Source organism: Rattus norvegicus, chromosome 1 (genome assembly GCF_021556685.1).
Source record: "Rattus norvegicus strain SHRSP/BbbUtx chromosome 1, alternate assembly SHRSP_T2T, whole genome shotgun sequence".
NCBI classification, from domain to species: Eukaryota; Metazoa; Chordata; class Mammalia; order Rodentia; family Muridae; genus Rattus; species Rattus norvegicus.
In genome coordinates this window covers 145,212,399-145,283,837 of record NC_141534.1, presented here as the reverse complement: position 1 = coordinate 145,283,837, position 71,439 = coordinate 145,212,399, and the positions used below count along the sequence as shown (strand labels likewise).

General features: G+C 46.4%; 1 protein-coding gene and 1 long non-coding RNA gene across 4 annotated transcripts; one reads left to right on the top strand and one right to left on the bottom strand.

The window, feature by feature from the left end:
* The first annotated feature begins 23,934 nt into the window (after positions 1–23,934).
* Det1 (DET1 partner of COP1 E3 ubiquitin ligase) lies at positions 23,935–40,314 on the top strand. Of its 3 annotated transcripts, NM_001399383.1 has the most exon segments (5): positions 23,951–24,076; positions 26,898–27,990; positions 31,049–31,236; positions 36,679–36,870; positions 39,676–40,314. In NM_001399383.1, coding segments are annotated over 4 exon segments (1,653 nt in total). In that variant the 5' UTR covers positions 23,951–24,076; positions 26,898–26,907; the 3' UTR covers positions 39,866–40,314.
* Positions 40,315–65,422: 25,108 nt separating this feature from the next.
* On the bottom strand, positions 65,423–69,503 carry LOC148007733 (uncharacterized). The gene is made up of 3 exons (XR_015647178.1): positions 69,449–69,503; positions 68,901–69,101; positions 65,423–65,815 (listed from the first exon to the last, which is right to left on the bottom strand). It is a non-coding gene; the product is annotated as an uncharacterized LOC148007733 (long non-coding RNA).
* Positions 69,504–71,439: the final 1,936 nt, after the last annotated feature.

The following is a 71,439-nucleotide window of genomic DNA, read 5'->3' as shown; positions in this document are numbered from 1 at the left end:
TAGGCATCTTTTATAATATTGTTGTCCTTTTGGGCATCCTCTGCTATGGATTGAATGCCTGTAACCTTTACTGCGTTTTCAATACTCTTGGAGCTGGAGAGATGGATTAGCAGTTAAGAGAGGCTATCACTCTGATAAAAGACTTGAATTTGTTCCCAGAATCCATGTTCGGCAGCTTTTAGCTCCAGCTCCAGAGGATGGAACAGTCTCCTCCGAATCCCATGGGCGCTGGCACTCAAGCGCACACACCCCGCCCTCCCAATATACATAATTAACAATAGTAAGACTTAAAACAATCAATACTTTCTCTTTCTTATCAATTTTACTAGTGTTTTGGGTATTGTAACTATTAACTTCTTGTTGAAGATAAGCTTTGCAAGTTTTTTTCCCCAGTGTGTTGACTTGAGTTTTACCTTAGTTTATGCATTTTCTTAGGTTTTTATGTTATTGACTTTATCTTTTTTTATTTGTGTCTTATTTAAATTTAAAACCCATTCTCTGTTAGTGAGGCATGGTAGTACACACTGTAATCTCAGTACTCGGGAAGCTGGGGGAGGGGATGGAAAACACAGGGACAGTGGGACAGCCTGGGCTATGCCATGAGATTTTTTTTTTTTTTAAAGACAGGAGGAGAGAAAAGGCAAGGAATATAGAAAGCAAAAGAGGAGGAAAGAGAGAGGAAGAGCTAGCAAGGAGGGAGCTCTGCTATTCTGGAGATGTGGTCTGACCATCCTGTTACACTGCCCTTACACTACTTAGCTAAAGCAGTTCTCTGGCCTTAGCTTCCCAAGCATCTGTTACCCACACACCCAGGAGCAGTGGGGTTTTTATTTTTTTAAGATTTAGTTTATTTATAAGAGTACATTGTAGCTGTTTTCAGACACATCAGAAGAGACCATCGGATCCCATTACAGATAATTATGAACCACCATGTGGTTGCTGGGAATTGAACTCAGGACCTCTGGAAGAACATTTTAACTGTTGAGCCATCTCTCCAGCCCTGGATTTCTATCTTTTAAATCACCTTACATGTCAAAAACTTAACCTAAGACTTAGCAAAGAGGTTGTAGGGACGGCTCAGCAGTTAAGAGCATGTACTGTTCTTCTATAGGACCCAGGTTTGAGTCCCAGCACCGATGTTGGGTGGGTCACACCTGTCTATAACCCCAGCTTTAAGGTGTCTAACTCTAAGGTATCACACACACTTATTTAAAAAAAATCAAACTAGAACAAAGACTTGAACAGACACCTCACCAGAGCAGCGATCCCTGTTATCAGTTGACTTTAGACCTTATGTCTGAGAAACATCAATTAAAACAGCAGTATCCTCAGACTTACTGGCCAGCCACTCTAGCAATTGACCAGCTTTAACTTCAATGAGAAACCCTGTCTCAAAAAGTCAAATCCTGAACAGAGATCATGGAAGACACTGTACATAAACCTCTGGCCTCCATACAAACATATACATGTGTAGCAGTATGTACACATAAACACACACACACACACACACACACACACACACACACACACACACTCAAACATGGAGAGAGAGGGAAAAGCAAAGCTTGTGGTAAGGTTGTCACCTGTGTGTGTGGTCATGGATTTCCCCCAAATGGATCATGTGGTGTTTAACTTCTAGTTCATTGCCTGTGTCCCCCCAGCCTGTCTGTCTGCTTTGTTCAGTGCATTACCAGCCCACAGCCATACCAGGCATACACTCCTGTTGACAGACATTTGTTATCAAATGGATGAACAGGGCAAGAATTCTGTAAGGTCCATCTCAGAAGCACAGGCACGGTCTTAGTGATGGTGGATTCAGAACTGCGCAGATCTCAGATTGGTCCACATGATGACTGAACTAGATGCTGTGCTAAATGTGTTTTCGAGCCCGGCATGGTGCTGAACCCTGTAAACCCAGCACTCAGGGGAGGGACAGAGGCAGGAGGAGCAGGAATTCAAGGTCAATCCTCAAATGTAGCAAATATGTAGCAAGTCTGAGGCCAGCCTGGGCTACATGACCCTCTGACAAAAAAAAAAAAATCCAGAAAACATAGGAAAGAAAGAAAACTCAGTTCTATGAATGAGAGCTCTGGAGAAGAGATAGGGCGTGGAGATCGAGTTAGTGTCCTTTCTTCTCATGGACATGAGGTTGCATAGCAAGTTTTGAGAGAAACCCATAGTTTTTCTTAAAGAGACAACAGCAGGTAGCCTGGACATCTATCTCTCCTCAACAGAATAAAATCCTTAAGTGGCTGAGTCATTTCCCAGAGTGAGGATATTGCTCAGGAAACAAAGGTTACCTAAGGCACTATTAAATTTGGATTTTCTGACTCTTCTTGCTATAATCTTTTTTCTTCTGACTACTTGGTCCAATTTCTCTTTCTCTTTCCTTTTAAAATCTCTTCACATTTAAATAATAATTGCAAGAACAGTAGAAAGAATCAATGTCTATTTCTCTTCCGATGTGTCAATGGTGTGATGTTCTTCTATTGACATAGCTGATGGCAAATATTATCAGGAGGAGATGGTGGGTCTTACAGAAGACATCTGGGTCTTACACAGGAGAAGAGGCGTTGTATTTTTTTCAGTCCACCAGTTCTGGGTGTCCATAAGTTTGCTGTCTTACTGCTCTGGCTGTTGTTTGCCTTGAACACTTGGTTAGAGTGGTCCTGACGTGTTTCTCTACTAGAAAACCACCACTGACACCTTTGTGATCGATACCAGATGCTTTTAAAAATTACATTTTGTCTGTCTGTTTGTTTGTGTGCGGGTGTGTGGACCCATGCTTTGGTGCATTTGCGGGGCTTGATTCTCTCCTTCTATTATGTGCATCTTCTGGTATGGGATGGGGAGATGGAAGGAAGGGAGAGATCAAACTAGAATCTTCAGATTTATTGGCAAGCGTCTTCTATCTGCTGAGCCAGGCCCTTGGAGAGATGATCCCAGGTATACTATCCAGCATCCTTATCAACTTTTGTCCCCTGATTTTAGCTACAGGAGACATTCGATTTCCTAAGGCAATATTTTACTTATAGGTTCCATATAAAATATAGTCTCAGGCTCAGTTTGCCGAGGACAACTGTGAAATCGTTTTTACTTTTAGCATGCAGGGTCCCTTCCGACCCAGAGATAGAATCTGCTCAACGGTGTCTTTCTCCTATGATTTTTATGTACATCAGGTAAAGTTCATCTGGTTCCTGTTCCTCAGAGGTGCCTTGCTCTCTCGGTAGACAACATATGTCCTTAGCTTCTTCACTACCTTTCTCAAATATTTATTGTATCTATAACTACTGTTGATGTTTTTCTTCCCTATGTCAATGGTAGTATGACTTAAATACAGTCCTATGCCTTGTTTATGCTTTTGTATAACATATACCTTGGAGATCATTCCGTGTTAGTATATAGGATTAATTGGGCCTAATGGCAGCAGAGCCTCTTTTTTAGGAAGGATTCCCCTGGAAGTTACCAGTTTCCCCTGTTCAGTTAGTGTTCCATTAGCTTTCAGTCTTTTGGGGTCAATGGTGTGGCAATGCACTAGGCAGATGCCCTGGGCTGCGACAGATCACCTTCTGATAAAACCACCTTAAAGTTGAAAAACGTTATAGATGGAAAAGGCACCTAACGAACCTGATCTACTGACACTTTCGTTCAGCAGAGCGGCTTGCTCTGTTTCCCCGCGACTACAGACTGCATGCAGTTAACTAGCAGACGAAGCTTGCTACAGCTTCTCAGCATCACGAGATTCCATGTCCATATTTCCTGCCTAGGAGAAAAACCAAAATTCAGAGTATGGTGTCTTTAGGGGCAGGGGTGGGGTAGGCAGAGTTTTACAAAGCTCAGACTGGCTCCACCCTCACTGTGTAGCTGAGGATGACTTTGAACTTGTGAGCCTCCTCTTGCCTCCACCGAATCTGGGAGCATGCATGAGCACCTGCACACATACCCATGCACACAGAGACACACACAGAAACACACAGACAGACACACACACACACACACACACAGACAAAACACATGAAGGAACAATTAATATAAAAAGATAGGGGAACTTCTGTGTGTGTATCACACACTTATAATCCCACATGTGTACTTCAAGTCCAACTAGACCTACATGAGAATCTATCTAAAAACAAAAAAACAAAAGACAGTGGTTCAGGGGAGCCAACACCGTCCAGAACTTTCTCAAACCTCTTAGCGGCATAGAGACTTATATTCAATAGCTACTAACTAGGCTCACTGGCCCTGGCACACTCACTCAAGGGTTCGTCTTTACTGTAGGATCATCCAGGTTGCCTAGCAACCAGCAGCAGGTCGAACTCTCACATGGTCTCCTTAAAGAACATGGCAAAGCTCTCCTTCCTGTTACAGTCCAAGAAGGACCTAATTAGTGTGAACCAGAATCAATGCTGGGAGAAGGAGGGACACAGGACGGTTGCAAAGTGTGAAGAGCACAGCCTGTCCTGCAAGGCGCACTTAGGGGCTGGCATGACAACAGCCATGACTTCTTAAAGGTCTGTGTATGAAAATCACCCACAGATAAATTCTCTTCATACTGCCTCTATGACAGAACATGGTACAGGGCCCAGCGGGGGGGGGGGGGCTTTTGAGGCTCATGGCTGACCTACTGTGAAAATAATATAGGGTCTATAACCTGGACAAGGCTCCTGGGAGGTTGGGAGTCATGATGGATTTAAATTACTTAGCGCCTAAAAGGGTAACATGGCGATTTTGGAAATGCAGATTCAGAAGCAAGGAACATGTTCTTGTTTTTATGTAAGGTTTCTTAGAGACCAGCCTGGCCTTGAGCTCCATATGCAACTGAGAACGACCTTGATCTGAGCCTCCAGCCTCCTGAGCTGGATTACGGTCATGGTCATGACACTAGGTTATGTGGTGCTGAGGATTGAACCTAGGGCCCTCATGCATATTAGGCAAATGCTTAACCAAGTGAGCAGCATTCCCAGCCTAGGGGATGTTTGGAAATGAGGGGGCTTCACATGAAGTGTCTGTCTTGGGGAGTCATGGAGTACATGTAGCACAGACCTATGAGCCTGGGAAGAATGGGCACCGATGGGCCCGGTGCTTTTGATTCATTCATTAAGTGTGAGCAGGCTCTGAAATACCTCACTTCAGACGGCCTCATTCCCGAATGGGCCTAACTATTCAATGTGAGAGCAAAAGATCTGCCCTTGATCTCTTAGTGTGTTGGGCAGCTATAATAAAATACCCCCAAACTAGGTAGTGGATCAGCAATAGAAATGTTTCCCATAGTTCTCCAGGCAGAGAAATCATGATCAAAGTGCTGGCTGCTCTGACGTCTGGTGAGAGCCTCGTCCTGGTTCTTAGGTGTCTTCCTCTTCACAGCATCCTTATATAGCAGGGGGCCAGGTGGACTCTCACTGGTCTGGGACTGGGGATGTAACTCAAGTGACAGGATGCTTGTCTTGCGTGTTGGAAGCCTTGGATTTTGTCTGCCACACCACATAAAACTGGCCTTGGTGGCACATACTCTTAGTTCCGGCACTGGGCTACCCACAATCCCAGCAGTGGGCTATCTAGCAAGTCGGAGGCCAGCCTGGGCCACATATGACTCTATCTCAAAATGGGGAGAGGGTTCTTAAGCATATAGTTTAAATGACTGAGGATGTAGAACAGATGTAGTGTTGGCCTAGCATGTCTGAGGCCTTTAGGTTCAATCCCCAGGACTGAAAAAATAAAACAAAACAAAACATTACATACAAGCATAAGGTGTAATTTGTAATTTATAATGTTATCAGCCATGCACTGGTGACTTGGGCTCCTCCCTAAGCTCTCACAGATCTGAAGAACCATTGTCTGGGCTGGATACAACACACACACAGCAGACCCCCTTTTTTTCTGTATCATATCAGATCTTTATTGAAAGGGTTAAATGTATACATTAATGGCTTATGTGCAGCTGGACAGGACCTAATATGATTTGCTAACATAGGTACCAAGCTCTCTTCCTAAATACTATGGTTTCCAGAGAGCAGAAGAGGAGGGGATGTGGAGATTGTACCACAGATAAGCTTCAGAAGCCCAGCTTTTGAGATGATTAATGGTGCCCGGGCTGCTGCTCTGATTCAGTCTGATAGAAGAGAGGGGAGTCTTGTTTAAACTATCCCTGTTCCCGACCCACACTCTGTTATCTCAGCAAGGTCAGAATCAATCCACGCTTAAACTATTAAGGGGGGTGGGGGGGAGGGTGGCTCGCACAGGTCCCGCCCCACCACTTCACAGCTAGGGACACACATCTGACAAAGCCAAGAAGCAATTCCAAAGTGTTACCTGGGGACCTAGAAGGCTGCCTTACAACATTGGGGTTTAGGAAAAAACCCCTCTTTCTCCAGCAGGTGTTTTGGGACCCCTCCAGCCCTGACCTTTGAAGAGGTGGGCAAAGGAGGCCCAGGGTGGCTTGTCTGCAGAACAGAAGTGCCAGATGGCCAGGCAGGTGTGCCTGCTAACATAACAGCCTTATCAGATGCATGCAGGGCCCAGCCCCCACACAATCCTGATTATTGAAGGGGAAGGTGTCCCCTCTCCTCCCCCCTCCCCTCCTCCCAGGCTGAGCAGAGGACCATCCAGGTGGCTCTCAATTGTTTACTATTACTTTTTTTCCATCCACCTCTTGGTCCTTAGAACTTTGGCTGTCTCCTAAGCTCCGCACTCACAAACTGACTGGAAAAATGGGGCTACGGGAAAACCCCTTCCTGGCTGACCCAGAAAAACCAACAAGAGTCCTGTTAGGGTCCCTGGAGTGCCTGATCTCACTGAGGTCACACTGCATGGCTTTGGCATCCAACTTCTCTGTTCTCCTGGGCTAGACCTGGCCTCTGCCTTCTCGTCGATCACTTGAAAATGTTGTGTGGGTGCCAAGGGAAGCAATTGTAGATGGCCTTGCTTTTAGGAGGGGGACCAAAGTTCATGTCCAGTTGCTATAGTTATTAGATATCTATCACAAATATCAACGTGCTGTGGTTCAGGCCTACCCAACAATGTTGGGACAGCCCAGCTTTTCAGTGGATGTACCAAAGATGCTTGGGTTTTGTTTGTTTGTTTGGTTTGTTTTGGTTTTTTTTTTTTTTTTTTTTTTTTTTTTTTTGCTGTTTGTTTTTGTTTTTGTGTTTTCATGTGTAGGCATTCACCTGGATCCCGCAGTCACAACCCCTCCCAGTATTCTAGCTCCCACCAGCTTCTGAACTGCTGAAGGGGAATACAAAGTTAGCTAGGCGGCACTGTGAACGCACACACTTTCCCCTTTCTCCCTTCTGGTTCTATTAAAGGGAGCGGCATATAGAAGGAAGTGGATAAGCTAGGAGCAGGGCCTCGGGGTGGGAGTGGGGTGTGCACTGAGGGCAGAAAGTTCTGGGCAATAGCGGGCAGAGGTTTGCTGAACGCTACGAATGCCGCAGTGGACCTTGTCACTTCCCCTAAAAGGTTCCAACTTTAGGCTGGTATAAAGAGCAACCCTCTGCCTCGTGTCTACTCCTGGAGAAGGTGCAAGAGCGAATTTGAGACAAAGCCATGAGCTCTAGGTGTGTCTGATACTGTGCTAAGGCTGTGGCTCAAAGCTGCACAGGAGGAGCTGTGGAAGTTCTCCAGTGAGCCCTGGGCCGGGGCTGGAACTCATGTCGCCTACCTTCTCTCCGCTTTTTTCTTTTTGAGCTGGTGTCACATGTATGCCATGCTGCCCTTGAATTTACCGTGCAGCTGAGCATGATCCTCTGGCCTCTACCTCCTGAGCGCTGGAACTGCAGGCATCTGCCGCCACAACTCAGTTTTATTCAGTGCTAAGGAGGCCCCTTACCACTGTGCTGTAGTCCCAGTTAGGACTCGGTATTTTAAAAATACTTCCGTTGAGTCCTTTTGGTCAGCCAAGATTGGGCACCACCCCCCTGACCCCTCCCACCCCCACCCCCGCACCCCTCACCTCCACCCCCGCACCATCCCCTACCCCCCACCCCCACGCACACCTTCTTTCTAGCACCAGGAAGTAGATGAATCAGCCAGCCCCCTGCCTGCTGCCCTAAGGGAAGCCTGCTAGGCAATCACAAAGGTTGCTAGGAGACCTCCCTCCAGAAGCCCTCTGCCTCTAGCGTACCAGGATCACCTAGGATGCAGAACACCTTGAGCATTTGCTTCTCTGAATGGTGCTGTACTGAGGGAGAAGAGGATGTATCCGTACCGGGTATTGCAGTGTTTCTCCAGGGACCCTGCCTGCTCTTCCTGAGGACTAGCTCACAACTGTCACTCACAACCCTAAACTTCTGCAGTCTTCGGAGTCCTAGCAAGGACAACGCGCCGGTTCTCACACTTTTCTTCATAAGCAAATTCCCTCCACTATCCTGTATGTCAGGTCAACTGGATGTGGGGCCCTCTTGGTCTTCCTGTATCCTGTCCTCATCCCCACCTCTATAATCATATCTGGTCAGATAGATGGCTCAGTGCTTAGCATAACACGGGGTGCCTGGATTTCAGAATGGAAGAAAAGATCTGTCCTTGCTGAGACACTGTGTTCATGAATAGCTTGTTCTAAAGGAGAAGAGGAAATATATATTAATTATTATATATGTATATATGTGTATATACACACACATGTATATATATACACATACATTTTTCTCCAAATCTTCATCCTTTTACTGTTTAAAAATATCCCAAGCATATCTTAATCATTTTATTGATTATTGAAATAGAATAGGCAGTGAGGAAGATCCCAAGGGCTCTCTGGCTACCAAGCCTAGCCTAATCAGATCACTTCAGACCTGTGTGAGACTCTGCCTCAAAAAACCATGGTGGCAGCTCCTAAGGAATGACACTTGATGCTGTCCACCACGTACACATGTGTACATACATTGCTGGACTCCAAAAATCCAAAGCAACTGAAGCAGGCACAAGAGTCCAGCAAAGCAAGAATTTGATTTGAATTAGGGAGCGAAAGCTGACCAGCCAGGGACAAGAGCAGCAGAGACTTGGGAGCTGGCTGAGTCTTTGAACTTGTTCTCAGCGAGTATTTAAGCAGATGACAAAATTTTATTGTACTCGGGGCTGGTACTGATTGATCAGGGCCAAAGATCGGACTGGGAGCTGAACTGCCATCCGGAGCCAGAATGCTAGAGTTTTTAAGCCTGAAATCCACAAACATTTGTGTCAAGTTATCCCACCAATCCAGATTTAGAGGTAGATGACTTCCTTAGGAACATGTTTTTGTGGTACACTTTTATCCTGTCCCCATTGGTTGGGTTATTCAATGGTGGCAGGGTGACTTGCCAACCAGGATGTCAGTTACCCACTTGTCTCTTTCTGCCAAGCAGGATATCAGCTACCCAGAGAGGTCTTGGAAACTTAAATTTTATTTGACCCCATTTTTGTTCAAAATGGCTTCACTTTGGTTTCCTTCTTATAACGTGTACCCTTCTACAAACATCCACGCACATGGGCGCACACAAGCATGGAGATGTCTATCAAGTGAAAATAACTCTCACTCTTTTGCTCACTAGTTATAATCAGTCAACAGACCCCGCTCTAAATGTGCTGACATTTTATGACCCATGTGCTGTGTAACAATATTTGTATGACCTCCCAAATCTATTTGCTTAGGTCTTAATGTCCAATACACTGGTGGTTGAAGGTAATTAGGCCATGAAGGCAGCACCTGTGACCTTAGATGAAGATACAAGAGAACTTGATCCATTTACTCTCTGCCCTAGTGATGTTAGGTCATAACTGATAATTTCTAACTGAGGTCTATGCTTCCCCGCTTCCCTTTTCAGACTATGAGAGTCACTTCTGCCCCTGAAAGGAGCCACCTGCCCTCTTCCTTGGCTCTTTGCTATAAATGAATATGGTTTCCCTAAGGTCAGACCAAGCCTTTTTCTTTCTGTCTTTCTACAGCTGCTGTTAATCCTGAGATTCACTGGAAAAACCCAGTTCTACCATTTCGGGCTAAATTTAAAGCAAGCTTTTTAAAATATTAAGTACTGACCAAGAGATGGTCTTTGATCAGGACCACTCTCTGGAATTTTCCCAGTTGAGTTGCCCTGAGACATTTGTTGCAGGGGTTTATGAAGACAAACGTATAGGTCACCATATTTCCCCATGAAACTTTGTTACTTTCCAAGAACTACAGCTCCTAGCATTCCAGGAAGTTACCTGGTCCTTGGGCATGTAGGGCTCAAGGGTTAACTTTGGGCATTCCACTGCCTTTTTAAAAAATTAATAATAACCAGGAAGAGGATCCAACCACAAATGAGATCTTGGCTTTGATTTTGATCTCAGGCTTTCCAGCCTCCAAAACTATAAGAAATAAATTTCTGGTGTTTAAGCTACCTTGCCTATGATACCTTGTTGTAGAGAGTCGAACTTAGACCATTGATGACTCTACCCTCACTTTTTCCTCTTGTCATGTTGTGATGTTTTACTCTCCTTGTCAACTTGACAAGATTTAGAAACACATAGGAGACCAGTTGACTCCTAAGAACTGACAACATTCCAGAAGGAGGTATTCTCCAACCCTGCCTTCAGTGATGAAGTTCCATCATTGCTAAAGGCTAATACGACATGCTTTCTCCGTATTTTCCCCTATGCGCATGCTCCATACCCAGTATGAAGTCCACATCCATGACCTGGTCCTCTGCTATTTCCATCCCATCTTAAAGGCAGCCATTCTGCATTCCCCTTCCCCCAATAAATCTCTTGCATGAGGTCTGTTGCATGGTGTGATTTTTGTGGCACTCCTTGGCCCGATGGTCAAGACACTCTTTCACAGCAAAACCCTTTCACTAGTGAGGCATGAGTCTGGCTGTGTCTGCTCTGTGCTTTCAGAGTTGGCAGACCCACCCCGAATGTGGCAACGCTATTCTGTATGATAGAGGCCTTGGCAGCATGAAAAGGGGAAAGAAAGATTTCAGAGCATCAACGTTCCCTGTTCTCTGCTTCCTACCACATTCAGTTACATTTTAAAATTGATTCGTTGTCTTCCTATGCAGCTTTGTTATTATTTTTATAGAGAGGGTCTCACGTAGCCCTGACTGGCCTCCAACTTGCTATATAGTCAAGGATGAACATGAGCTCTTGCTCTTCCTGCTTCTATATTCCAAGTGCTTGGATTACAGGCATGTGTCACCATGTTACATTTTTGTTAAAGCATTTGTTCCACTTTGTCACTTAGCTCGCCATAAACTCATAAAATAGAACCCATATTGTTGGCTTTGCTGGGTCTTTAATACGCCTTTTCCTGCTGTGGGATGTTTGGTTAGTCTGCACATTTGGTGCCCACAGTTCCACCTCCTTTGACTCGAGCCTGTGATTCCCAGATGGTTGGTGTTACCTTCCCTCAAGCTGTTTTGAGGTCACTTCAGCAATGTCTTTCAAAAATCTGTCTCTCAGAGTCTGCTACAATACCGAGAAGGTGTCTCAGATCTTGTGCCTTTTCACCTAAGGTCCCCCTCGTTAACCCCACATAGGTGCACCTCAGGCCTGATTAGAGGCCTCTCTTCTTGAACATTTGCTGTAACTGAGGACCATGTGGATGGCTCATCCCTGCTACATGTCCACAAGGCCCTGTGCTTTGTAATTAACACTTCCATGTATCTCCATCTCTTCTATGTTGTAAGTTGCTCACAGCTATATCCTCAGAAAATGAAAAATAAGATAAGAGGGGACAGAACAGGAGAAAATGTCCTGTGCCACCAAGTCCACAGTGCCTCTGGTGTCCTGCAGCCTATAGAGGGGAAAGTATATTAGTTCTAGCCTAGCCACTCCTGTTTGCTTCCCACCCCAAGAGCAGGTTCATACTCTGGGGGGCTCATAGGTGAGACATGGGGTAGTGTTTGGGGGAAGGTATAAACCTTTTTTGAGTGCCCAGATCAGTCCGCTGCCTCTGGTTCTCGGAGTTGCTCCCATTATAGGCAGCATTGATGCTGGTCTAGAGAGGACTATTTGTTCAGTCCTCATAAGAGAGGTGATTGCCAGTGCAGGAGAGGAAGAACTGCTGCCCACCATCCAGCCAGCTTGGCTGCCCTTTCCTGATAGCCTCTCTAGGTCTTATCAAATTTCAGTGTCTTCCAATTGCCTCTAATGTCATTGCATAGAAGAGAGCTTTTCCCTGCAGCAAGGGCTATTTTATGTTCCCTGCTCTTTGCCTCTTCAGCCCCAGCCTCTTCCTTTCCCTCCTTAAGCAGCAAGAGCCATCCTTACCCTGGAGTTCCTCTGGCTCCCCATCCCTGGCTGCTGTTGCTGCTGCTGCTGCTGCTGCTCCTCCTCCTCCTCCTCCTCCTCCTCCTCCTCCTCCTCCTCCCCCTCCCCCTCCTCCTCTTCTTCCTCTTCTTCTTTTTTTTTAAACAGAAGTTTTACAATCTATAATTTCTCTAAAGGTTTCTTCTGAAGCCAAACCCCCACCTGTGACATTTTATTTTAATATTAAATGTCGTATTCTGATTTTTCTTTCTTTTTACTGGATTTTTTAATTTACATTTCAAATGTTATCCCCTTTCTGGTTTCCCGACTATAACCCCCTATCCCCTCCCCCCTCCCCTTCCTCTATGAGGGTGTTCCTCCACCCAACCACCCACTCCTTCCAGCTTCCCTGTCTAACATTCCCCTACATTGGGAGGTCCAATCTTGGCAGACCAAGTGCTTCTCATTATTTCTCATCCTGTCCCTGAGATGGAGGGTCGGGGGAAGTCGCCAAAGTGCCCTGGGACCCAGGTTTAAGTAAAACTCTTCGCAGGATTCTCTAGAGACCTTGTTTCTACACTGCATCCTAGGTGGATCTAGAAATAGGATGAGCGCCAGGCTTCAAACTGGCTTCATTGGTCTGTCTTTCTGTCTAACAGGTGCCTGCTAAGCTGTTTATTATGACTTTTTGAGACAGGAAGTAAGCCAGATTGGCTTCCAACTTGTAGCATCCCTCTTGCCTCTGCCTCCCAGATGCCAAGATTACAAGTGTGACCCGCCATGCTGGTGTCCTAGTTAGCACTGTCAACTTGACCCTCCCTGGAGTCACCTGAAAAGGAAATTTCAGTGCACAGATCAGATTGGCCTGTGGGCATGTCTGTGGGGGATTGTCTTGATGATGAGTCCATCTAGGAGGACCCAGTCCATGGTAGGTGGTACCTTTCTTTGGGCAGGCCGTCCTAAGCTGTAAGTGGGAGACAGCTGAGTGTGAGCCCAAGTTAGCCAGCAAGAAGCATTTATCCATAGGTCTCACTTCAAATTCCTGTTGATTTTCTGTCTTGACTTTTCTCAATGATAAAATACAGCCCACAAGCAGAAATCAACCTTGCCCCTAGATTTGCTTTTGGTCATGGGGTTTATCACAGCAACTGAATGAAGGAAGCTAGAAGGCCTGCCACACCCCCTAATACACCTTAGAGGCACCAACCAATCAAAAGCCACTTAACACAGGTCATGGGTGAAACAAAGTCACACCCTTAATTTTAAGACTTGTTCTCCACTTTGGAGAAGTTTCAAATCTATCAGGGCGTGTAACTCTTTTTTTTTTTTTTTTTTTTTTTTTTGGTTCTTTTTTTCGGAGCTGGGGACCGAACCCAGGGCCTTGCGCTTCCTAGGTAAAGGGCGTGTAACTCTTAAGAGTTCGGCCCAGCACTGTCAAAGGCAATGGTGCTTGCTACCTGCTTGAGATGAGGAAGGTGAGCCTTAGAGCGCTAGACCTCTCTCGTACCTCTGTCCAGCTCACTTCAGGAATACCAATCTGTGCTTCCTTCTCCAATGCTCTCTGCTTTGCATTTCAACGTCTTCTTTTCCACACCCCCTGTTAAGATAGAGCTCCTAGGCTGCCCTCAAATTGGAAACGCAGAAGAAAACCTTAAACGTTGGATTCTGTTTCCATCCTGTTGGGCGTGGGTACTGTGTACCACCACACTCAGTTTTACTAATGTGAAGGGTAGACTCAAAGTTTTGTGAATACTAGGCAAGCATTCTACAAATGGAGCCACCCCTCAGCCCCCTTCGTGTCTGTTTTGGAGCATTAGATTAAACAGTCATCTACCCACCTGCTTTGCTATATGCACCTCTGGTCTGTGCTTTCCACCTACTGGAGGAGGGCAGCTATCTGATGTTAGGTCCGAATCCCGGGGCAAATGGCTGAGGTGCTATTTAATGTATCAAAGTGGACCTAGCTGCCAGGTTCTCCCAGCATCCCTCAGTCCCTACCTGTTACGCTGATTACAACTGTTCCAGAGTCCTGCTGGTAAGCATATCCTACATCACCCTTCACCCCAACCCCTGTGAACTTTTCCAGCCCAGGATCTGAGCTGCCCTTTTCTATATAGTCCAGCCATTTTAGTTACCTGTCCCCTTTGTCTACTCTTTCCTCTCTTGGCTAATCTCTTGGTGGGCAGTTCCTCTCCTCTCCCCCATCTCATCACATGGCCAGGCTCATGTTCACTCTGGATTTTCCCAGAGTTCCCTGACTCTGACAATGCTCTTCCTTTGATCTATAATAAACCTCCTTCACCATACTTGGGGACAGCCACATCCTTCCTTCCTTTTTTATTTCTTTGTTTTTATTCATCTGCAAGTGTCCTTCCAAGCAGTCCTAAGGTAGGAATTATGACCTTCTCTCTCTTTTCTGCCTCCTCAGCCTAGCACAAAGCCTAGCTTCCAAAATTATGGACTGAGACGCCAAGAGGTGAAGTCACTGGCTGTTTGGAACCATGGTTGTGCGGCATGTTGGGGATAAGGAAAGGCTGCCTTCCAAGTAGATGGACTGCAAAGCAGGTTTTCTTGGGGACCAGTGGGTAAGGTACACCTTTACCAGCTCACGCATCCCTGGTCAGCCCCCAGGCTTGACTGAACCAGCATGGACTTAATTTCATTCCTAATGTTGTTAGGCTAAAGTTCCCATGTAAGGGATGGCAAGAGGGCAGCCTGTTCACATGCAGCTCAGCTTGGTACTAAAGTCCACGCTTCTCTTCTCTGACATGAGAGCAGAGACAATGGAACAACATGAACTGGGTCTCTCAGGCTGTCCAAATACCCAGAAATGAGCTCAAGCTGGACTATAGGATTTCCGGTGGATCCGGCATTTTTCAGGAAGCTGTGAAGCGGGTTCTCAGTTGCTACAAGGAGTCATTTCCCTTACCTCTGGCAGAAGGGACATATGGCTCCATTGACATATACTGGGGGCTGCATATCGAAACCCCTGCCAGCTTCCATGCTCCCCCAGGCCCTATTCACAGGTACCTATTATATATTTCAAAGCCTACACTGCTGTCCTGGTCCTTCTTATCCTCTCCTTATCCCCTCCCAGCTCCCTCCCAGATGCTCATTCTTGCTCCCACTTATTCTCTTAGTGTCTCCTGCCGTTCTAATCTCCATCTCTCACTAACTCACTATCACCCCTGTTCTCTCCAGTTCCCTCTCTTCTCCAGCCTTGGCTATGTCCAGTCTGCTGGCCGTGTGCAGTCTTCTCTCTCTCTCTCTCTCTCTCTCTCTCTCTCTCTCTCTCTCTCTCTCTCTCTCTCATTTTCAATAAAAAACTAAACCAAATCATGAAGCAGGTATATTGACAGTTTCTTTACTGTGATCCCTCCCTCAAATACAGCATTTTCCAGAGAAGTGTGTGTGTGTGTGTGTGAGAGAGAGAGAGAGAGACAGACAGACAGACAGACAGACAGAGAAAGACAGAGAGACAGAGAGACAGAGATAGAGAAATAGTATCTAGGGAAAGCAACTAATAAAATAATGAATGTCCTAAACCACTATTACCAGGGTCTCTTGTCCCTCATACCAGATATTATTCTCTGCACAGAACAAACAGAACAGAACTCATCTGCTTTTTCTAAGCATCAGTAAATAGAAGACATGGGATGAGGGTATCTGACAAAGGCCAAAGTCTCAGGGTCACTAAAGATAAGGCAAAGCAAATCAAGGGCAATGAGCACTGAGCAGAGAGGATGTGGGGAAGGAGTCTTCATACAGCTGACAACAATTTGTTTTGAAATCTGAAGGTGGTGCAACGGCAAGCAGAAGCCTGACATTTTCTGCAAATTGCAAAGAAGAGATGAGCCTTGCAAGGAAGAACGGGGCAGGCAAGCACAGCAGGGTCAAGTGTCTGGCTCTTCTAGAAAGACAAACAGTGCAAGAACCTCTTATCCATGGTTCCCATCTGCCCTCTGAGTGGTTCTTAATGCTTGAAGTGAGCAGGGTGGGGGTCAGGCCTTGGTGGGTCTCCCCTCCTCCCTGGGAGAGAGGACAGCGGTGAGATGGAAAGGAAGCAGAGATAGGGAGATCTGGGAGAGGAGGCCAGAGAGGTGCGTCTGTAAAATGGGGATAATGACACTGCTTCGCTGAGTCATCAAGGGGATTAAACATGATAATGTGGGTGAGGTAATTACAGAGGATCCAGCATCCTGCAAATGCTTACTAAATGGTGGTTGTGATTATTAGGACTCACAGACTTCTCAGGACTGTGGTGGTACCAAAATGCTGAGGAGAGAAGTAGGGAGAGGCAAGAAGCACTCAGCAGCCCCTCCTAGAGAGGGAGGAAGGACAAGAGACTCTTACCCTGCTGTTCCTGTCTGCCCTTGTGAGGCTAATGCAGGCTAAAAGCCTTGGCGGAAGATGAGAGCGAGCATGGAAAAGGTTGGCAAGTCCTTCAGGTCTCCTTGCCACCCCCTCCACCATTCCCGAGACTGGGGCATCTTCTGGGCACAGAGGAGGAAGCAGGAGGGATGTAGAGAACCATCGTGTCACCTGGTGTGTTTGAAGACCATCCTGCTGCCTGTTTCTACAAAAGGTTATGGTTTAGCATCTAGGAAATATTTACTGAGTGTCTGTGTACCTGGGATTGTGTTGGGCTTTGGGATAAGTAGCCTGAAAGGGGGTGGGGGTAGCAATCTTCTAGAAGGTGACATCATATTTAGCCAAAGAAAATATCCTATTCTGAGTCAGAACACCTGGTTACTTAGGCCATGGGAACGTTCTTGACATCTTTCTTTCTCTCACGCTGTTTATCCAATTCATTGTCACATCCTGAAGACTCCATCTTCTCTTTATCAAAAATCTAGACCACTTCTCACTCCTACCACCCCAATCCGCCATCATCTCTTGGAACCTCTGAGATGGTCTTTGCTTTTAGCCTGCTCTCTCAGGCCCCCTCTCCTCATGGCAGCTAACATGAATCTCCCTAAAACACATGTCCTTATGCTGCTTCTCAACTCTTAGTATTCCCAAGACTCCTTGCCTTACTTTCTTATGAAAGCAAAGTCCCTACACTGACCTATAAGGTTGCCTTGGCCCTGGCTGCCTCTCTAGCCAGCCCCGTTGTACTCTGACAGCAGTAACATCTGCTAGAATGAAATGAAGCCCACTTCCTGGAAGAGGCAGGGAGCAAAGACAGTGTGGGCCTCCCCTACTGCTAGCAGACTTCCAGGAAGTATAGCACTGTGGTTTCCCCCCACTGGTCTCTGAATTAAATTGGCTAACAGCAAGACAGGCAATGAATGTTTTTAAGACATAATTATAGACAGAGTTTAAAGATGAATATAAACTTCACATAGAAAAACGTACAATATGAACATCTTAATATATAAATAGCTCCTATAAGCCTGTCACTCAAAAACTGGGGAGATGATGTCAATGCAAAAAATAACTCACAGGAGAAAATTAAATGTCCTGAATGTATCTAGGAGGGAAAAAAAGAGCTTACCTCACCAGAAATCAGGGAGGCACACATTTGAACAGTAAGATGTTTTCTTTTGCTAATGCAACTGGCAAAAGTAAGAAAGGTTTATGATGTGGGGCTGGGGAGATGGCTCAGTAGATTAAGGTGCTTGCTTCCAATTCTGATGACCTGAGTTGAATCCTAGGGACCCATGGAGCAGGAGAGAAACTACTCCTGCAAGTTGTCCTCTCATTGTGGCACATAAACTCACACACAGAGACAGACAGACGATACAAATAAATGTGATACAGTTTTAAAAAGATTTGTGATATAAAGAATGAGCAAGAACTATTGAAATGAGAGTGCGAATTGGCTCAATCTTTTTGTAATTAACACACTCAATTAAGGCTGTTATCCTGGCTACAACCGTATCTCTGGGGGAAAATTTTGTGGTTTTGTTTAAGCATAAATAAAGTGCACATGTAAGCCATCTATTCATTTTCTACGCTGTGCAGCCTGCTGTGGGCTCAGTGCTGATGGTCAGCTGGGCTGTTCTTTCCGTGTTGCTTTCATTTTTTTCCACAATGGCTCTTGGAAGAAATGTGCATGATCTCAGCACAGTAAGATTTCATAGGCATCAGGGACCAGTAACTTCTGGAAGCTGCCGGGCAGTGCCTGCTTTGTTTCCTTGTTTTTCCTGTAACCAATGTTGGGGGTCTGGCCCTGGAATCTTCTCCATTCCCCATTGATAAAACCTCTGGGTTCCTGCCAGTTTCCCTTAATTTTGACATATCTGACAGATTTTTGTCCTCTTTTTGATGCTCTTGTGTTTCACTAGAAGTTGAGGGTAGCGCTGACATTGAGTAGCAGATAGCTATCACTTCCAAAGGCAGCATCGAGGGAATGCGCTAAAGCTTTGATTAAATGTCTAATTTAAAAAATGTTATCTATATACTTCAGACAGGTTCTCAAGTGTCCCAGATTATGTACCCGAGAAGGACCTTGAACTTCTAATCCTCCTGCAGTATTTTGTCTTCAGAATACTGGGGTTAAAGGAATGCACCCCCATCTTGCCCTGTTTATGTGGTGCCAGGGATTGAACCTGGGGTTGTAGGTGCTAGGCAAACACCCTGCCAACTGCGCTACGTCACCAGGCATATTTCCTAACTCTGGGCCTAGTAACTTTGTTAATAATGGTGTTTATAACCAAAAAACACTCATCGAAAAGGAAGTGTTTAACAATGAAAACTAGAAGAAAACTTTCAATTTCTCTTTTTTCCTTTCCCTCCTTTCTTTTTCCACTTTCTCTTTCTTTCTTTCTTTCTTCCCTTCCCTTCCCTTCCCTCTCTCCCTCCTTCTCTCCCTCCCCTTTCTCTCTTTCTTTCTCTCTCTTTCTTCCTTTCTTTCTTTCTTTCTTTCTTTCTTTCTTTCTTTCTTTCTTTCTTTCTTTCTTTCTTTCTTAGAGGGTCTTATGTGGTTCCTGTTATCCCTCACTCTATTAGAAGATATCCTCCTGCCATGCTTGGTTTATGTAGTGTTGGAGATCCAACTCAGGGTTATGCACATGTTAGGTAAGCTTTCTGCCAGCTGAACTATGTCCCTAGTTTTATGGAAGAAGCTTTAATGCTGGCAGGAGAGTTTTGTCTTGTCTGGTCTTGTCTTGTCTCGTCTCGTCTCGTCTCTTCTCATCTCGTCTCTTTTCTCTCTCTCTCTCTCTCTCTCTCTCTCTCTCTCTCTCTCTCTAGAAAAAGAAAAGTTGTTTGTATGTGCATGTGTGTGTGGGGTGTGTGCGTGTGTGTGTGTGTGTGTGCGCGCGCGCGCGTGCGTGTGGGTGCATGTGTATGCGTGTGCGTGTGGTGGGTGTTGGGCAGTGCTGGCCAGGCATGTATGTGAAAGTTAGATTACAGTTGTCAGGAGTCAGGATGAGCTCAGGTCCTCAGGGTTGTGTGTCGAGTGCCTTTACCCACTGAGCCACAGGAGAATTAGTCCATCAGGCCCATGGGCACTGCTTATACAGAGCAGCACCCCTGAGCTAAGTCTCTATGAGGCAGCATAGGGCAAGCTTAGAAACACATTGATATTGGAAAATGGCTGGCTGCAAAACAGCATCTACGTCATAATCTTTTTCATATTTAAGGACAAAAGTGAAACAAAACTATTTAGTAGAACTGTATGTGCTCATACATTGAAGTGGTTAATTCATAGAACAGCCTGAAGGGATATCTGGTTTTAACTACAGAGGGAGGGGCAGGCCTGCCCTGTGGAGGAGGGGTTCTATTGTCTCCTCTGCCTCTACTTACACTTTATGAGTGTAATGTGGTTTTGTACTATTTGTGTAGTTAAAATTTTGGGTGGGAGCTGGGTATGGTGTGACTCGTGCCTGTAATTTCAGCTCTTGGGAGGTGGTTGAGGGTGAATCAGAGGTCGAAAGGCCTCTAGGATCATATTGAGTTGAGACCAACGTTAACTACACAAGACCCAGTCTCAAAAGAAAACAAAACTTTGCTAGCTGGACCTGTTAGCATAACCTGTAATCCTAGCTACTCAGGAGGCTGAACATCACAAACTCAAGACCTTCCAGGTCTACAGAGTGCAGTCAAGGCCAGCTTAGGCAACATAGTAAGAATCTATCTCTAAATTAAAAGTAAAAATACATTTCTCTGTGTATACAATGCCCCATGTTCAAGTCCCACTGTCTAATAAAAAGTTTAAGCATGAGTATATTTGACTAATTTAAAACTCATATAAAAATTAGGTCTTTCATCAATACAGCGGCTCTTCCCTACCTTAGTTCCACATGCACCCATTTCACAGATGCAAAAGCAACTAGGAATAAGTGATTTTGCTGAGGTTTCGCATCTGGGAATACAGAAAAGGAGCCAATACACACAGAGAACTCAAGAGTGTTTGGTCTGGGGTGATGAGTAGGGTCTGCAGCAGTCCTGACCCATGCTTCACTGGGGAAACAAACCCTCAGTATGCAAGGCAAAGTTGATAACAAATAAGAGTTAACAAGCCCACTTAGGTGGCATTACCTATAATCCCAGCACTGGGGAGGCTGAGGTAGGAGGATCATGAGGCTCACATTTGCTGTATAGCCAGCTATATCAGGCTGAGTACTAAGAACTTCATATCCTAATTATAATGTTATCATTAATATGACTGATTTTATTTGTGGCCCCCAACCCTATATGTCCTGTAGTTTTATTACCCTCATTGTCTAGGTGGGATGGTCAAGATGCAGATAGGTTAGGGAATTCACAGGTAGGAGGTTTGAAAGACGAAATATCTTTTAAAGGAAATGTGTCTGAAGGCCACATATCTGTCAGTTAATTTAGAGTGCCTAGCCCTCTTGAGACCCTGGTTTTGATTGACAGCAATACATAAATGAGGCATGGAGGTACACGTCTGCAATCCCGTCACCAGGGTGATAGAGAAAGGAGGGATGAAAGTTCAAGGTCATTCGCCATCATTTGAGCTTGAGGAATGAATAGGCTTTTAGAGAAAGTGTAGAAGGTCATTGGGGAAGAGAAGGCCTACTATCCATCTCTCCATTGTCCCTTGTAGCCACGGGCAGTGGGGCTTGGCTCTGTCAGGGATGGACTTCCCTTCTTTCTGCCCTCTCCTACCTCATACAGCCCCTCCTCCTGCTCTTCCTCCCACATGTTCCCAAGCACCTCACCCCTGAGCTACATCCCAAGTCCTATTTGTTTAGTTAATTTGTCTTTACTTGCCCATCAGTTTATTTTAGCAATATTCATATTCACTAAATCATGAAACCAACCTGGGTGTGAAACAGCAGCGGAGTAGATAACGAAAACATGGCACGTGAGAACCAGGAACTTTCCCCAGCCATAAAGAACTGAATTATTTTGTTTGCAGGAAAATTGATGTGGAATTCCATCCATGGAGCTGGAGATGCTGTAATACCATCGAGTTCCTTTTGGAACTCCTACCTGACGATTACAAAATCCACTATTTTAAAATGGTCAGTTCAATGGTTTGAAGAATATTCAGAAGTGTGGCTGTCACCATTACCCAATTCTAACATGTTCATCCTGCCCCCTGCCCCAACAAAAAAAATCCAGATTAGCAACTACTGTATCCTCCAAGACCTTATCTGATTCCTATTTCTGGATATTTCAACCAGTATGTGCAGACTGTGTCAGGCTCCCTTCACCTGGTATAATGCTTTCAAGGTCCACTCATGTTGAAGAATGAATCAGTACGTCATTCTTTTTGGTCTTCTCTATAGAGTCTCATGTAACCAAGGCTGGCTCCAAACTTGCTACCTATGCTAAGCTGGCCTCAAACTCTTAATCTCTCTGTATTGGCCACACACAGCGTGGACTTTCTACTTTCCAGTAAGTGTCCTTTGAAATATAACAACTTTTATTTTAAGGAAGTGTTGATACACACTTCCTCTTTATTTTCCTGTAAGCCATTGGCTAACCCAAGGTTACAATAAATGATGTTTAAGGTGTCTTCCGAGGGCTTAGTTATTTTGAGTTATTTTTGTGTGCCATGAGATAAGGGTGGAGTTCCTCTGAAGGTCGACTCCACCCTTCCATAACCACACAGGAGGGAGAGTTTGCTTTCTAATCCTAAACAGCTGTCATTGAGGAACTCCTACCTTCAAACCCCAGACCCAGAAGTGAAGAACCAGGCTTAAACTATTTCCAAGTTCAAAGTTTTTGCTAGTTTAAATTTATTCTTCTATCTGACCTCTCTACAACCAAGTCAGAACATTGTATTCATTAGAGATAAAAAAAAAAAACAACAACAACAACAACAACAACAACAGAGAAGCCAATGTGTGTCTTGAAGCCACAAGGGAACCCACCTGTCAGGGTAGGAATGTGACCTGGAGGAGGCAACCTTCTGAGAAAGAGATGCACATCTTGAGTATTAACACAGCCCTGCCACATGTTTGTTTTGTTTTGCTTGGAAGCAAGGTGTCATGTAGCCAAGGCCAACTTGTGGTGCAGCCAAGAAAGGCCTTGAGCTACTGATTTTCTGGCCTTCACTTCCTAAGTGCCGGGGCTATGGATCTGTGGCCCTACCCAGACTGGCTCTCATTCTTGTGTGAACTTGTGGGAATGATGTATATCCCCTTTTGGGTTTCGGTGCTGCAATGGAGAAGGAAGAGAGTTGTGGCCGGATACTTTAGTAATATTTTATCAAGACTTCAAGTATTTAGGGATAGCAGATTTAATACTTTGGATAACCTTAAGAGACAGAAAAGGGCATGGAGTCTCTGAAGGCAACACCTGAGAACAGCAAGCTAGGAAATGTTAGGACTGGGTTAGAAACCTATCTTTCTCCTCACAGCCACTCTATGTCCCCAAGTCACCTTTTCCCCTCAAACCTCAATTTCTCCCTCTCCCTGGTAAAAGTCAACAAATATCCCTTCCTCGTGCTTTTATCTGCAAAGATATCCATTCTCTGACTCCTTTGGGTATCAGGGTTGGGAAAGATCAAGGGTCAGCCTGGCCTCTAATTCTATATCCTATGCCTCAGAAGAGCTAGGGATATAGAATGAAGATGGTGTGGGGTTCAGAAGACATGGACCATCATGGCTCACTGATGGAATATTTATTGAGCTTCTATAAGATGCCAAACCTTGCTATGGGATGGGGCGGGGGGGGGGGAGCTAGAACAGAAAATAAGACAAAATCCCTATTCTCAGTTTATAGTCTACCAAAGGGAAGAGAGATACAACAAAGCAATACACAGTAACAGAAACAGATATTAGACAGTGATGGGTGAAGAAACAGCGGCGGCGGCTACCCAGAAGCCTTAAGAGAAGGCATTTTGGGATTGTTTTCCTGCCAAAACATCAAAAATAAAACATATACCCAAACATAATCGTGTGCGCGCTGTGGGACAATTAGGTTAGACAGCCTAGGAAAAGGCACAGGCTCACAAGAAAGAAATAGCTTGTAAGAAAAAAAAAAGTGAATGAAGTAATGTGTCAGTGAAAGGCCAGTAAATGTTATTGGATTCATTTAGTACAGAAGCTGTTATTGTATTCCCATGTGCAACCAATAGCAAGGAGAACTCAGTGGTATGGTGCATGTATAATCCATCTTCCACCACCACGCAAGAAGCAGGTGAAAACTTAATTCCTATTCATAATAGTTATGAATGTACTTTAGATCACTAGGCCCAGGGTTTATCCAGCCTCTACGGCCACGATCCCTCCTCCGGACGCCAGGGTGCGCTGGGCCGCTCCTCAGCTGGATGGCGTCTCGTCTTCCGAACTTCCCTTCTCGCTGCGCAGCACTTCCGGTAGCGGGCGGAAGCAGGGGCTGGTGGCTGCCGACGCCGGGGTCCCGAGGCATGGCGGGGGCGGGGCCGGGGGAGGTGTGCACCGAGCAGGCTAGGGCGACCCTTGCCCTGGCCCCATGAGCCAGGACTCGACAGGTGAGGACTTGCCCTTTTCGGCCCGTGAGAACTCTGCGGAGGGCTCCTCCCCGCATGATGCCCGGGTCTCAGGAGCCCGGGCGCCAGGCTTTGCCCCGGGAGACCCCGCCCTGGGCTTTTCTTTCCGGGAGCGACCCATGGGCTTGTGTGTCTGCCTCTTGGCATCCTTTTCTTGTTTTGGAAGCAGTCGCCAAGAATAAGGGGACATGTGCACTTGCTCTAACGAGGAATAAAACTTGCTTTCACACACCGAGTGACCCGGTTTAGCCAGGCTTTCTTTCGTTTCAGACCGCACCAAAGTGTCCACCACGTGCCAGCCCCGGGGCTAGATGAGTATACCTCGGTGACTGGAGTGGAACTGGTTACTTTCATTAGAGAGAGTACTGTTCAACGAGAAGACTCAAACATTAAACACAACCGTGCAAGCGAACGTGTGAATAAAAGTCGTGACAGATTATTATAGAAAGAGCAAGAAAAAGACGAGTCCTTTAGGTAGGGCGGTCAAAAAGACTTCCCAAAACTTGACACTAAAGTTGCAACGAGAGAAGTTAAGGCATGGACCAGGAAATGTATCTCGGAAAATGAAAGTTCCCCTGTGTTTACCTGGGTTGGCCAAGAATATGGCTTGAGGTAGGCCCACTGTTTAAGAAGGAAGCTGACTATGAGTCAAGCACTGTGATGGGCGTACGGAAGACAAATGTATAGTTGACCCAGAGCGATCACCATAAATACACACATTAGTAAAATACAGAGAGTTGCAAAGGAGTGGCTAGTGTGTTGGGATACATGTCTCACGAAGTGAAGGACAGCCTTCAGAGACAGGATGATGGAGCTGATATTGGAGATAGTTCTCAAAGGTGAAGAATTTAGTTTCTACAAAAGACCAGATAGTATATAGTTCAGTGTGTGACCTGTCACAGTCACTGAGCTCTTTTTTTCCTAGGGCTAAAGTGGCTATAGGCAATATGCAAATGAGTGAGTGTTCTAGGGAAAGGTTCTTTCCAAAAAACAACCAGAGGTAGTAGTAGTTTAGAGCCCTGACTCCCTCAGGTCTGGTTCTGCATGCCTTTTAGATCTTTATCCAGTGGATGTAGCTTGTACAAGGTTAGGCTTGAAACAAAAGGATTGCAAAACAATACCCTTCCTATATGTTGTGAGGGTTTTGTTTTGTGGTCCTGGGGAATCTAACCCAGGCTGTTTGTTATGATAGCCTTTGCCAGGACACTACTCTCTCCCTCCCCCCACCTCAAGGCTTTTGTTTTTTTTCCTCTCTCACTGATGATTCTTGGTATGCATACCTTCTTTTCTTTTCTTTTTTTTTTTTTTTTTGGTTCTTTTTTTCGGAGCTGGGGACCGAACCCAGGGCCTTGCGCTTCCTGGGTAAGCGCTCTACCACTGAGCTAAATCCCCAGCCCCGGTATGCATACCTTCTTTGTTGGCCATTTGTACTTTATCTGGGTTTGTGGCTATTTGTTGAGTTCTAAAAGTTCTTTACATGTGTTAAGTATTAACTCCTAATCAGATATTTGGCCAGCAAATAGTTCTATTCATCCTGTAGGTTGCCCTTTTCCCTTTCTTGGGAGGAGGGGGGTAAGAAAGGGGGGTGGGGGTGTTGAGACATGATCCAACTGTGTAGCTCTGACTGTCCTGGAGCTCACTGTGTAGACTAGGCCGGCCTCAAATTCACAGAGATCCCCCTGCCTGCTGTTGGTTCTGGCCTTATGGAATACCAAATGGTGTTTGTTCGTGTATGTGACCCTTTGGCTAGATAGCTGAAAAAAGCCCTCATCACCTACTTGTCTCTGGCACTGATGTATAGGCACCCAGAAGCATGCTTCACCTATCTCCTAGAGGTTTCTAATCCAAGCATGTTGACAAGATTGATCGTGGCAAGTGAAGGTTTATTTTGAGATTATATTCTTTTCCATTGGCCTGTTGTGCAAGTGTTATAGGTTGGGTTTTTATTATTATTATTTTATTTATTTTTACTGTGGCATTGTAATAGGTTCTGAAATCAGGACGTATAAGCTCTACCTGTTATTGTTACTGTGTTATTGTCGATATTATCTCAGTCATTTTTTACGCTTTGAGACTTCATACTGCTTTTAGCATGTAATTTTAGGTTTTCCAAAAAATGCCATTGGGATTCCGGTAGAGATTGCTCGAATTTACAGATGGCTTTAACATAACAGCCCAGTCAGTGTATATGTGCACGTTCAATGTTAACTTTTTTAAAAAACAAAACCAGAAATTTGAGGAAAGTAACAAAGTTGACTCTTTGGCTAGCATACACAAGGCCTGAACTTCAATTTCCTGCACCCTATCAGTGTGGGTGTAAAACTCTGTAATTCAACACCGGAGAGTTGGGGCAGGAGGATCCAAGTTGAAAGTCATCAATGGCTGCATGACAAGTTCAAAGCCTGCTCAGAAATAAAGACAAGGGTTCAACCTGCATTCTAGTCTGACCTTGAACTTGAAATGATAATCCCTGCCCACCCCAGCCTCCTGAGTGGTGATGGTAGGGTCTTTTACTGTGTGCCCCTATATCTTGGGAATGGGATTTTTGTGCTGTTCACTTTTGATGTACTCTCTGGCTTCTTCTTTGAAATTCCTCTTTATACTTGGAAGGTATTCCCTGTGTCTTATATCCTTCCTTTCGAACCTTAAAATTTAAAATGCCAGCATCACTGTGCAACTGTAATCTGGGTCACCGTTGTCCTGGAAGATCTCAGGTTCATTTAGATGCGTTAGTATGTTTTGTTCCGTTTTCTTGAGTTCTGCTCCTTTTTTTTTTTTTTTTTTTTTTTTGTCTTTCACGCAGAGATGTTATAATGGATCATCATGTTTCCACGATTAAACCTCGAAGAATCCAAAATCAAAACGTCATCCACCGCTTAGAGCGCCGGCGCATCAGTTCAGGCAGGGCAGGGACCCACTGGCATCAGGTCCGAGTCTTCCACCAGAATGTCTTCCCCAACTTCACAGTTGTCAACGTTGAAAAGCCTCCTTGTTTCTTGCGTAAATTCTCGCCTGACGGGCGCTACTTTATTGCTTTTTCGTCTGACCAGACATCTCTTGAAATCTACGAGTACCAGGGCTGTCAGGCAGCAGAGGACCTCTTGCAGGGATATGAAGGGGAGATCTTGTCCAATGGTAATGACCAGAGGTCGGTCAGCATCCGAGGCCGGCTCTTTGAACGTTTTTTTGTCCTGCTGCACATTACCAATGTAGCGGCCAATGGCGAGCACTTGAACCGGGAGTGTAGCCTCTTCACGGACGACTGCCGCTGTGTCATCGTGGGCTCCGCTGCCTACCTTCCAGACGAACCTCACCCTCCTTTCTATGAGGTCTATCGGAACAGTGAGTCGGTGACCCCTAACCCACGGTCCCCTCTCGAAGACTATTCCCTCCACATCATCGACCTTCACACTGGCCGTTTGTGTGACACACGCACATTCAAGTGTGACAAGGTGGTCCTGTCACACAATCAAGGGCTGTACCTATACAAGAACATCCTGGCCATATTGTCTGTGCAGCAGCAGACCATTCATGTCTTCCAGGTGACTCCTGAAGGCACGTTTATTGACGTTCGGACCATTGGCCGCTTCTGCTACGAGGATGACCTGCTCACTGTGTCTGCCGTTTTCCCCGAGGTGCAGCGGGACAGCCAGACAGGCATGGCCAACCCTTTCAGGGACCCTTTCATCAACTCCTTGAAGCACCGGTTGCTGGTTTACCTCTGGCGCAGGGCAGAGCAAGACGGTAGCGCCATGGCGAAGAGACGTTTCTTCCAGTACTTTGACCAGCTGCGGCAGCTGCGCATGTGGAAGATGCAGCTTCTGGATGAGAACCACCTGTTCATCAAGTACACCAGCGAGGACGTAGTGACGCTGCGGGTCACAGACCCATCTCAGGTACGGGATGAGGTCTCCTGCCTGTGCCCCGTGTGTATCAGAAATGGTGCCGGTTTTTGCTATGCTTGGGTTCAGATTTAAAGTCAGTTCCTTTTTGTCTGGCATCACATATTGAAATTGGCCAATGGAGGGTCAGCGTCAAGCCACTGCCATGTGGTTATGATCTCAGTCATTCCTCAGGACATTCTCAGTACCTGTCATACAGGAGCCCAAATGCTGTAAGGCCGGGGTTTGGACCACACATTTATAATCCTTCCTAAACTTTGTAAGACTGATTATTGAACCAAAAAGGTTCTGGCAGCAAGAATGAGCCCTCCATGCAAAAATGGAAGTCCTCAGGGACGGGTGGTAGAGAGCTTATTCAGATTATGAGGCTCAGAGTCCCTGGCACTGAGGACTCTAGGTATGATGGTAGGCATACTTCCATAATGCCGACAATCCCAGCAGTGGGACTGGAGGCAAAGAGAGCTTGGATTTGAGGGCAGTGAGTTCCAGACCTGACTGTGTTATGAGACCTTGACTTAAAAAGTTAAAGGAGGATAAGTGGTGACAAGAGGGACAGACAGACAGACCCGAGCTGAGTTCAGATACCTTCTGGGAATCTTTGAAAGCTCTGCACTGAGTAAGAGGCCCACCTTTCTGTACCTTGACTCCCTTGCTTGCCCCCAGTCAATCCTCCTGCTTTAGAAACAGCAGTGAGGCAGATAGTAATCTAGGAAGTCAGCTGACTCTGCCTTTAAGGGATTCTAGACAGTGTTGGGGGTTGACCGAGTGGTTTAGGCATCTTTCTTGCAAGCATGAGGGGAGTTTGGATTCCCAGAACCATTGTAAATGCCAGATGGGTGTGGTGGCCTTCTGTAATTCCAGAGTGCAGGAGAAGGAGACAATCCCAAGAGTGAGCTGACTCACCAGCAAGCCGTGGCTTCAGGGGAAAGACACTTACCTTAGTGACTTAATGACTGCGACAGACAGTGCTGGAAGACCATGTGCCAGCCAGGTTTGGCACATAAAGTACACACACAACATACACATACACACATGTACCACATATGCATAAGAAACATACATTACGGGGCTGGGGATTTAGCTCAGTGGTAGAGCGCTTACCTAGGAAGCGCAAGGCCCTGGGTTCGGTCCCCAGCTCCGAAAAAAAGAACCAAAAAAAAAAAAAAAAAAAGAAACATACATTACCAAACCTGTGGTAAAATATCTTCCAACAGCAACCCCCCCCAAAAAAATCACAGCTTATGTATTCTAAAAAGGGGAAAGTGATCAGACTCGAGTATATATATATTTTTTTTCTTTTTTTTTTTCGGAGCTGGGGACCGAACCCAAGGCCTTGTGCTTGCTAGGCAAGCCCTCTACCACTGAGCTAAATCCCCAACCCCTTTCAAGGAGTTTTTTTTTTTTTTTTCTTCTTTTTTTCTCAAGTATATTTTTAAAAATCTCTTTCTTCCTTGTTAATGATGGGTGGTGTTGCTGAGCCACCACAGGTGAACATCTAGTTCATCTTCTGCGTCATGGAAGATAGGTGGTAGAGGCCTTGACTTCTCTCCCCTCCTGTCCTTAATTTCCCAGTCTGCCGTAGAGGGAAAGCTGGTAAATGTTTGTGAAATTTTATATTCGCATAATTATGAAAGATCCTGTTAAAACCCTGATATGATCAAAGTGGTGTCCTGGTCTATAGATGGGACATGAGTCACTCTTTTATTTAGGTTTCAGCTATAATTACCTTTCTATTTTGGAAGGAATAAGTTGTCTGTTATCACAGCGCTGAGATTATCCTTTTTTTTTCTTTTGCTAAAAGGTGACCTATTTTTTCCTGGTAGTTGCAGTCAGCTATAACTGGGCATGCTGCTGGAGTTGGAAACTCGAAACCAGTCTCCACGCTCCAGTTGTCCTCTTGTCTCCCCTTCCAGTTTCATTTGATAAGTTCCAATAAGGTTAATGAGTAAGAACTACATCCATAGACAAAGCCTCGGTAATATTATGGGTATTGTTCTCAGGTTGTCTCCAGCCACTTTAATTTGCAGCCAAATTTAATTTCCAGGTGACTGCAAAGTCATGTAAGAGGAGCTCTGGGGAGGACTAATTACTACGAGACAGGTGGGCCAAATGGCTGCAGAGATGGGTAACAGATTAAAACTCAATCAGAGGAAGGTGAAATGCGAATCCGTGAGTCCCGGACATCTTAGACTCCTGCTGGAAGCTTGCAGATTTAGTTCACACTGTAGTGTTCACTGTGACAAAAAAACCCTCAAGGTACCTAGAGCTTCCTTCCTGTTAGGCAAGGCAGAGCACTCAAGGTGTCAAGGAAAAGGCCCAGTCGCCCAGGGGTCCCTCCATTCAGGAAAAATGGTGACTGCCACCTATGGCATTTGAATGCTTTTCAGGTCCCTGCCCCCCCATCCTAATTGGCAGAAATCTCAAATGTACCTTACAAAAGCTCTTGGCTGAAAGAACATTTATGGAAAGGAAATGGGAATGTCTGTCTGACTTTTCATTTGTTCATCCGCAGTGCCCTGCGTGGATACAACTTGTCCAGGCGGTTTAGCACACAATGTGCTTAAGGCGTCTCTCTGCATGCTAGAAATATAAGAGGGAAAAATAAATGCCCCTAAATTGAACTTTCAACTGTACACATAGAAGAGAAAATCATTTACCAACAGGCAGCCCTGGGCTGCAAATCACTTTCCCAGCAGGAAAGAAAATTAAATCTGGCATTTTAAAAACTTTTTTTTTTTAAAAAAAAATCTTAGGGTAGATTGGGGAACAAGTAGCGAATAAACACTTGGAAGGAAAAATATTGAATTTGCACAGTTTGAAATGAAAGACTGAAAGCCTTTTTATGTATACACTCGGGCCAGCTCAGTAATCCTAGCGGCGCAGTAGCACGGGAAACCTTGTGGCATCAAGGTTCTCAGCAGTGCTGGTTCCTCCATCCCCATCTAGTCCCAGGCGGGGTCCCTGAGTGGGTTGTTGGGTGTCGTGTGTTTCAGGTGAAGTAGAAAGTTACCTAGGCATGACCACCCCATTGGCTGCCTGTCTTCTTCTGCAGGCCTCCTTCTTTGTGGTGTACAACATGGTGACAACAGAGGTGATTGCCGTCTTTGAGAACACGTCAGATGAACTTCTGGAGCTCTTTGAGAACTTCTGTGACCTCTTCCGCAATGCCACCCTGCACAGTGAAGTCCAGTTCCCTTGCTCAGCTTCTAGCAACAACTTTGCAAGGCAGATTCAGCGCCGGTAAGCTGTTCCTCCAGGCCCTGCAGGCTTAACTTCATATGGTTGGCCTTAGGCTGGTAGCCATTTGCTTCGGGACACTGTGTTCCCATCTGGCCTTGGTAGGTCTGCCTGTTGCAGCCAACTCCTCTGTCATCCTGATGTTTTCCCATCTCTGAGGACCTGTGGTTGTTGGTACATCTTCCGGGTCCTTCTTAGACCACATGTGAGCTGCAGAGAGACAGAAACTATGTCTGCTTATTGTTCTATCCTCAGTGGTTCACTGTCAAGTCCTTAAATATTTGAGGAGTGAGTGGTGGAGATCATTTTAGAACTTCTGGTTAATATGGCGTGTTGAACACATCCACTTTGCTCTGCTCCATTGGAAAACCCCTCTAAAAGTCTAGGGAGACATAGGGGGGTGGCCCTTAAGAACAAGACAAGCCAGAACTGTAGATGGTTTTGGAAGTAGGAAGTCCATGGCATCTAAGAGCCTTCTTAGTATATCAGCACGAAAGGAACAGCTCCTTTGGGCTAAAGCCCCGGGTAGTCAGGCAAGGCCTCCTTGGCTTTCATACCTAAATTGCTCTAACCTTAATGAGGTATGGAAAATATCTGTTTTTGGTCCCCAAATAGGCCAGACCACATTGAGCGGATGAGTCAGAGCAAGCATTGCTGCTTCTGGGAAAGATGAGCAAACAGGTAAACTTACTACAGCGGCTCCGTGCCTGTGCACAGGGACGGTTGTGGGCTAGATGGACTCTGACACTCGTTTACCCTGCCCGCTCTCTGACACACCTGTCTTCTGCCTTAGTAGCACCATTCTCTTCTTTTCAGTTGAAAGCAGTGTCTCACTGTGTAGCCCAGGCTGGTCTTGTGTGCTTCACCTTCCCCGGTCTTCCTGGTGCACACGTGTGGAACACTTCCCTCCCTTTTTGATAGCAGTGTTGGAACTTGAACCTAAGAGTCTTCTTTCAAAATTAACTTTAAGTTAACCATTTCATTAGCAAGTTATAGAAGGTAGGTGTCCTAGTTTGCTTTCTGTTGCTTTGATAAATACCGTGACCAACAGTAGCCTGGGAGGAATGGGTTTAATCCAGTTTCTATTTCCATGTCACAGTCCTCCGCTGAAGAAGGTCAGGGCAGAAATTCGAGGCAGGAACTTGGAGGCAGGAACTTGACAGAGAACCAGAGAGGAATGCTACTTACTGTCTTGTCCCTGGCTCATTCCTAGCTAGCTAGCTTTTGATATAGTCCAGGGTCGTCTGCCCACAGTGGGCTGGGCACTCCTTCATCTGTCATCTGTTAAAACAGTTCTCTACAGACAAGGTCACAGGAAATGCTTCAGTTGTGCTTCCCAATTCCAAACTAGCTAGTGCAGTGGGCACCCTCAGTCACATGATCAAAGAGCTGAGAGGAGCTGTAAGCTCACTTAATGAGTTTAGATGTTTTTCATGCCACCTAAGACTGCGACATTATAAATGTTCTTGTACATCTTACCCGCTGCCACTATCTTGAGTAGATTCTGTAAGCTCCACGGTCGTAGTTTACTGTACTGAAAATATAATGTACATGGGAATTGAAATTATTTTTTTGTTTCTTGTGAATACATGGCTCCTAATGCAAAATTGTGTGGTAAATGTTCTCTAGTAATCTTTATGTAGAAAAGCAAAAAAAGCAAATAAACATGTAGGTCATGGGTTAGCACAAAGCGTGCAAACAGACACAATGGACTCCTAAGACCTGAATCATGTAAGAAATTCATTTATCCTAAGAGAATCCCCGTCCCCATCCCCCATCACCCCCCCCCCAAAAAAAAAAAAGACTAGGAAAGGAAGAGGCAGAATTGTGGCCACTGCGACACCGGGAGATGTAAGCAAGGGTAGTCCTAATGCCAATGCTCTAGGAGACCTACAGTTGTTAGATTAGCAGTTGAACTCTCCAAGGGGAAAGGGGGAGTGAGGGAGGGCATAGGGAAATGGGAAAGGAAGAGTTAAAGGAAAATTGAGTTCTGTACCTGATGTTCCTAAGAAAGAAATCGAGGACCAAAGAGGTAGAAACAATATGAGTACTTCCTAATCCTGAAAGCTAGATCATCCACGACTATTGGAACCAACATGCGGCCAGTGGATTGTTAAACATAGCCATTCCTAAGCTGTAGCTAGTCCCTTGACATGATCCATGTTTCTGAGACTATGTTATCTGGTGGTGGGGGCTGCGTCGTGCAGCGCTATGGATCCTCTCCAACTGTGTTTGATGATGTCATGGTGGTGCCATGAAATTGGCCACAGCAGGCAGCACAGAAATTGGCAAATGCTACAAATGATGCCCCTTCCCCTGCCAAGAAAGATCACCCATGTTACCAGTATTCTGGTACTTAGTATAGTCAGTGAGGAAGGGCCCACTGGAGGCATTGAAACACTGGAGCTAAAGGTAAATTACAAACACTTGGAGCAAGGACTTACATGTCACATGCAAAACTCTTACTAGAATGGCATCAGATTGGTCAGTGACAATGCTAAGCACTTAAGATGTGAAGAACTTGCCTTCACAATTTTGTGAAAAGGATGATTTCAAGGCTTGGGAATGTAGTTTAGTACATTCAGTACTTGTCTGGCAGTCACACGACTCAGGTTCAAACCTGTCTCCACCTGTAGAGTCACCCAACAGTGACTGACACACACACACACACACACACACACACACACACACACACACACACACTCCCGTCCCCCCCACCCCCCGTCTCTCCCTCTCCCTCCCTCTTCCTCTCTGAGAGTCCAGGCTGGTCTTGAACTTAGTTCTTCTGCCTTGGGTTCCCGAATGCTGGAACTACAGATTACTGTGCCTGGTGAAAAGGATGATTCTCATTTAGAATCCTATATTCCAATAGAATAGAACACAGATATTTTCACATCTGTGAGACAAAACAATAAAATCACCTTCTATGTGTCTTTCTGAGGAAACCTTTGGAAAACATGTCATCAGTAGACCACAAGAAATGGGTTTTGGGGGGCTGGGGATTTAGCTCAGTGGTAGAGCGCTTGCCTAGCAAGCGCAAGGCCCTGGGTTTGGTCCCCAGCTCCGAAAAAAAAGAAAAAAGAAAAAAAAAAAAAAAAGAAGAAGAAATGGGTTTTGGGCAACAGGGAGAGTCAGAGTTCTGAAGGTGCTGTACCGGAAGCTACAGGGTCGCAGGTCACAGGTCAGACCTGAAGGGTATGGGAAAGTGAAGGATCCAGGAAGGAACTGTTACAGGAAAAGGCGGAACTGGGGTGGCATCTGGTGGGTCTGAGTGTATCACCACTGCTGTTGTGGTAGGGGTGTCAATGATACCTAAGCAGAGCTATTGAAGGAGACCAGGAACTAACCCAGAGTTAATCAAAAAGACAGATGACATCAGCAGAAGCAATAGCAAGCCCAAAGCCACTGAGGTCTTTGAAGGACACTAATGAGGTGGTGGCTGGATTGGAGTGAGCAAGGAACAGAAGTCAGAGATAGGTGCAGAGACACAAATGACTGGCTGTCCTACAACTTCAGGTAGTACAGAGGAGTGTTGGATGATAGTGGGGTGTTCTCTCTCTCTCTCTCTCTCTCTCTCTCCCCCCCCCCTCCCTTCCTTCCTCCCCCTCCCCCTCCCTCACTCCTTCCCTCCCTTTCTGCCTCTGTCCACTGAGGACTGACCCTGGGGGCCTCTGGTATGTTTGGCAAGTGCTGTGTTGCCGAGCTATATCCCCAGCCATCTTTTTATACTTTTATTTTAAGGAGGTTTCACCAAATTGCCCAGGCTTGTCTAGTCTTGTTCTTGAATTTTCAGTCCTGAAGATTCTCAGTGTCCCAAATAGCAGAGATTACAGACCCATGTCACTAAACCAGATAATTTTATTTTTTTGTTTTAAACTGAGAAGTAATAATGGCATGTTTGTGTGTTGATGGGACTGATCCTGGAGAGGATCCTGCCTAGTGGGTGGGAGGGGATGAGATCTGCCACCCAAATAGAGAGATTGGAGTGCCATGCAGGAGCAGATGCTCTGTGGGGACTTTAAAAGGTCCTCTTGCGCTTTCCTGTGTTTGTCAGTGACGAACTAGGAAAAGATGAGTAGCTATGGAAGAGAGTGGGAGGCAGACTGGACTGTGGAAGTTCAGAAGAGTATCCTCCCACATTGAGAGCCTATGTGGCTGTGCGGCCATGAGGTCAGAGTGAGCATTACTGTTCACTTCCCCAGCCGCACAGGCGTAGAGTCAGGAGAGCTGAACTGCACTAGAGCCCTGCTGTAGGGCAGGGTTGAAGGTTGTTGAGCATGCAGTTGGCAGAGCTGGTTCATGACTGACTGACTTCTAAGATGCCTAAAGAAGACAGCGGATGTAATGGGTGTGTGAGATGGAGGGAAAATGTTGGAGAGATAGGAGAGGATGTCTGGAACATGAGATGGTCACTTGGGGGTATCGTCCTTTCAGGGTGAAGTTGAGGCTGTTGGAATGCAGGGTAGAGGCTGAGAGGAAAGTCAGGCTAGGTCATGCCATTAGAAGGGTCTTTACTGAGAAGTTTGGAGTCACCCGGAGTTAGAAGATGTTAGTTGGACAGAATGAACCAGCTAAGACTAAGAACTAAGAGCTGCAGACTCCAGAGAGATGGCTTCTTTATATTTCAGGCGGTGGGGCTCTGGGGGACTGGAGACTCAGTGGGTGTTGCTGAAGAATAGGAACCACTTAAATGTCCTAGAGGCTTTGTGCTCATCGATCACAGCCATGAGCCAGCTCCTGTCGTGTCACCGTCAGTGGTGGCAGGGGCAGAAAAACAGCTCCATGGTGTCACCTGTAAGTAGCCTGAGGAGTTTCCTTATCCTCTGGGGACCTTCACTGCAGATCCATGGCATGGTTACAGAAAAGAGTCTCAGGTTGTGACAGCATTGAAAGTTACTAAAAGCATTGTGAGCAGACGTAAGAACAAGGGTTGGTAGAGAGGCACTCGGGAAGGGTGAGTTATACCCACGTGGATCTGGGCTCTCAAATGACAGTTGTGATTAAATGTCTAAAGTAGCTATATAAACTGGTTTTGGGGGCTTCTGGTTATTTCTGAAAGGGTTGCTAAGGAACCTTTTTCTTTTCAGGTCAGGGTGGTTCCAGAGATGCACTGAATAGGAGGATATAGCTGACAAAACTCCTAGTTCACAAGAGCTCGAGGGAAAGTTAGGGTTTTAATTTTTTTTTAATAAAATTACTGTATTGTAGAGTGTGTATGGAAGTGTGCATGCATGTGCCATGATACACGTAGGATGTCAGGACCACCTTTGGGAGTCCGTTATCTCCTTCCACTGTGGGAGCTGGTGACTGAACTTAGGCTACATTTTCGGGCTTGTGTGGCAAGCACTTTCACCTGGGGAGCCGTCTCTGGAGTTTCGACATATATGTGAGTTTTAAACTGAGGCAGCTGCTGAGAAGGCCTTCCTTACTGGTGCTTTGTTTTAGGTTCAAAGACACAATTATAAATGCCAAGTATGGAGGGCACACTGAAGCTGTGCGCCGACTGCTAGGCCAGCTCCCCATCAGTGCCCAGTCTTACAGTGGAAGCCCCTACCTGGATTTGTCTCTCTTCAGCTACGATGACAAGTGGGTGTCAGTCATGGAGCGACCCAAGACTTGTGGAGATCACCCGATCAGGTACTTTATCACCACCACAACTACAAACTGCTTCAAGTGAGGGGAACCGTGCTCCCCCTCTCTCCTCTGCTACAGAATGAGTCAGTGACTGATTCTCTCTCCTGTGCTTCTGCCAGATGGAAAGAGCGGGCTGTCTCTGTTGTGTGCTGAGAGCTTGGATCCCTTAGGCATTATTCTCAGAAGTTAGCCCCGAGAATAAAGCTTTTATTCAGATAAATGCTGTCTGCTTTTAAAAGTATCCAAGGAAGCCCAGCATGGTGGTACACACCTTTAATCCCAGCACTTGGGAGGCAGCAACAGGTAGATCTCTGTCTGTCTCTTGAGTCTGAAACCAGCCAGCTCTACAGAGTGAGTTCCAGGACAACCAGGGCCAAGAAACCCTGTATTGAAAACAACAAACAAACAGAAAAGCGAAAGCATCCAAGAAAAGGAGGTGTAATTTTCATTTTTAATATCCTAATGGCATTCCATCACAGATTTTGTATCTAGTATATCTTACTCAAGTTATTTTATCCATGTTACTTAGTAGAAAAAGCAGAGATAACTTTTTACTGCTGGAACCTTTTTTTGTTTGTTTAGGATTATCTTAGGAGTATGAATGTTTTGCTTGCATATGTACCTGGTGCCCACAGAGGTCAGAAGAGGGTGTCATGCTAGCACGTGGGTGCTGGGAATTGAACCCAGGTTCTCTGCTAGAGCAACACGTACCCATAACCATTGAGCATCTAGCCTTTCAGCTCTGCTGCTGGGTTCTTAAGGCAGGTTTGAGGCCAGCCTCGGATGAGACCCTCCCTCAGAACAAGCAAACATTTGTTAATGTCACCAACCATCTCACCAGTTTTCCCCGTGTTGCTTGAGAATGTCATTCACATAGTTGCTTTGACTCATGCGCTAGGCAAGGCCCATGGGCACGTGACTGCTAGCCTTAGACCTTAGGTTTACTTCCCTCTTTATTTTTCTTACAGTGAAATCAGTGCTCATCACCAACTCATTCATCCTGTAGTCCTTCCCACACCTGGGCTCTGTCCATTGCATGCTGGGAGTAGTATTTACAGTGTTCCTCTGTGAATTCTGCTTCCTACAAATTGATAGTTAGATTTAGAGGCACAGACAACTCACTTTAAATTGTTAATCCCATGTGTGTTGGGAACTATGTGAGTAGGTTAATGAGCTTTTTATGCATATAATCACATAGTGGGCCTCATTTGATACAGCCAAACAGATACATTTTTGTCTGTGCTGACAAAATTTCCTGCTTTTCTGGTTTGAAAAGAAGAGCCCAAGTAACAGGCTTGAAATGCCATAGCCATGACGGAAGGGGCTTCTCCTGTAAGCCCTTTGTGTTTTTACTTAAAATGAGAACTAGAAAGACATTGAAGACATCTGAGGAGGTGGTGCTGCCAGGCATTGTCGCTGTCTGTGCCATTCTGGTTCGCCAGTAAGTGTGTTCATGCACGTTTTGGTTTGTAGCGTTAATCACAGGAGGCATCATAGTTTGTTGACTGCTTTAACTGTAGGGCTGTCTTCCACTGGGTTACACAGTCTTCGTGTGGTACTGTTCCACACTGAGTGATGACCACAGTTATCCAGCCTCCTGCCCGTCCCTTATGCATTTTTATATTACAGCAACTCTGATAGTGCCATTGTTAGTCACTTAAAGAAGTTCTGAGGATATGAATTCTTGGAGATGGGATTGTTTTATCAAAAAGCATGAGCATCATTGAGCTCAGGGGTTGCATATTTCCCTGGTATGTGCAAGGCCCTGAATTTGAGCCTTAGCTCTGCAAAATAATAAATAATAAAAAGTGTGAGTATCTTTAGATGTTTCTCTGCTTTCCAGAGAGGGTAATAAGAGCTTTTTAGTAATTCTCCTCCAGCCCATTCCTTATCTCTAGTTTCCCAAACCACAAGTCATTCAGAAACACCTTTTGCTTCATCATGTCAGATGGAGAATCCCAAGCCCACCCACTCATCACCATCTATACCTGAGTGCCCTGCTGTGAGCAGCAGCCTAGCGTGCCATTTGATTTCTGTATGTGGAAAACGACAACCTCAGAGAGAATGCATTTCATTTTTTAGTATTTTATTTACTGAGACACACTCATGGAGCCCAGGCAAGCCTCAGACTTGCTGTATAGCCAAGGCTGGCCTTGAGCTCCTGATCCTCCTGTCTCTGCCTCCAGAGTGCTAAGGTACAGGCATGCACACTATACCTGGTGCAAGAATTTGTTCTTAAAACTGAGAATCTTCAAGACTAGCCCAGAACGGTCCTGTTGTTTAGTTGCTGCTAGCCACTGCTGGCTGCTGGGCACTGAGATGATGCCAAGCTGAGACTGTAGGTGTGCAGCTCAGATCTCAAAGATTAGTGAAGCAAAGCTGTGCGATATTTTGGATATACTGGATTAAATTAAATATATTACAAGATAAATTCTACTTTTTTGTTTTGCTTCTTTTTTTCAGAGCTTTAAAGGCACACATGAAGTTTAGGTATGCTGTTAGCATTTCATTTCTAATGTCAGCTTAGACAGTCTTTAGACAGGAGCTTCTAGAAGTAGGAGGTCGTAATTTGGAGTCTGATTCAGGCCTATTGTGAGAAGTGACCGGTGCCTAAGGTCAGCAGTTCACTTTACAGTCACTGCCTCTAAGCCGAGCTGATGAGATAAATAAATGGCTTTGAGCTTCTGCTAAGCTGGGCTTGCTGCAAGAGGCAGTTTCATTTATCCGATGAACTATCCTGTCTGCATCCCCTGCCGTCCAGATTTCAAGATGGCAGTGATAGCAACACCGTGTCCCTTTTCTGCTTAGGTTCTATGCCCGGGACTCTGGCTTGCTGAAGTTTGAGATCCAGGCAGGCTTGCTGGGCCGCCCCATCAACCACACGGTGCGACGCCTCGTGGCCTTCACCTTTCACCCCTTTGAGCCATTTGCCATTTCTGTGCAGAGGACTAACGCAGAGTACGTTGTCAACTTCCACATGCGACACTGCTGCACCTAGTCACCCCGTTACGATCATGATCACGCCGTCCAGGACTCCGCCCCTGCTTCGCTCAGTGGACGTTAAAGCAAAAGCTGCTAGCCGCCTGCTCTCGTCGGCATTCCACACTGGCATGCCTCACCTACTCCAGAGCCTGAGGAGAGGGTGGGGGTGCAGCCTGGTGGGACTCTGTTGTCTTCTACCCAACTGATGAGCTTTAAAGTCGTCTTTTCCCCGTGGGAACACCTGGTGTTAAATCCATTCTATTTTGTTTACTTCGCATCTTCTGTCTGTGGAGATAGAAGCACTTACATACACCTTTCCCCTTGATATCACTCTTGAGCATTACGGTGTGAAGCCTTCAGCAGGTAAATCATGTTTACTCCTGAGAATTATGTACGCCTTTCCATCCCCTCAACACGCAGGGCTATCTTTATAAGAGAAAATAAAGCCTTGGTATTTTCTTAGGACACCGTCTCTTGCTTGATGTTTCCCTCACACCAGTGCTTTCTCCATACTCGGGGAGAGGGGGACTGAGAGAGAAAGGAAAGGGCCTGGATGCAGCAGCTGTTCCCGGGTGTGCTAAGTGGCTAGTGCCCTTGTCAAAGGCAGTCATTTGTCTCCTTCCCCTGGGCTTTCTGCTGGTAATTGTTAGCACCGGAGAGGTAGGAGTAATCACACAGCCTCATGTGGAAGCATGCTCACATCTGCTGCCTGTGTCATGCTGTCGGGAGAGCATGCAGCCCTGTGAGTCTTGGCAGAAACAAACACTGTGTAGCACGTACTGTCCTTTGAGTAGCAGAAGCTGGAAGGCTCCAGGTGTCCTTAAACAGATCAAACTGGCTGTCCCTGGGTGGCTGAGCTCTCATAGCTCTCCTGTAGACCCCTGTTGGCACCAGACAGCACCCTTCTGTCACATTGTCCACCAGGCTCCTCCAGAGGGCTTGCGAGCCTGTTTATATCTCATTTGTATAATGTTTCCCCCCAGTCTTAATGTAGTCAGCTTGTTTAGAAACATCTGTCTCAGAAGGTGCCTCTGAAATGTTTTGTACCAAAGCAATCTAAAAGGAGCCATGGATACAAGCAGTTGGGTCCCATATTCCTTCTGCTAGCCAGACTTCTGGGAAATCTAAGAAATATGATAGGAGATGCTAGGCCCCATCCAAACCAGTTCCATTAAGGTCATCCTCCTCAGTAGCTTGAATTTTGTTTGTTTTGTTTTAATTTTAATTTTTTGCACTGCTGGGAATTGAACCTAAGATCTTGCCCATATCTGGCAAGTGCTTTATCAACTGAGCTGTATCCACAGTGTGAGTAGATAATTTTATTCTCTGCCTTCAATACAAGTCTGAGCACCTAATCTGAATCAGGTAGATAGTTTACTAAGACTGCAAGAGCTAGGGAGATGTTGCTGTTAATTCGGCAGAGAAAAAGAGTACCAACAGAGCTTCTCCAGACAGTGGGGGAGGTGGAGAAGCACGAGGAAGAGCTTCGGGAACTGCAGCACTGACTGGTACGTGACCCAGGATGGTGCCGCTCACCGTGAGTCCTCCCGCTTCTAGAAACTCTGTCACCAACAATCCCAGGGCTTTGTCTCTAAAATGATTCCAGTTTCTGTCAATGCCAAGATGACCCACCACTGCATTTTTTTGTTTTCACTGTGACCAAATAATCTGACCGAAGCAACTGAGGCTGTGAAGGGTTTGTTTTATTTAGTTCACAGTTACCTGGTGAAGAAGAGGTAATGATTTTCACAGGGCTGGAGACGCTTACTTTTCTCTCATCCTGTCTGCCAGCTCAGAAAGAGACACCTTAGGTAAGAAATGACAAGCTGGGTTGGGAATTTAGCTCAGTGGTAGAGCGCTTGCCTAGCAAGCACAAGGCCCTGGGTTCGGTCCCCAGCTCTGAAAAAAAGAAAAGAAAAAAAAAAAAAAAAAAAGAAATGACAAGCTGTAATCCATCATGATGACCCTGGACATGAGTCACTTAAGCCTCGGGTGCAGAGGGTCGAGCAGCCTCCAAGACTGGCAGCACCAGTGTGGGGACTGAGGAGTTAAACATACGAGCCTGCAAGGAACATTCTGTACTCAGACTGTGAGAGCTCCACGTTGGACCTGGCGCATGTTTAGCCAGTGAATTAGTTCTGCCTCACAGCTATTCCAGCACCCAAAAGTCTTGCATCTGCTTTCTCTTCTGTCCTCTGTGGCAATCAACCTGCATTGAGTCAGGGCAGTGGGAGTGTGGAGAAGGCTCTGCTTGGTCATAGGCCCCTGTTCTTAAGTGCCCTTCCACACACGTCCTGTTGTACCTAGCAAGTGTACACACCTGAGCAAGAGACTCCAAGAACTGTCATATGCCTGGCTAGCCATGTGCCGGCTTTTCCTGTTTCCAGAGGGAGGGAGACTGAGTTTTGATAGACAAGTAGCCATTGCAGAGACCTGAGCTTCTTCATTAGCTCTCACTTCCCCTCAAGGTCCTCTTTTTCCTTATTCAGTCTAGTTTGCTTGGTGTGATATGAACACTATTTTGTCAATGCTCTTGACTTTTCTTTTTTAATGCTGTTCTGCTTCCTTCGTGATATATTAGAACAGCTTCAACCCTTTGTCTGCGTTTGAATGGCTGAAACCCATGTTTGCTCTTGAGCTCACGATCACAGCTCTGAAGAGAACGCTCAGTGCTACAGAGTTAGCCTTGCATATTCTCCTTGTCTTGTTTTCTACCCCTGGAGGCTGCTGTTTTTCACCTTCTCTTGCCTCTGTCTTCAAAAATTCTTTCTAGGCCTGGAGAGATGGTTCAGTGGTTAAGAGCATTGGCTTGTTCTTCTTAATAGGCCCTGAGTTCAAATCCCAGCAACCACATGGTGGCTCACAACTATCTGTAATGAGGTCTGATGCCCTCTTCTGGTGTGTCTGAAGACAGTGACAGTGTACTTTATATATAATGAATTAAGTAAGTAATTTTTTTTAAAAAAAAAATTCTTTCTATATTTCTCAGCTGGCCACCTTGCTCCTCCATGTCCAGACAGAAACCATCAGATGGGAATTTCCCTCCCTTTCCTTTACCAGGAGACATGTCTGTACTTGCTCCTTGCAGGTACCTGATTAGCCAGGAACATCCACAGTTCAGAGCAGAGAGAACAAATGCACGCATGCTTACTGTTGAGCTTGTTTTCTTCATTCTTAAACAGTCCACTGCCCCAAGCTTAAGGGATGGTACTGCCCACAGTGGGCAGGTCTTCCTGCATCAGTTAACACAATTACCATAATCCCTTTCACGGAGGCCAGCCTGATCTAGACAGTCCACTGAAACTCTCTTCCCAGGTGATTCTAGATTGTTTCGAGTTGATAATTAAAACTGACCACTGCATCTGTGGTGTGATGATCAGATGATGTAACTGCTATAACCTCCAACCTCAGTGGTACAGTCTCCACTGGGGGAATTTGCCCACTGCTTCTTGCAGCGTATTTCAATAAGTTCTCTGTCTTTTCATATCTTGGTAAATTCTTCTGCTCTCCAAATCACTGCACTGCCTTGTATACGCTGTTTTGCTGGACAGCTAGTGTATCAAGAGAGAAACATCTGGTTCTGGTTTCTAGAACAGCACGTTTCCAGTTCTCCTCTGGTCTTCCTGACTGCTCTTTGTTCCCTGGCTTCTCTAAGCTCTACCGTTAGAGATTTGGCTGCTCTAACACTGGACCTTGGGTTCTTACCTCTTTTTCCTTCCCCCACTCCTGCACCTGTGGTTTTACCTATAGACAAGACTGATGGTCTTCAAAGCTGTTAACTCAGCTGCTCCCCCCCACCCCAGCATCATGGTGATCCTGATTTACATGGAGACTTCATTTGGATAGCTAGTGTGCTTTTCAAAACTAGCCTGTCCCTAATTTCATTGAATTTTGACCCTCTCTCCAATCTATTTTTCCTACAAGATTTCCCATCTGGAAGCCGCTGTGGTGATAGACTTGGGAGGCTGAGGCAAGTTGATCAGGAGTTCAAGGCCAACCTCAGCTCATAGTGAGTTTATGGCCAGCCTGGGTTAAATGAGACCCTGTTTCAAATAACCCAACCCACCAACCAAACAGGCCAAATGATTGCCCATATTGCTTCAAAATCTATACCTGTTAACTGGAGTTCAAATAATAGGACATGTCTTGTCTATTCTATTCTCTAGCCCCATACCTGAATTTATTCTAGGAGGTTGCCATGAGCACTCTAAGGCAATTTTGGCAGCCCTATATCTATTGTTACTAACTAGACAGGAGCCTAGACCAGAACCTTTTAACCTATGGGGGTTACTTTAAAGACAGCATGCACTTAATTCAGGCCAATGGCTTAATGAAATATGGGCTTCTGAGTAAGATTCCTCTATTGGTAGTGGCAGTGAGGGAATGTATAAGCCTCCTCTCCCATAATCCAAGGCTCTGCATCCGAATTCAAAAAGGACTCAGCCTCAGGAGAAACTTGACCTGATGCTAGTTAGCCCTGAAAGCCATTCTACAGCTGCATTTTCAGTTCTGTGAGGCAAAGTCCCTTTTGTTTAAAGCTCTTTGGATGGGGTGGTCTGTTTCGTGCAGTTGGGAGCAAATTAATAGGTGCAAAGAGAAAGGTCCTTCCTTGTGGAAAAGATTGTCCTTCATTTTCTCTCTCCTTCTTTCCTTCCCTCCCTCCCTCCCTCCTCTCCCTCCCTCCCTTTTTCCCTCCCTCCTTCCTTCCCTCCCTCCCTCCCTCCTTCCTTCCTCCTTCCTTCCTTCCTTCCTTCCTTCCTTCCTTCCTTCCTTCCTTCCTCCCTCCCTCCCTTCCTCCCTTCCTTCCTTCCTTCCTTCCTTCCTTCCTTCCTTCCTTCGTTCCTCAAGTTGGCCTTGATTTCTGAAGTCAGGAGGTCTTGCCTTGACTGCTCTGGAATGGGTTACAGCTTCAGAGTGCACCAGAGTGTACAGTTCCTTGTGTCTGTTGTAAATTCATGGGATCTTTGGAGACTGGAGTTTAATGGATCTGGTTTTGGTTTCCATGAAGCCAGCTGCCAGGGTTCCTGTTCTCAGGGCTCTGTGATGGCTTCTGGTGTTCCCTTGGCTTCCCTGCAGCTTTCCTTGAGTTTCTTTATATGTTTCTGAAAACTATGGGGATTTAACTAAAATTGGAGTTAAAGCACTCAGCCCATTGAGTACTTGCTGGTATTAAGTTCTCAATTGGGTGTATTGTTTATTTTGCACCTGAAGGATTTAAGGGAGCTCTCAGTAAATTCTACCTTCTCCACTCAGTAAATGTCCAGAGTCTCAGGACTCTTTGGAGAACTGACTTCTTTGAAACTCACATGTTTAAGAAAAATAGGAGTGGACTTCAGGGGATATCTTTCAGTGCTAAATCTTCCCTGAGCCTCCCACCCTCCCTCTTGGCGGAGGGCCTCAGAAGGAAGCTTCTGCGAACCTCAGAGAATGCTGCCATTTAATTTAGCACTGCCTGTTTCATTTGCACGCCCTGCAGACAAGCCTAAGTGAGTGAAAACCTAAATTAGATAATTTTTAAAAGGACAGTAGCTTCATTATTTTCGAGTACACAGAGTATCTTAAACTCGGCAATGAAGTGTTCCGTCGTAGCAGCCCTTCGGGACTTTCCTTAATGAGTAGATTATAATTATTGCTAATCAGCATAACAGCTCCCCCAAACTCGTGCTTTGAAAGCAAGTGAGCATATTAAGTGACTTGGATGTTCCAAGGGGCAATTTTGTTTACAACATTAATTTGCTGTCTACATATCTTTCCGATCACTGTAACTCTCTGTTGTTTCAAAGAAAACACTTTAAAAGCTTTCTGCACCAGACGACATTTGATTATGCTTGTAGAAAACTCAGAGATGCATTCTGGGACCGGAAAGGTGAATAGTAGGACTAAGATTCTTCATCCATGATACCCTTATCTAATGGTGGGATTAGCTCTGGCTAGCATGGTTGCCTAGCACCAGCCTTGAATCTGTCACCTATGAACAGAGTAACCCTGAGCTTGGTTGATCATTACCAAGCCTCAGTTTCCCTTCTATAAAATGAGGGTAATTTTCTTACTTTAAAGACCTGATGCAAGCACAAAGTGTCAGTTAAAGCTCTTACTAAGGACTCATCAAATGTCTGCTGCCCTCTTCTTTCTCTTTACCCATTTTGGCCTGAGGGGAAGTTCCTTGTTTCTTCAGCACCTCAGAGACTGCTTCCAGCTCTGGTGACAGAGATCAGCTTGACCTTTCTCTAGTTTCAACTCCTGGCCACTGAATGAAAACTGGTAGGATCTCAAGTGGTGTCACAGCCTCTGTTCCCAGTGTACCAATGTCTGAGAGGACCCAAGCATCCCATTCCTCTCCTTGCAGCTGCGAAGCTCATTGATTTAAGAGAGTTTGGTCTCCTAGGGGTTCGTTTCTGTTGTGCTTTTAATTATCACTGTGAAGAGGCAGTAGCCATACTAAGTGCCTTCCATAGGAAGGGATGGAGTCCATCCCTTCAGCTCTGTAAAGTGTGTGTGTGTGTGTGTGTGTGTGTGTGTGTGTGTGTGTGTGTGTGTGTATGTGTGTGTGTAGCTTTTTGCTATACACTTTTAAAAATTGGAGGTTGTCTTATGACCAGCTCCTTGTGAGTGTCAGGCACGCAGCTGCTGTGATGAAACCGCTGTCATCACCTGTGCACACGCAAACTGGTTGTGTTGTCCCTGTTGGCACCCCTTCTGTAATGTCCACTGTTGGCTTCGCAGGTGTCCCGCAGAAGCACTTTGTAAGGTATTGCCAAAAAGATCACAATATGATTGGGTCTCTTATTGCAAGGCTGTTGTATATGGCACAGAAGCAGAGTCATGAGGGCAGCGTTCAGTTCAGTGAATTGCAGATTTGTCACCAAGCCATTGTCCTTTCCAGAGCAGCAAGCGCTCTTTATAAGTAAAAGAAGAAGATATCACCAAGAAATGACTGTTTACTGACATGATGAACTGGTGTAGAATTATCACCTGTCACATCAAAAAGTCATGTGAATGGAGGAGAGATTGTCTCACCCCTTGAAATAAATGGAAGAAATTTTAATAGGGCCAGAGCCCCGCACGACCAATGCTTATAAAGCACAGGGCTAATCTAATCGTTAAGGTGGAATAGATTTGTTAGAAGCTTCCTGCTGACTTTGAACAGGACCTGATTAACTTCTGAGATAGGTGATCCAATACAGGAAAACATGAAACGCATGTAAGCTGAGTACGGAACACTGGAGAAATTGCATGTTCTGCAACATGCCTCGAATACTGCACAGCACGAAACTGCAAACCTAAAACCCAAGATGTTTCTTGTATCTATATTGCATGGTGCTCTGTATGGATCTGAGCTCTGTAGACAGTGATGTCATGTCACTCTGTCAAGAGGCTGGGAATGCCTGCACATGAGTTCCAGCTCAGCTTCCTCAGGGCCAGTCTTTGAAAGCGTTCATTGCAGATTCAGAGGTTTGAAATCTGTCCTCAGGGGAAATGTAGATGATTCACAGCTTCCACCTCTACCTTGTTTCTTGAGGTCAGGGGTTGTATTTCTGTGGTCATTTTGGATTTAAAACAAAAAAGGGCCTTGTTTGTTTGTTTGTTTGTTTGTTTGTTTTGTTTCATTTTGGTTTTTGGTTTTGTTTGATAAAATGTATCTGAGAAGTGATTTTCAAATTAGGGTAGGTTACAGTAAGATTGAGGTAGTAGGCATGTGAGGCTCTTGAGGGCAGCTAGACAACAACAACAACAATGACACCTCAATCAGCATCATTTTGGGGAGGAATGACAAGTGCATACATTTTCCTGTTAGGAACTTAAAGAGTTTGAGAAAAATTCGTGATGGGGTCATCCAGGGGATATAACAACTGATCGCTGAACATACCCTTTCCAAGTCTTGGAAGGACACGAGGCTATTCCTGGTCATCAACCTGGTGTGCACGGGGGTCGGGGGAGCGACACAAGGTTTAGAAGATTGAGAAATGTGTTAGGAAAATATAGGTTCTGAATGGTGGCACATGCCTGTTATCCCAGCCCCCAACATGGTAGGGTTGCATGACAGCATCATGGGTTGCATTCTGGCCTTTGTTCAGACTGGTCTCTGACCAGTAGAAAGGATTGCTGCTCAAAACTGACATTCCACAGAAACCTTGTAAAGTGCTTTTCTGTGTGCAAGGAAAAAGCACTTACTTTCTTGTCTCCCCACCTACAGCCCCACCTCACCTCCCAACTTCTGGAAAGAGCAGCTGGTTATTTCCTACCTCAAACAAACCTTCAACAGATCAAAGCTGGTTGATTCCCAAGTTGTTCCAGTTAACTTGGCCCCCCTCACACCACAACATAACCCTGTATAACTTGTAAGAATCTGCCATTTTTGCTCTTTTCCTCCGCCCCCGCCCCCACCCTAGTGGTAGCCATGACAGTTCTGAATTCACCAGAACGAACATTCCCCTCACCCCGGTCCACTGAGCAGTCCCGTTCGATGGCTCCATTGTGTCCTTGTTTACACCCGCTCTTTGGGAAGCCAGGGTCGGAGGACCACATAGGTCTGAGGACAGTGTGAGCTACTTAGTCTGATCCCATTTTGAAAACTAAAAGGAAAGAAAAAGAAAGTAAAGAGAAAAGGAAGAATACCAGTTTGTCTGGTGGAAGGTTGAGCCGGTGTCATGATCAGAGAGAGCCAGGGCTGCAGACTAGATGAGACGAGCCAAGATGCCCTTTGTCATTTTACAGCGAGGAAGGACCTATGACATCGAACGTCTACAAAGGAAAACATCTGTATGGCAAGGCATACCAGAAAGTCATACAAAGTCAAATGATAGACCTTTATCAAAGGACTGATGTCATTAGTAACAACACTTAGACTTTAAAAATTTATAATCGAAAAATATGAACAATATAAAAGCAAACCTAAGGTAAAGTTATTATCAGCAGTGTGTTCACAGGGGCAAAAATGAGTGCAGGGAAGCTAGGTAAAAAATGCTTGTGGTCTTTATTTCTACCTAGTTGATAGTTAAAGGCTAGAAATATTTGCCGATTCTGTATTGACAAGGGCATAGGCTGCCCTTGCCCATTGATGCCGGGAGAATCTGTCGATTCGGATTTCCCGTAAGACAAAGCAATACTTTAGTGAATACACACAAATTTTAACGAGCCAATTTTTAACATGTTAAAATGTATCATGGCGAAATAGTTGCATGCGCCAACAAGATGCATGTTGATCGCAACCTTTTCATTGTGAAAGGCTGGAAGCTATTGAACGTGTGCCTATAGAAGACAGGCTAGCGCAAGGCCCTGGGTTCAATCCCCAGCTCCGAAAAAAAGAACCAAAAAAAAAAAAAAAAAAAAAGACAGGCTAAATTGTGCAACATCTCGGAGACGATGAGACCCGACACAGCCATGAGAGATAATGGGCGGAGATGTGCAGACTGAAAGCACTCCCAGGCTGAAGAAGGTATTTAGGGTGGTGCTAGGTTGGTTTTGTTTGTTTGTTTGTTTGGGTTTTTTTTTGCAAAAATAAAAACAAACACACAAACAAATAGCTCAACCTTCCTAGTGCTGGGAAATTTCATACAGTGCCTCATGTTGTGGTAACTCCCCTCCATAAAATTATTTCCTTGCTACTTCATAACTGTCATTTTGCTACCATCACGAACTGTAATGTAAAGATCTGATGTTCAGGATACCTGATACCCCTGTGGGGTCGAGATTCACAGATTGAGAATCGCTGCTCTAAGCTTTTTACGGCTTTGAAGTCAATACAGACATAAATAGGTGTGTGCTTGTTGCACCAAGGAAGATTTTTAGGCTTCCATGCTCAGCTGGAAGGTGGGCCTGGGTGTGGGCGAGGCAGACATTTACTCTTTTACTTGTTCTGTTTCACTCAGTCCTTTTAGCTTTTTGAGTAGCCGTTTTTTGCTTTGTTTGGTTTTGACTCTGAGACCAGACTTTTATATTTCTCAGGCTGTCCTTGAACTCACTGTGTAGCCAAGGCTGGCCTTGGTCTCACAGGGATCCTCCTACCTTAGGTTTCTGAGCACTAGGAATGTAGGTGAGCCCAGCTCTAAACATTTCTTTCTCTCCCTCTCTCCTTCATTCCCTCTGTCTCCTCCTTTCTTCTAAAGATTTAATTTTTAAAGAGATTTATTTATTTTATTTATATAAGTACACTTCAGATACACCAGAAGAGGGACTGGATCCCATTACAGATGGTTGTGAGCCACCATGTGGTTACTGGGAATTGAACTCAGGACCTCTGGAAGAGCAGTCAGTGCTCTTAACCACTGAGCCATCTCTCCAGCCCTTAACTTTTCTTTTATCTCTTTCTTTTTGACAGAGGATCTGTAACTCACTATGCAGACCAGGCTGGCCTCAAACTGGCAGTGGTCCTCCTGCTTCTGCCTCTTGAGTGCTAGAATTGCATATATGAACTCTCACGTCCAGCTGAATGTGTATTTCTTAAAACAAAACAACAAAACCTTTAAGAACACCCAGAAAGTACTGAGAGCTGGGGAAGGAGAGCTCTAAACTGCTGGTTTCTGGACACGGTGTGCTTTTGCATTTATGGATTCACAGCAGCTGTGGTTACCTGCACAAGCTGAACAAGATCAAGACAGCTAGAATCCCAGGATAAACTGGACAGATGATCTCCATACCCCGCCCCTTACTGAGAAGGTCCCGACCGTTGGTAGGTGCTGGGAGAGTCATTCTTTATTTAGAGTCTGACCTCTGGTAGGTTTCCCATGTTCCAGTGGCTGGCTCCCCACGAGTGCATGTAGGGCATCACGGACATAGTGGCTTATGAAAAAAGTTAAAAGACGAAGTTGGGAGGGGGTGGGTTGGGGGAATGTGGGTCGGGGGAAGTGGAGCAGATACAATCATGTGTATATAAAATTCTCAAAAGCAAAGAAAAAACTGATTGCAGATTACTTTACTGGTAGAGCGCTTAGCATTTGTGGGGCTCTGGTTTCAATCCCCAATTCTACCTAAATAGGTAATTATAGTGAAGAGCAAACTTTGTCATATCAACTGTAAGTGCACATACTTACACGGTTCAGCATCATTAAGTATATTGATTTTTTTTTTTTTTTGGCAGAGTCTGATGTATCCCAGGCTAGCCTAAAACTCAGAGGATGATCTTGAACCTCTAATCCTCCCATCCTCACCTCGCTGGCATTACAAGTATGCACTATCGTACCAGGTCTGTGGTGCTGGGGATGGAAGCCAGGGCTAAACATTCACTCTAACCAACTGAGCCACATCTTGGAGCCCCATTTACATTATTCTATGGATACTTAATGTCAGCCTCTAGAACTTTTGTTTTGTTTTCTTTCAGTGCTTGGGATTGCTAAGCCTGTGTTCCACCACTGAACTCAGCCACCACCCCTCCCCCTGCAAATGTCAATCTTGTACAGCTGAGACTGTGTTTTCACTAAATAGTGACTGCCTATTGTCCTCTCCCCAAGTCCCTGGTGAGCACCACCGTACTTCCGTCTGGGAATTCAAGGACTCGATACTCGCATTTGAGTAGTTTGCCCTGACTGTGTCAGCACCATGTGTATAAGGTTTGTTCATGTTGCCGCAGGTCCCTTTAAAGGCAGAGCATGGTCTACTATGCATGCATTTGCCTCCTTAGTCACCGACGAACGCTTGGCTTGTGACCTCTTGGCCTAATCACAGTGTCGCCTGCTATGAATTATGGAAATACAAACATCTCTTGAAAAGCTTCTTTCCGTTATTTTCGATACCTATCCAGATATGGGGCTTAATGGGTTTGCTCAGAGGTAGTTAACCCGTGAATTCATCTGTGTTGGCAGTGCAGGCATCGGGGAGATACTCTGAATGGGGCACACCAAGTATTCTGAGGCCAGGATTTTAGTTACCATCTCCCTGGAGTCGGGGTGGCGTTGGCAACTTCGTTCTAGCCCCCAGAGCCTTTGTAGAGAGGCAGGGGGAGGCCGAGCCTGTTTGTGAACCCAGCTACTCCGGTCTGCATTAATTCAGCACATTTCTGCGGCTCCCTGAAGGAAGAGAGGCTGTAGCAGCATTTAATTAGCAGCCAGGAACATGCTTTGCCAAGGACAGGACTTATTTCTCAGCCAGCTGTTACCAGTTGCTTCCTAGCAACATGCAGCCTGTACAGCAGATTGCTCTAAGGTACTCTGTGTCCGTGGCTGTCCACCTGCCATCATGTCTGGGTGGGGGGTAGGGAGCCCTGGGTCTTGGGCTAATTTTCCAGAGGTGTTAGTGAGCTGAACCTGTTATTTCTGCCAGCTACAGTGTTAAAAACCCCTTTGCTCTTGAATGACCTACTCCCAGCGGGTCAGGTGCCTTACCACCCCTCTCCTTCCACCTTCATGATTAAAACAGACAGAAAGAACATTGCAGCCGTAAAACAGCCACAGCCACAGAAAGTCCACCCGGCGAGAGAGATCAGGCATGGAGGGCGAGGGTACTTGCCGTCAGGCTTGCTAGCCTGAAACCGATCCACAGAACCTACTAGGTAGAAAGAGGGAACTAATCCTCTGATCTCCATATGTGTGCCATAGCATGAATGTATACAAACATATATACATATGTGAATCTATATACATATGAACATACACAGTTACACACACAACAAATACATGTAAAGAAATCAAGGCCACTGGGATTTTAAAGTGTAGGTAAAATGAAGTACTTAGAGAAGAGAGAACATCACAGCCTTCAGTGATGAGGTGAGCCTAGCTTTCAGGAGGTAATGGGGGCTGCTTTAGGCCCCCCGAGGCACACCATCTGCGTGGCACTAACCGGGATGCTTCATAGAGACTGGCCAGCTAGCTGCTTTTGGTTTGTAGAGCCCTGGAAAGAGGGCACAGGAGGCAGCAGCCATGACTCTGAGGCAGAAGCTGTCTTTCCTCAGAGCCTGAGAGATGTACTCCCAGGCCAAGGTGTGGCTGGCTCCTTCCCGTGCTACAGGCTTTGGGCGAAGACGCTGCCTGCTGCTGTGCTTCATGTGCTGTACTTGGTCTTTTTCCAACTTAATATCCTGCCTCTTCACGTTGCCGCCAAGGGGCCTCCCGTCCAGCATGCCAACCGCTTGGGGCCATCCAGACTGGACTTGTGCTCTTCTGATCCGGACCTGTGTGAGTATGTGACCCTTGCTGTGCTCGTTGGCAGCCGCCATCATGGCATGGCTCCCTCTGCAAAGGTTACCTCTCCCACTTACCCTGTGCATATTTACTGAGTTGTCTTTGAGTGTCTGATCTTGAGTCAGGGACGCGGCTGAAAAGCCCAATAAGGTATGACCCTTGCACTCTATGAATTTATGGGCCAGAATGGGAGCTAGATAAACAGACAGGTATCGGACACAAACTGTCTTCAGGACGTAGAAGGGTAACCCCCGGGGAGTGCAGAGACCTCTGATACACCATCCAAACCGAAGGAGATGGCATAGAAAATTCTGGAATGATGTTACCTGAGCTGAAAATTCTGCAAGATTAGGAAAACTCACCTGATGTCAGAGGGGGAGAGGAAGGGAACAGGGACAAGAAGGACGGAGACAGAGGCACGTGTAGGGGCCAGCAAACAAGATTGTCAGTTCCCTAAAGCTCTGCGTACCTGTGGAAGTAGATCAGGTGGGGTGGGGTAGGGGAGCAGGGATGGTGGGAGCCAACCCACATGTGAAGAGCCCTGCTGGCTTGCTGAGGCCCCGTGTGCTTACAGAGCCCTTGAAGAGTTTAATCTGGAAGCCATTTGTCAGATTTATGTTCACAAGAACTAAAGAAAGGAAATATTAAGAAGCCGATTAATAGGCATTAATAATATTTTAAAAGGGCAAATATATTAGGTCTTTGGGGGAGGGGAAGTGTAAAACATAAAAAGAAAAGAAAAAAAAAAAAACTAGACTCACTTGAGAAATTGAAGAACACTTCTGGGCATGTGTGTGAGGGCATTCCCAGAGCAGATTAACCAAAGGAGGAAAGCTCACCTTCGGATGTGGGTGGTCCCATTCTGTGGAGAAGTGGGGCCTGGGTAGAATAAATGGGAAATGGAGAAGAAAGCCAGCAAAGTGCCACGGAAGTCCTTCTCTCTGCTTGCCACCGATATGAAAGGGTCCTACTCTTCATCCCCTCTCTGCAGTGCTGGGCTGAGCTCTCGGTGCTGGGCTGAGCTCTCGGAAACAGTGAGACCAAATAAATCTCCCTCCATATGTTTCTGCGCAGGGACCCACACAGTTATGAGAAAGTAACTAACACAAAGCCAGTGGGCCAGGAACTAGGAGCTGTCATTTTGAGGATGACCAAGTGAAGATTAGGAGACATTTCTAGGCCCTCAGCTTCTGGACTTGGTTATGAGTAAAAGAGTCTGGGTTGAAAGGGGATGATTTATCTCCTGAGCTTCTATGGAGAGCATCCCATGGCTTCACGTCCCCATCAGTGTGCCTCTGAGCCCCTGTCTTAGGGGTTATCAGACAGGCATACAGTCAGAATGCAGGCTCTGGGAAGGGGAATGGTAGGATTACTGGTTTTCAGGTTGGAACAAAGTACTGGACATGTTGGAGAAGCATTCAGGATTTGAAGCTAGTTCTGCTAGATTCTGACTCCAGCTGTTTTCACAAACAGACCTGTTTTTAGGTCCAGTGGGTTAGTGAAGGTGGTAAAGACTTCATGTAGACCTGAAGATAAGAGTTGGACGTCCAAAAGGTGCTCTTAGTTAGGGTTGGTTAATGATGCCGATGTGAAACACCATGACCAAGAGAAACTTGAGGAGGAAAGGGTTTGTTTGGCTTATATATCCTGAGTCATAGTCCACTGAGGGAAGTCAAGGCAGGATCTCATGAACTTGGAGGCAGGGGCTGATGCAGAAGTCATGGAGGGGTGCTGCTTACTGGCTTGCTCCTCATGGCTTGCTCAGCCTGATTTCTTATAGAACCGAGGGCCAGGGGTATCCCCATCCAAAAAGGGCTGGGCCCTCCTACATAAATCACTAATTTAAGAAAATACCCTTGAGCTGGGCACTGATGGCACACGCCTTTAATCCCTGTGCTTGAGAGACAGAGGCAGGTGGATCTCTGTGACTTTGAGTCCAGCCTGGTCTATAGAATGAGTTCTAGGACAGACAGGGCTACACAGAGAAGCCCTGTTTTGAAAAGCAAAACCCAAACCAAACCAAACAAAACCAAGCCACCACCACCACTAGCAACAAGAACAAAGAAAATGCCCTTCATGTTTGTCAGCCTACAACTTAGTCATACAGAGGAAATTTCTCAGTTGAGGCTCCTTCCTCTCAGATGACTCTAGCTTATGTAAAGTTCACATGAAACGAGTCAGCTCAAGGGTCAAACAATGTATGTGCTGGCTAAATGCCTGCCAATTTGACACACAGCTAGAGTTATTTGAAAGGAGGGAGTGCCCACTGAGAAAATGCCCCCATAAGGTCTGGCGGTTAGTCATTTTCTTAATTAGTGATTGAAGGGGGAGGGCCCAGCCCATTGTGCCATCCCTGGACTGGTGGTTCTGGGTTCGATAAGAAAGCAGGTTGAGCAAGCCACGAGGAGTGAGCCAGTAAGAATACCTCCCAACCCCCACAGCCTCTGAGTCAGCTCCGGTCTCTCAGTTCCCGCCATGGTGGAGGTCCTGTCCCAGCTTTCTTCAGTGATAGACTGCAATGTGGAAGCATAGGCCAAATAAACCCTTTCCTCCCCAACCTGCTTTTGGTCATGGTGCTTCACTGCGGCTCAGTAATCCTAAGAGTGCACATAAGAGGAAGAGTAAGTAGGAGGGGAGAGGGAAGGGACCTGCATCAGTCAGTTTTCCATTGCTGTGACAAAATACCCAAGCAGATCACCTGGAAGGAGGCCATCTTTATTTTAGCTTGCAGCCTCAGAGACTTCAGGTCATTGTCATTGTTGTTGGGATTGTGGTCAGGCATCTGTGGCAGGGACTCAAGCTGCCACTAGGGAGTAGAGAGAGAAGGCTAACATTGTACTACTCTTCAAGGGAACACCCCAATAATCTGATTTCACCAGTTGTGCTCCACCCCCCTAAAGGCTCCACCAGCCTCTAGTACCACTTAGCTGGGGGCCAGTCTCCCCCCCCCCACCCCCCCACCCCCCCACCCCCCAATCCCCCCACCCCCCACCCCCCCACCCCTCACCCCCCCCACCCCCCCCCCCCCCCCCCCGGCTGTGAGAGAGCATTTGAGATGCAAACTAGCACTAGAGGGAAAGGGTTCTTCAGACTCTCTGAGGGAGGGAAGGCTACAGTTTGGTGTCTGGAATCCCTCCTCCCTTCACTCTGTCCTGTCACCTCTTTGCCCTCATTTTCTTTATGGCTGGATGATGATACTGACTTCCCGGGGCTGTGTAGTCCATGAAATCAGAGACCACGTGTCTAGTCTGTTTGTGACACACGGTTCTCAACACACAGTAGAAAGCACTTGCTGGATCAACAAGAAAAAAGCACTTGCCTCATAACCATGTTTGATGCCCAGAATCCACATAAAGGTATTTACAAAAACAAAAGAATTGGCCCCAAAAAGTTGTTGTCTGACCTCCAAACACGTGTGGCGGCCTGTCCTTCACATCAGCCACACGGTTACAAACAGTAATAAATGATAATAATAGACCACTTGCCAAGTACGGGCCTTTGCACTCCCCTCTAGAGAATGTCCAGCCTTTTACATTGGGTGAAGGTAGGAGCAAGAGAGCATTTGAAGGGTTAACCTGGCCCTTTTGAGTCACTCCCATCCATGGCAAGAAAAGACTAGGGTTTTTCCATTTCTAGAGAGTCCACGGGAGATGACAACCCTGGTTCTGCCTTCCCTTCCAGCTGCTACGGATTGATGAAGTGAAAATGGGAAGACACCACCTCGCCGTTCCCCACTGTGCAGGCAAGACGGGCCTGTCCCAGCCTGTAGATGTCTTGCGTGTGCATCTTATATTGCGTGAGCCACAAAACAATAGGAAGCCAGAAGGGAAGGCTGGGCCCTCCTTACCCTGCCCCAGTGAATAGCTGCTGGGCTCTGTGGTGTCGGGAAGGCAGTCTTGTCCTGCATTCTGACAGCAAGGCAGAACTGGAGAGGGGGGAAGAGGCCACCTCAGTCGGAAGCCCCCAACAGCCTCAAGTTCAAGGCCTTTGTTCATCTGTGACCTTAGTGGTCTCACCTCCACAATTCTCACAACTTCTGAGTGGCAATGTCATTTGTCAGTTTTATTTCCCACCATCTGAACTGCTTTCTAGTTGGTGTGACAAAGACCAGATTCCCCAACAGAGCCATTGCAGCTGAGGCCCTCCCATGCCGGACTTCTGGAACTAGCTGTGTAGGGGGTGGGGGGCTTGGGTGGAGAGCTCCCTGGCTATGGCAATATGCCCCTGATAGTAAGGCTATATTTTAGTATCAAAGTAGTTTTTTTTTTTTTAGCTCATATTTGGAAAGAACATACAAAGGTATTGAGACTCTAGGTTGGAGTAGCAAGGTCGATCAAAACAATTCTCATTGTACAGCGTGGGAAACCAGCAAAGAGAACAAGGGGGTCAGAAAGAACTGAGGGGACACGGCTAGTGTGCAGGCCTTTTATTTGACAGCCTTTTTGGTACGTTCTAAAGGTTCAATTGTTTCAGAACATCCTCTGAAGCAGCTTCTTAAAGCTGCTGTTAAGTAGATGGAACAGAAGCCCTTGCGGAGGTCACTGGGTCCAGTGCTTGTGGGTATGAGTCCCCAGGGGCTCACGGGGAGCCGAGTAATAATTTCCTACACTTAAAGCAGATGCAGTGCTCTGATGTGTGTGTGTGTGTGTGTGTGTGTGTGTGTGTGTGCATGTGTGTGTGTGCATGTGTGTCTGTGCAAGTGTGTGTATGTGTGTGTGCGCGCGCACACACGTGCATGTGTGTGTGTGTGTGTGTGTGTGTGTGTGTGCATGCTCGCACGCGCAGTTACACATGTTGACTTAATCTGTTCAGCTCCTGAAGGCCTTTTGGCATGATTGTTATGTCTGGGTGAGGAACTACAGCAGAGGGAGTTTAAGTGGAGTCACTGGAACCAGAATTCTAACTCAGCCTTTAGCTACCCTCTTACCTGACAGGTGAGGGGCTTGGCTGGAGGGAGGCAGTTGGCACATCTGAGGTCGTGGGAGGCTAGCCATGTGGGAGAGATGCAAATCCCCATGTGAGCTGCTGATCCAAGGCAGGTGGAATGGGGTGAGATGCTCTAAGGACAAGGGCTGGCTTAGACACACCTGTGACTCTCTATCCCAGGAGGGTGAGGAGCAGATGGGCAGCCATGGAACTTAGCTGGGACCAGCCGCTGTTTGCAGGAAAAGGCCCCAGTGGTGAGTGCAGGGTGGCTTGTGGGATTAGGTGTACCAGGGACCTCAGTGACTATTGGATAGTGATGTACTATGTACTATGGGCCCTTCTGGGTGGCCTTCCCAGCAACTCCAAATCCTGGGTGCATATTGTTTGCTAATCTCTGTCCCCATGACAGCAGAAGGTACCAGAGCCACCCTTAAGACACTGAAATCTCCCACTTCTCAAGGGCTAAACTGTTCACCATGGAAATGTCTCCTTGTCTGAAGAGCTGAGAACAACAGCTTTTCTAGATTGCCCAGAGTGCCTCCCCATCTCCTCCCTTCCACAACGGAGGGTAGAACACTAGGGCAGTGTGCCATCCATCTACAGCCGGGACCATGGTCACTCCCCAGGCCTCTCATGTTGGTCTCAAACTCAACACATAATTGAGGATGATTTGAACTCCTCATCCCGTCTCTGACTCCCATGTGTTAGGATTACGGACATGTACTACACTGCCAGGCAATACAGAGAATTGTTGTATCCCAGTGATGGAGGGGCCAAGAAGGTTCCAGAAGCATTAAAAGACATCTGTAGTCTACATTGCACCAAGCTGGTAGGGTTAACTGACAATCTTTCCCTTCTTAAAATATTTTATTTATTTTAAATGTATACTGTCCTGTGTGTATGTGTGTTCTGCAGTCATGCAGTGTCCATGAAGGTCAGAAGAGAGGAACTGGAGTTACAGACACTTGTGAGCTGCCATGCAGGTGCTGGGAACCAAATCCAATCATCTTACAGGGGCAGCCAGTGCTTTTAACACCTGAGCCTTCTCTCTAGCTCTTCTCTCTGGGTTTTTATTTATTCTCTAATTATGTTTATGAGTTTCAAAGAGTAATGCAGTATGTACATCTTTGCAGCATAAAGAAAGCTATGAGGGTAGAGAAGTGGCTTAGCAGATAACGGGCTCGCCACCAATCCTGGTAGCCTGTATCTTATCCCTTGGCATGTGACAGAAGAAGAGAATGGACTCCACAGCTTGTCCTCTGACCTCTGTGTGGATCTGCAAACATGCTTATGTGTGCATGTGAAACAAACAAACAAATGTATTCTTAAAAAGAAAGCCAATTTCAGTCTTTCGAGAATTATTTTTTCTTGTGGAAAGAAAGTTCCCCATTAACCTGTTTCGAAATATATAGGAAATCTATGGGAATTCTTTGAGTCATAAAGTTGTGATTCGGGGGTTTGTGAATTTGCATTCACAGGTGAAATGTGACTCCATCAGTGTGCACATCCAGAAAGTGTAGGTCGATTTTTTCTTACATTTATTCACTTGTGGATGTGTGGGCATGCACATGCTACAGAGCATGCGTGGAGGTTAGAGGATAACCACAAGATCAAGCCCAGGCCAACAGGCTTGGTGGCAAGCATGTTTACCAACACAGCCATCTTGTTGACTGTAAGTAATCTTTTCAATTATTTATTGTTATTATTATTGCTGTGTCTGTATGTGGTGTGTGCGTGTGTGCGCGCGCGCGCGTGTGTGTGTGTGTGTGTGTGTGCGCGCGCGGGTGTGCATACGTGTATATGAATGGGGACACACAGGTGCTATAGCACACATGTGAAGGTCAGAAGAAAACTTTCTGCAGTTTATTTTCTCCATTACCATGGGTCTCAAGGATCAAAATATACGTCATCTTGGGGCTGGAGAGATGACTTTCTGTTTGGGAAGCACAGACTGCTCTTCCAGAGGTCCTGAGTTCAAATCCCAGCAATCACATGGTGGCTCACAACCATCTGTAATGGGATCTGATGCCTTCTTCTGGTGTCTGAAGACAGCTACAGTGTACTCATATAAATAAGTAAAATATTAAAACACACACACACACATACACACACACACATATATATCACTTTAATTCCTCCATGTAGTTCCTCTTAGGTAGTCTGCTTACTATAATTTCCTCAAATTTTTGCATATATCTCTATGTAATATTATTGAAGTATATATAAAATATAAATATTTGCCAGAGGTGTCTGATAGCTCTCTATTTGGTTGTGGAAGGTGGAAATGTTAAAAAAATAATGTATATATTCAAATGAATGGGAGAATGAAGTAGAGACAGGAGTGCTTTAGAGCCAAAGAAACACATGGGCAGGGCATTAGTGTGGCCAGAAGCCCAGACTCCCTCGTACCCTTCTCAAAATTATGCTTCTGGAGCTACACCCAGATGCCGTACATCTAAAGCCCATGGTGATATTTTAGGCATATTTTCTTTGTGACACAAAGAGAATTCATTCAATAAATATCTACTAAGTGCATACTTTAAAAAGATATCCTAATCCTTTTAATGTCTAACTTTGTTATATTTTGGAGACATTGCTGTGGTTGGTTTTTGGAATCAGACCCTGGCTGGTATTTTGAGTCATAGATATCATGGTAGCCATCTTGTTGGTAACCTGGCTTTGCCATTATTGTTTCGGAATGTTCTAGTAACAGTCTTGAAAATCACATGACGGGTAACATCTATAATGTTCTTCAACATGGCCTTGACATTTTCTGGAGCATGGCTGACTGTGGAGCCAGGTCAGGGCAGTCCTGGGTAACCAGTTTGATTGGGGGTTAGCATGGAGGCCCCACCCCAATCACTGGCTCAAACTTTTCTGTTCAGCGAAGCCCTTAAGCACCTGCTTCCCGAGCACTGCTCACCTTGGTGCTCTTGCGGAGCCCACAAGTTTCTTCCTACATCGACTTAGCTGATGAATCTGAACATGGTCAAGGAAACGATTTGAACTGAAAAGATCACTCTGGGAATGGAGGAAAAGTTGAGGGCTGTGCCCAAAGGTGATGGTGGAGGGGAACAGGGAGGCCACTATGCCGGGTCGAGGGTCAAGGTGATAGACTTGGTAAGACAACCGCCAGCAGAGTTGGGGGTGGGAGAAGTAGGCTCATGGGTCGAGGGTCAAGGTGATAGACTTGGTAAGACAACCGCCAGCAGAGTTGGGGGTGGGAGAAGTAGTCAGGCTGAGCCGTATTCTGGAGGGAGCGTGGCCTGGGGACTGCTCTGCTTCACAGGCTGCTTCCAGGAGAATTCAAACACCCCTCCTTCACTAACAAGCATGGCAGTCTGAGGCTGAGCCCTCCCAACACCTCTCAGCTCCAGCCCTGGGTCCACCCCTTCCTGGATCTAACAGGGTCAGAAGGCCAATGTGATGCGACATCGGTTCAAACCCACCCCACTTCACAGTTCCCACTGAACCACAGAACCTTGTTGGTCCCTTGTGCCAGCAGTTGCTAACAATATGGCTGCCTTGCTTTTTCCCCTTGCCCTACAGGCTGTTTTCTCCAGTGTGGCCACAGCACCATCTCCATCTTTGTGCCTGTGTTCGCCAGAGTCAGGCTCTAGGAGACATCACCAGTGTTTTGCTACCAGAAGCTCTCCTGTCAGACTCTTCTCTCCAGGTGGCATGGAGCCAGTTCACAGGTCTGTGACTCAGGAGACTTGCTCTCACTTAGGAGGCACTGTTTGCTGTGCTTCCCTTCCCCCACTCCAAGCCACTCTTTCTACCACTTGGTGGCACAGTGGGGAGCAGCCAAGGCTGTAGATGGTGTCAGCTGCATAAGAGTTGGGAGGAAGAAGTGAGTCAGAAACTACCTCACTATCTCCTCTGTTTCCCATGGTGGTTGTAAGAGGCAGTTATGGCTGGGGGCTTTGGCAATCTCTTCTTCGTGGGTCAAGGGGAAGCAACAGTCTGAAGGTCATCTTTCTCTACAATGCCATCAGAATTCCTTCCTGATGAAGTCAAGTTGGAGCACATTGTATCTGTAGGGACAGAGCCAGACCCTTCCCAGAGTCTGGAAACACACAATTTTTGTTGCAAACCCTTGGCTAACTAAAATAGCCAGAGTAGTTTTGATATGCCCATTGGAAGCATGTGACCTGGGCAAGACAGCTTTATGGGGCTGTCGCTGCAGCCAGAAGCACTTCTAGCAGATGTCAGGCCCTTCCCTGGGAAAGTTTGGGTGCACAGATTTCTGGCCAGCATAGAAAGGTCTAGGACAGAGAGCTCTGCACAGGTGACATTGGGGCAGGTTGGTTAGGATGGTTCCCACAGAACTGAGCACGGGCCCTACAACTCTGTCAGTAAGGGAGGTATGATGGGTAGTGTTGAGCAAGAATGATGTTTGAGGCTTTGTCCCATCTCTTAGCTCCATCTTCTTCTACTCAGGCTTGAAATGGAAGAGGGGAGCCCGAGGAAGGGAAAAGCTCTGAGCAGTCTGTGAGGCTCAAGTTTGGTTTAATATTTGGGCAGAGTTTTAGATTGTTGAAAGAATTACAACTCTCAGACTGAACTTTTGAAAACAGGGTCTCACATATCCTGAGAGAATAGCCTTGAACTTCTGATCTTGCTTTTGCTGTGTGCTGGGGTTACATCTGTCTGCTGCTGTCACACCTAGTTTTATGCGGTGCTGGAGGAAAGGGACATTCTTTGAAAGACGAGCTTTTTCCTATTAACTCATGTGATTTAATGACGGCAGTGATGGGAGGCAAGTGCAGTCCTCATGTGGGAGCCCTGGACTTCCACCTTGCTTATGAAGGGTACACCCAGGCAAGGGGCTTCGTCTGCCCAGCCTGGCCATGTCTTCAGATGGTAGGGATATGGGTGAGGTTGTATTTTTTGCTTGTCAAATCCTGGGAGCCTCAAGAGCCATGTGATGTCCCAGTTTTCTGCCTCTGTCTGAGTGAGCTGAGCTCTGATTTGAGGAGGTGTGAGGGCTCTAAATGACTGCAAAGTACATTTCAATCAGACAGAAAATAGGTGAGAAATGCATTTTCCCTTAATGCCCCAATTATCCCAGTCCCAACAGGACAAAAAATGTGCTTTTGCCTGCTCTCAGGGACGCTGTGCTCAGGATCCCTGCCTGTCCCCAGGATCTCTGACTGTGCTTTGTGCGCAGGGACACGTGCTCCCCTCCAAGGGCCCAGGATGCAGGTGAGGAAAAAGCACCTCATCTCTCAGAGGAGGAGTACTGGGGAGGACTGGCAGGCTCCTTTGTGGTACTATCTCTCTCTCTCTCTCTCTCTCTCTCTCTCTCTCTCTCTCTCTCTCTCTGCAGCAGCCTCAGAGCTTCTCTTCCATCTATGCTTCTCCCCAGCTTGTCTGGAAAAGCACTGCTCCATGGTCCTGCTCACCCCCCCAACCCCCACTCGACACCTCCCTCCCCCACCCCCACTTCTCAGCTTTACCCTCTCTTTCCACCTGGATTAAATAAAGCAGGGTTCCTAGTTCTCCCTGCCTCCCCCATGCTCCAGAAAGGTCTTTCTCAAATACCTTCCTCCCATGCTGTGACCCTGACAACTGCCAAGAGCTCCCACTACCCCCCCCCCCCCCACAGAGTGTCCTATAGACAGACATTCCACACTCTATTCCTTTCCCCACCCACACAGTCCACCCAAGCCTGGTCCAGTTGTCTTCCACACCTCTCCATCCTCACTGATTTCCCCAGCTCTCTCTCTCTCTCCTGCCCCTCTGTATGTACCCTTAAGGCTTCTGGAACAAATGAGTGCAATGCCAGAGGCCTCAAAACAACGGGAGCTAGCAAGACCTGGTAGCACAGGTCTGCAATCCCAGCTACACTGGAGGCTAAAGCAGGAGGCCCTGGAGTTCAAGGCCTGACTAGGCTACAGAATAAGTTCAAGGCCGGCCGATATTGAGATCTGTCTCAAAATAAAAAGTGGGGAAAGCAGGGGCATGCTGGGACGGGCTGGGGCACAGAGGTAGGGACTTGCCTAGCATGTTTGAGGCTGAGAGTTTGATTTCAGGACAGTGAAATGAGGGAAAGCAAGCAGACAGGCAAATGGCTTCGTTGTCTGCAGCTCTGGAGGCCAGGAGCCTGGCATCGGGCAGCAGCAAACAAAAACTGAGTTGTTCCTGGGTCCGTTTGCATCCTCAGAGGCTTTGAGAAAGGATCTTGATTCTTGCTTCCTGTGACGCTTCTCTCTAGTCTTCTTCTGAGTCACATGACTCTCTCTTATCTATGGTCAAAACTCCCTACATTTCTATAAGGAACAGGGGGGTTGCATGTAGGACCCGCATAGATAGCTCAGCACAGTCCCTAGCACTCTTGTCCCCAGTCTCAGAATCCTTAATTAAAATGCATCTGCAAAGATTGGTTTTCTATGAGGCAGCATCTAAAGGGTCCTGCCTGGGATCTGATGCCCAACCCTACCTCACACTGGGCTGTTTGCCACACTGCGATGGTGAGCCATCACTATAGTGACAAGATCGGAGTTGGAATCACCATGGAAATGTATCTGTAGGTATGTCGGCGTGGGTGTTCCAGAAAGGTCTGAGTGCAGAGAGAAGACCATTTTAAGGGTGGATGGAACCACTGATGACTGCAGTCTCGGGCTGAAGAAAAAGGGGGAAGTGCCCGGAGCTCAGCATTCCTCTCGCTCTCTCTGCCTCTGACTGTGGACACAATGTGAGATCCATGCTGCCGTCACCATGCCTCCCCCACCATGCCTCCCCCACCATGCCTCCCCCACAGTGCCTCCCCCACCATTTCTCCTCACCATGTCTCCCCGACATGTCTCCCCCACTATGTCTCCCCACCATGTCTCCCCACCATGTCTCCCCACCATGTCTCCCCCACCATGCCTCCCCCACCATGCCTCCCCAACCATGCCTCCCCCACCATGTCTCCCCACCATGCCTCCCCCACCATGCCTCCCCCACCATGTCTCCCCCACCATGCCTCCCCCACCATGCCTCCCCCACATGTCTCCCCACCATGCCTCCCCCACCATGTCTCCCCCACCATGCCTCCCCCACCATGCCTCCCCAACCATGCCTTCCCCACCATGTCTCCCCACCATGCCTCCCCCACCATGTCTCCCCCACCATGTCTCCCTCAACAGTAAGCACAAATATGTTGTTCCTTGTCAGGTATTTTGGTCACATCAATGAGAAAAGTGGTGGCTTTACCAATAGACTGTGCGTTACACTCGCCCCATGGCCTCGCTGAAAGTCGCTGTTACCCATCACCTCCCCTTCACAGCCTCTTATTGATAAGGATCCCCTTCTTATCAATACTACAGCCACCCCATACCCTCACATCAGACACCCACACTTACACTCACTTCCTGTCCTGTGAAATTACCGTAGGCTTCGGAATTTCTCTCCCCTACTGGCCTCTAATCTGCTCAGGACAGTTACTGGGCATCAGAACTTTGCATTTGGTTACTGAGAGATGTTGAAGAAAGAGGGAGGGAAGAAAGTCTTTTGAGGGATATTCTCGGATCATTTGGCTTTTTAACTTTATTTTCGTTTTTTACTACATAGTTTTAACAATTTGGCTTATTCCACAGTTGAGTAGATTAAGGGAAACAGGAAGATGGGTGATGGCTCTTTATACAACACTTTCTAATTACAATTTCAGGGTAAATATTTAATAGTGATGATGATGCTGATGCTGATGGTGATGATGATGATGATGATGATGATGATGATGATAATAATAATAATAATAATAATAATAATAATAATAATAATAACAACAACAACAACAGACAGTATGGCCAGGCCAGGGCCAGATGGTTAACATCTGCAGTCACTACAGGTTTCCTAGCCAGGGCTCCAGAGTAGAGTTGAAGGTGTCTCCATCCAGCGTGCTCAGAGAGTGGAGGCAGAACCAGGTTGGATGACAGCAGCTGAGGAGAAGCAGAGTAAAGCAATCTGCCTAGATCCCCACATTAGCAACTGAGAGAAAGGGAGTAGTTGAGGTCCCAGTTGTGCAGTCATTTCTCCAAAGTTGCACAATACAGGTGGGACTCTAACTCCCAAGCTCTCCCCATCCCAACTCGGAGGAAGGAATAGGAGGCCACAGGGAACAGTATCCAGAGCCCAGAGGAGACATAGTTGGGTTTCTAGGACTTCCAGTTTATCTTTGCAGCGATCTTAGGGTTCTCCTCCAAGCAATTCTCCACAAGTGACCTTAGACTCTTTGGATCAGCACCAGTCTTCTTCTCTTCTCCATAGTCAGAGTGGGGACCACCAATGTCTGATGGGGAGGGAGGAGGGAGTGTGGGCTCAACCTGAGTCTAGACAGCAGGTGTCTTCCCAGCCTGGGTCCCCAGTGACACAGCACTGCCCCTCAGTTGACATTTCTTTTTAGTTCAAGGGGATTACACAAATCCTAGGTGGTTAAGCTGCCACAGGGCACTATGGAAACAGCACCTGCTGGTCTACCCCTCCTTTACAGCCAGGCAGTAAAGACACTGAGGTGACTTTCTGGCAAGACTTGTTATGCTAATTTGAGAGCAAGTGCACAATTTGATTTGAACCTGGCTTGGCAGAGGGGAGAAATCAGATTAATTAGCAGAACAAACTTCAGAGCATCTTTCACAGGACAGGAGCAGGCAGGGGAGATAGGCAGTGTTACAGGTCCATGTGTGTTAAATTAGATTCATGAAATGTTCTGGGACACACTTCAGCAGACAATTTACATACCGCCCAACTGCAGCTCATATATAGACAGACATACATACATACATACATACATACATACATACATGTATATGTCTGTTTATCTGTGCATTGAATAGATATGTTTTACTTCTTTTTTTATTGGTTTATTAATTCACCTGAATAAGTAGCACATGCAGTATACATGGGTCTAAAGGTGAGGAAGGGAAAAAGCTGTCTTCCACCATTGCTTCCCTACTCCTGTCGGAGAGCCAATGCACTTTTAAACGTGTGCTCCACATTTTCTTCTCTTCCTACCCACATTTGTAACTATAACACACACACACACACACACACACACACACACACACACACACACACACCATTCCACCGCCCACCTCTCTCTCCATTTGTCACTTAGCCACACAGCTTGGCTTGTTTCCTGGGTAACATACCCTGCGTAATTCTGCAGTTTCTTTCACTAGCACTCTATGGATGGACAGATTAAGTCCCAGTCTTTGCCTGACTCACAGGCCTTAAAGATGTCTTTGCACAGTGGGCACACAGGGAGGACACTGAAGGCCATACAGTCCCAGCACAGTACCACCAGCTGCACAGAGCTATCTATATTTAAATTAACCCAGGTCAATGGAAACTTAAAATTTAGTTCTTTGACCCCATTGGCCATGTTTAAGAGTCATGTGGGGTGTCGGCTTTGGTGCTGGCAGAGCATAGACAGATGTTGCCATCTGGCAGAGTTCTAGGGGAAAGGCTGCCTACTGGATAGAGTGTCCCTACAAGCAATTACAAAGCCCAGGCCCACCATGTAAGATACAGCGACAGACACAGCCAGTTCTCCCTCTAAAGCAGCTCTAGTTATCTGTGGAGCCTCAGTAAGAGCTGGGGGAGAAGGAGTCCTTTTGTTTCAGGACAATTATAGGAAATCTTAGGAAGAACAAGGAACGGTCCCTGTGTACTGATTCCAAGGACATTTTGCTTCTGATTCGTCTACATTGCTTCCATTGGTGGCTGTTCCCGGCTTACAATGGGCAAACCTGCCCCTGGGGTCTCACATGACTGCCTGCCCTAGAAGCCTCCTCTTCTGCCACCTTGCTGAGAGATCTGCTTCTTACCTTTGAGCATTGCATCCTTTCTGTGTGCCCAAACCCATACATCTTGGGAGAGGGAAAGCGTTGCCCCTTCAGGTCCCATGGCAGTACACATCTGTCTTAGTCAGGGGTTCTATTCCTGCACAAGCATCATGACCAAGAAGCATGGGAGGAAAGGGTTTATTCAGCTTACACTTCCACATTGCTGTTCATCACCAAAGGAAGTCAGAACTGGAACTCAAACAGGTCAGGAAGCAGGAGCTGATGCAGAGACTATGGAGGGATGTTACTGGCTTGCTTCTCCTGGCTTGCTCAGCTTGCTTTCTTATAGAACTCAAGATGGCACCAACCACAATGAGCTTGGTCCTCGACCCTTTGATCACTAAGAAAATGCCTTACAGCTGGATCTCATGGAGGCATTTTTCTCAAGGGAGACTCCTGTCTCTGTGATAACTCCAGCTTGTGTTGAGTTGACACACAAAACTAGCCAGTACAATATCTTTGACAAGACTCAGAATCTGGCCCAGATCTCCACTCTCTCTGCCCTTTGGTATATGAACATGACCTTCCAGGCGGCTAGGGTTCCCCCGACACAGCAGCTAGCTGGCCCCTAGGCAGCATTCTACACATGATGTACTGGGCCCCTGTGGTTCCTCAGAGATCAGCTGCTCCCCTGTCTCTCCTCACTCTATCCCTACCCCTTCCTGGCTCTCCTGTAGTGTCTACAGACCAGGCCATCTTCTTGCCAGGTTCTGTGCCTTTCTCTAGGCAGTCTCATCTCCACGCGCGCAGTAGGTACTTTTGCTAGAAACCACTGACTCCTCACTTGGGCTCATAAGCCACCTTGGATCCCAGGGAGGATAAAACATTATGGGACATCTCCCATACCCCTGAAGAGGGGAGGTATCCACGGGGGCAAGGCTACACCCTGGGAATCATCTTTCAGGAATCAGACATCTTCTCGAACAAACCGCAGCGGGTAGGGGTGTGTTGTACAAGGATGCCTTCAGAATTGAGAAGATGATGAGCAGAGCCATCCCTTGATGGGACAGTCGTGCACGTCTCTTGTCCCTTGCTCTAGTTCTTTCTCTACTAACGTCTAAAGCCAGGGTTTTCTTGGGTCACATTTCATAACTGCTTTATTTAAACCCCAGTGACTTTTAGCCCAACTCTGAGACAGCACGCGTGATAATTTAAATGAGAACGGTTCCCAAGAGCTCACCTGTTTGAAAACCTCGTCCTCAGTTGGTGGGACCGTTTGGGGTTAGTTAGGAGGTGTGGTCTTGTTGGAGGAGGTGTGCGATGGTGGTGGGCTTTGAGGAGTCTCTCTGTTCTGCCTGCTGCTCTCAGATCAAGAGCGAGCGCTCAGCAGTTCCCGCGGCCATGCCTTTGTTCCACCATCCTGGACTCCAACTCTCTGAAACTGTAAGCCCCAATTAAACACTTTCATTTAGAAGTTGCCTTGCTCGCAGGTTTTTTGTCATGGCAATAGAAGAGTAACTAAGACACCCTGTAGTGAACTTTACTCCCTGCAACTGAGCCATCTCTGAGACCCGACACCCAAGCTCTTTCCTGGCCACAGCTCTCTAGACTTGTACCCTTATCTTATCAGTTGAGCTTGTCCTTATCCTTGGTGTGACTATAAGGTCCCCCCACTCCCCACCTCAGGCTTTTCCTCTGATCCCTCGGTAAACCTTGACCTCCATGCCTCCCTCTCCAGTCTGAATCCCATGACAAAGAAGTCATGACAGTGAACTGATGATCTCTTACCCCTGCCTTGTCTGTGAATCAGTTTTCAAGTGCATGTACTAAGCCATCTGACCCCGTCTCCAGTGCCACCTCTTCCTTAAACCCTCCCTTCTATCCTCTTAAAGGCACCACTCCCATGAACATTGGTAACATCAATGTGTCCTTAAGGAACAGCTTCATAATTTAGCTATGTGCCTGCTTAGCCTCCTCAGACTTATCCTTAGGAGAACAGCATACATACCAGACCGCTGTGCTCCTCTGTGCCTAGCCCTGGTGGCTGTGGAAGAACCTATCAGAGCTCAGTTTGGGAGAGTGGATAGTTTTTGCTTTTGGTAAAAGGAAATTGGGGTGTCCACTTGTGATAGTTATTCTCAGTTGTCAACTTGATTTTGGGAAGAGAGAAACTTAATTGAGAAATTTCCATCAAATTGACCTGTGGGCATGTCTGTAGGGGCGTCTTTCTTGGCTACTAATTGATGTAGGAGGGTCTGGACCTGTACAAAGTGGCATCCTTAGGCAGGGGGACTGGGGCTGTGTAACAGAGGTAACTGAACATGAACGTGGGAGAAAGCCAGTAAGAGAATTCTTGCTTCAGGTTCCTGCCCTGACTTCCCTCGCTGATGGACTGTAACCTGTAAAGTACATCCTTGTCTCTCCATGTTGTCTTTGGTCATGATGTTTATCACAGAATCAGAAAGCAGGGCATGGTGGCATGCATCAGCATGTTGGATGCTTCTAAGACAGGAGGGTCAGGAGTTCAGTGTCATTCTCGGAGAGAAGCAAATTCAAAGTAAGGTTGGACTTTGTGAGATTCTGTCTCAAAAAAAAAAAAAAAAGCCTGAAAGGGGAAAGGTATAGATTTTCTTAGTTTTATCCTCTGACTGTCTGTCTGTCTGTCTGTCTGAAGTGGGCATGTCAGAGTCAGGCTGTGGGCAGGTGTAATTAGGGTACAGTTTCAATTAGTTGTAAACACCACTACTCTCGGACCAACCAGGGTATGGTTTCTGGAAAGCCAGAGCGATACTCTGCTAGCATCTGGGGACATACTGTTAATCAGGTTTCCTTCGGCAGGGACTGTATCTCAGTGTCAGGTGATGATGGCTGAGAGAAATGAAAGCACATCCTCTGTGTGGAGAGACGGAGTGCTTTTTGTGTGCACAGGAGAGGAAAGGTGTCCGTTACATCACTAGTCCTGGAGCATTGGCTGGAGGAGTAAAACCACACGAGCTATACATGCCATCATAGAGGGTATCCAAGGCCTGCTGGCAAGAGGATGTCAACACATCTTTTGCCACCTCTTTGTGGAACATTTATGTTCACAGACACGCGCCTCTGGGCAGAGACAGATGCAGAGCAGGGTCTGTGGTAACAATCCAGTGTCTGAGGAATCAGGTTGTTAAGATTGGCCAGCTTTTGGTAAGGAAGCCTTAGTTTCTGCTAGGAGGTCAACATTAGCCTTTGAGAAGCCAAGTCCAAAGGATAATACAGGAAAAAGGAGAGGATGCTGTTGGCTACTCACAGACCGGAAACGACAGCCCAGTGTACCAGGCTGGCTCCTGAGGCTAGGGATGTGCAGGCATTTACACAGTGGGCCTGGTCCATTTCAAGCCCTCTTTGACAGAGCCCTTTTATTGTTTTGAGACAATGTCTCAGGCAGCCCAGGCTGGCTTCAAACTCACCGTGTATCTGACAATGACCTTAAACTATTGATCTTCCTCCCTGACCTCTTGTGCTTAGATGACAGACATGTGCCACCGCACCCAGATAAGCTGGGGTATGGTCGACGTCACCTGTAGCTGTGCCCATCCTGAGTTCCATACTACTGACCTTCAGCTGTCTGTGGGGTTCAGAAAGCCTCCCCCTCCCCACCCCGCCAGTGCACCGAAAGCCACTGGGGAACTTCGCCTCTTCCCTCCAGGCCATGACTCTGGGAGAGGCCCTGACTGTGATCACCAATGGTTCCTGCCTCCACGGCTCAGACCCTGTCAAGGTCCTTCACCTGACCTCAGGCT

Coding starts and splice junctions, on each gene's coding strand:
- Det1 (XM_087557974.1), top strand. CDS start 26,908: ATGGATCATCATGTTTCCACGATTAAACCTCGAAGAATCCAAAATCAA. Junction 27,991..31,048: donor GGGTCACAGACCCATCTCAG/GTACGGGATGAG, acceptor CTTCTTCTGCAG/GCCTCCTTCTTTGTGGTGTA. Junction 31,237..31,848: donor GCAAGGCAGATTCAGCGCCG/GTAAGCTGTTCC, acceptor GTCCCCAAATAG/GCCAGACCACATTGAGCGGA.